Raw genomic sequence first — 62,010 nt, forward strand, 5'->3', positions numbered from 1 at the left:
CAAGAGATGCGAACGGGAGAAATAAATGTGCTTTGAATGTTTTACTGGACAGAGGTGGGGAAGACTGTGACTTCGCTCTATGGGAAAAACGCAAGAAGGTAGGGGATTGGATCGCGGCAATCACCATCGCTGAGAAGATTGCCGAGGCATCCGATCTTTACACACCAGTGGAAAACCAAATGGCGGGAGATTTATACTGATTTCATCAAAGCGCCTCGGTGATCACTTAACAATGGCTCATTCCAATCACTGAATCCGCTCCCAGTACAGGGTGTCGTTACCGTTCGCCCAACATACACGCGGGTAAGGTATCTGAGGCTCTCGCTTTACACCTTTTTAACCTCCAGAAATGAGTTGTCTGCAAAGTTTGTTTGTTCTCTGTTTCCAACTTATCTCAGCCCTGAGACGCAGGGAGAGGGGATACAGAAACCAACTCATTCTTTTTGTTCTTCTCCCAGTGAATTTACTGGCGATTGTCACCCTGCCCTGGGGAAAATGCGGCCTCTCCACCTGCACCACTCGCTACCTGGTGGCCATGGCAACGGCGGATCAACTAACTATCGTTTTTGATGCCTTATTGTGGCGGGTCAGTTATTACTACTTCCCCGGGACTTTCCTGGACATCACCCCCGTGTGCAGTGTGATCGGTGCCCTGGGACTGGCAGCCACTGACTGTTCTGTCTGGTTCACCGTCACTTTTACGTTTGATCGGTTTGTCGCCATCTGTTGCCAGAAGCGGAGAGCAAAGTATTTCACCGGGAAAATTGCGGCTGTGGTTCTGACAACAACCGGCGTTCTGTTATCTTTTAAAAATGTGCCCTACTTCTTTATATTTCATCCTGCGAAAGTGATTGACAATGTACCCTGGGATTGTATTACAAAGTCGGGCTACTATATGGATCCCAGCTGGGTGGGATATACCTGGCTTTCTACCGTTCTAATGCCATTAGTCCCGTTCCTGTTAATACTACTGCTCAACGCTCTGACAGTCAGACACATTTTAGTGACCAGTCGCGTCCGTAAGGGGCTGAGGGGTCAGAGCAAGGCGGAGAACCGCAGTGACCAGGAGATGGAGAGACGGAGGAGGTCTGTGATCTTACTTCTCACCGTCTCCGGAAGCTTCATCATCCTGTGGTCGGTGAGTGTTGCCGAATTCCTTTATTATACCATTGCCGGGTTGGATCAAAATAATTACAACGATTCGGAATACATACTTGAACACTCTGGAGATATGCTGGTGATATTAAGTTGCTGCACAAACACGTTTATTTATGGGCTAACTCAGTCTAAGTTCAGAGAGCAGTTCATCAGCGCAGTGAAATATCCGCTCATGTTTTTTATTCAACTAATTAATAAACGAAATTTTTAAGTTCTTATCAGAGGAGGTCATTGTGTTTTCCATCTTAACACCACAAAATTGGCGGTCATCAGACAACGTGACAACGGCGAGAATTAAACTGGTTTAGATCCCGATAGATACACGGCAGCGGAACAGACCCTTCGGCACCCGCAGCCCGCGACCTCCACCTCCAACCAATTGTTAACCTCAACCTATCTTTTAGGTTTTTTTGTTCCCATAACTCTGCCTTCGTCACGGCCATAGACCTTTCGATAAGGAATCCCGTACTCCAGCGTGAATGCTTATCAGTCAAGTGACTTCTTGGTTGCTTCTCGGTAACGGAGAGGAAGCGGCGCACCTTGCGGAAATGTTGCTGACTCATGGAAATCGGACTAAATTCAAGCAAAGCGCCCCGGAATCAGATCTGGTCTGGTCCATACTCGAAATGAGTAGGCAGCGGCGCGAAGAGATTCATCCAACAACCGCACTTCCTTCAACACGCCATCTACCTGTACAGAGACCCTGACTTCCTCTGGGAGTGTATCTGTGTCCAGTGAGTTGGCATCAACTTTGCGATGCTTACCTGCACTGGGAATGTCTCAGAAAAGGTCCAATTACCGTTTACAGAAAATCTATTTCACACGGTAGCTTGAACGACATTGTGAGGAAGGTGCCGTTCATTTTTATTACCCTGTCTGTTTCTTTGGGGGGGGAGGGGGGCACAGTGCATCTTTATGACCGGAAACATCTCGGAAAACGCAGATGGGACTTTGTTAGGGTTTGGGGCTAAGGCCCAATAGTCAATTTAGACGATCAAGTGGCATTAGATGCAGGGGCAGAATTGAGCCATTCGTACCATCAAGCTTTTCCGCGATTCTATTTTGTGTGGTCTGTTCACAACCCCAGTTTCCTCCCTTCTCCCAGAAAGCGTTAGCATCCTCAGCAGTCAAGAATACTTTTATTTTCTTCTTAGCTAAAAGGATAACTTGGCCTTCACACCATTTGAATGCCAGCATTGTATTTGCATCCATTACGACCGATTTAACCTGCAAGATGCCATTGGGGAATCCAGGGCAAGAAATCTTGTCCATATGCGTCTCTTACTTCTGAATTTTCTCCTAAATTAGAAACTTTTCTACACATTAATCGCTCATTCCAAAGTACATACCCCACACTTGCAGAGACTGCATTCCTGATGTCACTTTCTTGCCTATAGCCAATCTGACGCCTCTGTCAGCGACACTACTTGACTCTGCAGGTAAATCCTGGATACCTGTATCCCATCTATTAGCTGACTGTCCACTGTTCAAAAGCTCTGTTCAGTAGTTTCCTGGCTTATCTCTGCTTCCCTTATAGGACGACAACACATTAGCTGTCTTCCGGCCTTTCGATGCATTACTTTTGATATGAACCCAAGACGTAACGTTTAGTCTGATGGCGAAAAGGTAAATTTGTGTTTCATCGGACTTCAGAACCTTCTTCCAGCTGATTTCAGAGATTCCTGTATGCCTTGTCCCATACTCTAACCAAGATATCATGTGAGATGTCTTTTTAACAGTGACCTTTCTTTACCACTCTCCCAAAAAGATGCGACGGGTGAAGCACCCGGACAATAGTTATTGAATGAGCAGTCTCCCCCATCTCAGCCACTGAAACTTGTGATTCCTCTAGAGTTGTCATAGGTCTCTAGCGTGGCCTCCCGCATTTGTCCCTTCTTGCAGTTTTTGAGGTTGGCATGTCTAGACAGATTTACAGCTGTGCAACATTCTTTCTATTTCTTGACCATTAATGTAAGAGTTCCCCAAGTAATATTCAGTGAATTGGAAAGTAGTGTTCTTGTATACATCTCCTGACTTGTGCCTTTCAGTAACTTTTCCGTGGAATTGATTGAAGTGTCCTTTTGTCTTCATGGTGTAGTTTTTGCCAGGATACCGACTCACCAGCCGTTGGACCTTTTAAAAGCAAATGCATTTTTACTAACATCAATTGGAACACCTTGACTGCACTCTTTGGTCTCTATTTAACTACTTATGTGACTCCTTGGCTGCACCACAAGACCTGAAGACATAGGAACAGAATTAGGCCCATTAAGGCCCATCGAGTCTGCCTCGCCATTCCATCATGGCTGACCCTGGATCTTAGTCAGCCCCATACACCTGATCTCTTGCCATATCCATTGATCCCCTGACCGATCAGGTAACGATCAACTTCCGGACTTGGCCTCATCCGCAGTCTGTGGAAGAGAATTCCACAGATTTAGTACTCTCTGTCTAAAAAAAATATTCGACACAGCAGTGATGCTTAGGTGTGTCAAATTAAAGGGGGTAAATCCGTACGTAAACAATTATTTTGTTTTATATTTGTAATTAATGCAGATCACTTTGTAGAGATCTGTTTTTACTTTGACACGAAGGAGTCTTTTTTTCTGTCGATCAGTGTCAAAGAAGCCAAATTAAATCCACTGAGATTCAGTGTTGTGAAACAATAAAATATTAAAACCTCCAAGGTGGTGAATACTTTTTTTAATGGCACTGCAGCTAGACTGCCTGAGCCTGTTGCGCCGTACCGTGCTTGTCAACGTGGAGAGAGAGCGAGTTTGAAATCTTCCTTTTTCAGTTTTTCGCTCTTCTATTCCAGCCCTGATGAAGGGTCTCGGCCTGACCGCCGACTGCATATTCGCATCCGTAGATGCTGTCTGACTTGATGGGCTCCCCCAGCACATTTTGGGTATCGCACAAGATTTCCATCATCTGCAATGCCTCTCGTGCCGTTGTAAACCTGTCGGGATCAAAGGATATTGGGAATGTGGATGGTGAAGGTCCACGGGACGGGAGTCGGGCAGGTAACACCTGCAGCTCGAGACATCCACCTTCTAGCAAAACTCATCCTAATTTACATTTATTTTTCACAATATTCCCGCTCTCGTCACCGCCACACCACTGTTGGCAGTGACAGAGCGGGTCAGGATCTGGGGACATACAAGACCAAACCGGCGGTAATGCAACTCATTCGTTACATTAGGCTTTTTGCATGAAAATTAAATGAAAACGGAAATCAAAACAGTCTGCACGAACTTACTGTAAACGCTAAACTTGTCCTTCGCATGAGATAGACCTATTACGGAGAAATGTTTAATACCATGGAACGTGTACATTCGGTTCATAATTGTGTAGATTCAATGGAGAAAAACCCAATGACTACTGCCTGATTTCTTCCTGATCACTGCAGTGGTGTTTATTATTTCAGCTTTCCGGAGATTTACTTAAATACTACCGCACCGGCCTAACTGTTTAATGCTGTTGTTTAATAACTGTAGTACGAAAGCAGTTGTTGATGTTAGCATTGGGGCAATGTGCATCCTGTTCATGTAACAGAGCCTTGCAATTTCCTCTTTCAACATGTCCCTGCTGTGTTTTCACTTACAGAATTCAGAACGTTCTGCATGTCTGGATCGGATCTGTTCAGTAAGTTGTTGTTACCTGTTTATCCTGTAACATCCTATCGAGACAGTTATTATAGATTAACATACACAAAATGCTAAAGGAACTCAGCAGGCCGGGCAGCATTTTGGAAATAAAAGAGTACGTTCGATGTTTCGGGCCGAAACCCTTGGACAGTTAACGCTGTTTAACTGTGAGCCTCCATCGAGTCAGGCAGTAGTTTGCGCTGGTACTTCAGTATCTCCGACTGCGAGCAACTCGCTGGTGGTGCACACCTACAACACTCGGAGCTCTTAACGTACAGCAGGGCATTGCCACCATTAAACCTACGCTTAAGTACAACTTTGGCAACTCTTGCTGACCCCGAAGAAGCGGTTGCGACCACTCGCGCCGACAACTTGACCCACCCCGGCACCAGCAACTGGCAGGAAGGGATAGATTGGGAGTGAAACAGAGTCTTGTTGGGGGAGAGAGAGAGAGAGACTGTGTGGTGAGAGAAAACGGAAGGTAAGAGAAAAACTGGGGGTGGCGGAGCAACCGGGGCAGAAGTGAGAGACTGCCAGAACATAGAGACAGACGGGAGAAAGATGGAAGGAAGAGAAACAGGGTAGGCGTGAGGGAGAGAGAAACGGGGACGGAGAGGAGAGAAGAGAGAGACGGGGAAGAGAGTGACGGAGGGCAAAAGAGAAGGGAAGAGAGACAGGGACAAAATCTGGTTAGATAATCGAGGAAAATATACGGTTAAGAGAGAGGATGTGCTTCAACTTTTGAAAGAAAAATCACTTGAATAGATAAGTCCTCTTGTATGGAGACTTATACAAACTTATATAAACTGCGAGAAGCGGGAGGAAGAGATTGCTGCGCCCGTTTGCGATGATATTTGCGTTATCACTGGCCGCAGAATCTACCGGTTTAGGGATAACCCTGTAAATTACATCCCAGTGAGTCCTCGTTCAAAGACGGGCAAGATTCTTAGAAACAGGATTTACTATAATCTGGACAGGAATAACCTGGTTAGGGAGGATCAGTACGGATTTGTGAGGGACAAGTCATGCCTCACGAGCCTGGCTGAATTCTCTGAGGTGGTGACACAGCACACTGATAAAGATAGAGAAGTTGATATGGTATAACTGGACTTTAATAAGGCACTTAGTACGGTTAGCCATAGTAGGACCTTTCAGAACGTTAAAAGAATTGGTATCCAAGAAGGTTGGATAGTGTATTCACAACTGACGCCCACAGAAGGCAGTGGATTGTTGTGGATGGAGAGTTTTCTCCCTGGATGCTTGTGATCAGTGGAGACCTGCAGAGATCCGAATTCTAGACTGAATTGCACGTCACGGGACTGGGGTGTTGGAGTCATTCATTGACAGAAATCAGATCTCTGCAATACGGCCCAGGTGTGCACTGGAAAACGTTGTTCTTCAAACTGTCCACAGCCCTCGCTAATTTCCCGAGGGCACGTTCCATTTTTGATCACAGGCCTCCAGAATATCGCTGTGGATCTTTTTAATTGTTTGGAGGAATATGTGCAGTATATTTTATTATAACACATGTCAGCTGTCACTGTCATTTCCATCACTCAAACCGCCCGGAATGTCTGGCACGAGAGAAAGAAAAGATGAACGAATGTTCCCCATTAATAAAGCTGCCGCCCTCAATTTTATAAGTGAATGTGCTTCGTCAAATGTTACAAAATAAAACGACATCAAGATTAATGTCTACTTTCAAAGCAACACAGATATTAAAAAAATCCTATTTAAATAGATGAAGCCAAGTATCATGGAAAATAACGTTGAAAAAAGCACATCATATTTTGTTTTAAAGTAAATAGATTGCAATATCCCTTGAAGAGTCAAATTCATAACACGGGGACAGAGTGAGTAAAAATAGTTCAGCGTAATTGTTTGTGTAGTTGATTGTCACTAATGTCCCTGACGTGATAGCCACGCTAATTGCCTCAGTGGAATTGCTCTCTCCTCAATAAAAGTCTGCTAAACCGATCCCCAGTCCATCTGAGCAGCTGAAACGTTCCGTACAACTGAACGCTGCTTCTGACGGAATATGGGATATCCGGCGATTTACTACATCGCGGCTATTTTCTATCCCACACTTGTAGCGGTTGGTGTCCCCGGTAAGATGCCGGAGCTGGTCACTTTATGTATGGTGCCGTCGTTACTCTGCTGCGGTATCCGCACTGTTACTGAGCACAGATGCTACCGTCGGCTGAAACGTGTTTCCAGAATGGAGGATTCCAGCTTCTCATTGTTATATTTTCATTTTCGTACTTTGATCGAAGTGATTTTTTGTCAATTATGTTCGTGCCGATATTGACATTGTTTTTTAATTTCACCTCGCTAGGCTTTCTGAAGTGATGCTGGTCTCAGCTTTTCTAGGTCCGAGTCTCTATCAGTGCAGACACTTTGACCTTATAACAACGTGGCAGCTTATTTAAATGACGGTCCAGTCTATTTTCGACACGTAGGTCTGTTCTTACATAAGTCAGTAAATGATAAATTGTGTTTTTTATATTTTGATTCCACTTTGTCACCGCTGCAAACAATCCCTTCAAATGGTTCACCCCTAATAACGGAAATGGTGTTGTTTACAGGAGTGATCGACTGCTCACCGGTACGTGAGTCTTGGAACTCGGATGCCTCGCTCTGAACTGTGGGAAGGTCGCCAATCCACTGACACTCACATCCGTCATTGTCCTCCAGCGACCGAGACCGCACACACTGGATTCCCGCTTTCCACTTCCAAACAGACCATACCCTGCATAGCATCGGTAAAATGGGGGCATTCAGGGAACTGACCATATTTCTATTTGGTTTCCAAATTTCTTGCAATTAATTTAACGGCGATTGTGATCCTTTCTCGGGGAAAATGTGGACTCTCGAAATGCATCACCCGTTACCTGGTTGGAATGGCAACAGCGGATCTGATGGTGGTTATCGTTGTTGCTTTAGTGGAACAGACCAACAATATCTACATTTATTCCAGATCCCTACTCATCACTCCTGTATGCGCTCTGACACTTGTATTCGGGATGGTAGCGATGGACTGTTCTGTTTGGTTCACGGTCAGTTTTACCTTCGATCGCTTCATTGCAATATGTTTCCGAAAGCTGCGGGAGCGATATTGCACGAAGAGAACAGCAACGGTGCTTATCGTGACCGTGGTTATAGTGAGCTGCGGGAAATCTGTACCGTTATACTTTGCCATTGAACCTTACGTCATTATTGACAACATGCCGTGGCGGTGCACCGGCTCATATGAATACATTACTTCACCTGTGTGGAGAGGATACGAATTACTGGAGAGTATTTTAACACCATTGCTACCAATCGGCTTTATTCTGGTTTTTAACGGGTTAACCGTAAGACATATCGTTGTGGCAAATAGAGTCCGCAGAAGGCTTCGGCACAGCAGCGACAATCAGAAAGATGCCGAGGTGGAAAAACGCAGAAAATCGATGATTTTGCTGTTTTCTATATCAGCTAATTTCATATTATTTTGGATGCCCTATGTAGCCCATTCCCTAAAATGGCAAGTGCAAAACTATTTTTACCAGGACAAATATTTTAACTCCCCGGTATACGTCCTCCAACAATTTGGGTACATGCTGCAAATTCTCAGCATGTGTACCAATACTTGTATCTATACACTGACACAGAGGAAATTCAGAGAAGAGCTGAGGAATGGAATGAAGTATGTGTTTACTTTAAATGGCCATCTGTGTAGATAACGCCCGCGTCTAATGACAATTCAGCGGAGTTTTCAAATAAAGCCGTTTTACAATTAACACGTTTGGCAAATATGTCATTAATTCAAACAATCATGTGCCTGGTCATCCGGAAATTGCAGAATTGGCAGAAGATTGCTGACTTCATACAGTTCAGGGAGGTTGCAATACAAACGCTCAATGCTGCGGGCGTGAGTGTTACACTGGTTGAAGTATGTTCCAAACTATCACAGACACTCGACTGTCACAAGGGCAGTGATTTCTGCAGGGCATTCCGGGTTTTAGATGTTTCAAAATGGACAGGGTCGGGTAACAGAGTGTAAAGGGAGTGCGATGGGAAACCAGGGATAGTATCGCAGCTACAGAAAGGAAGCAAAACGTGGAGCGTTCGTTTGTTAATAGAAAGTGAGACGAACACCACTTATGGAGTACTCTGTACAGCGTCCCACCAGTTTTAAAGTAATACGCAACGAGAAATGTGAGAAACGATCGGGAAGCGGAACTTGGACATGTGCAATGTTATTGGAACTGAAAACTAAAACTTCCACAATATTCTTTGGCACATCCCCAGGTTTAAAGGTTTAGGTATGGCATAATTTCTCAATAGAGTCCAGGAAAGATTCAGGTCACTATATGAAGAAATGCAAACTCGCGAACAGTCCGTTCCAGATCTAATATTACAAAAGGGAACGGATCAGGTAACAGATATCTCCGCGGGTCAGCGTTTCACAACGACAGGGAGAACTCCCCGACATACACCTTGCACAGGGATCGGGCCGGGGGCGTGGAATGTATTTAATTGTGGGTCTGCGATGAATGGTGCTACCTGGCAGGAACTTGGGAACGTACATTGGGAAATGATGTACTCGGGGACATGAGCGTCAGATATGTGGAGATTGTTTAGGGAGCACTTTCATGGGGTGCAGTATTGGCTTGTCTGTCCTGGTCCGGTCCGTGAACTCCACATTCCGGTTCACGGTCCAGTCCACATTCTTTATTCCAGGTTTTCCGTTTTTCCCTTGTTCTGTTTGGTGCTCTAACTGAGTCACCTGATTCTCATTTTGGGCTGGCTACATAAATAGTTCCTCGGTTCTGCTTCATTGGCTCGCCTGTTCCCTTCCCTTCGTTCTGAAGCCTTGCCTGCGTCCTCGCCTGTATCGCTGTCAAGTTCTACAGCCGGAGCAAGACCGGATCCTTGCTTCATCTAGATAAGGAACTGTCTATCGTTGTTTGGAACTGTCTCTTTGCGTCCTCGCCTTCGCTGGGTAGGTCCGGCCGTTTACCGCTACCTTGAGTTAAGAACTATCTCTCTGTGTTCTGTGAACGAGTCCCGGCCCTACATCCTGCTCCCAAGGAGGAGTGCTGACTCTGTGTAGAGCCCCGGTCCCAAGTCCAGTTCGCAAGGAGGGGTCCCGGCTCTGTGTTCCATGTCTCTGTCTTCCTGTCCACCCAAGACTAACGCTCCGTTTTCCTGTTCTTCCAAGACCAAGTCAAGGCTTCGGGTTCCTGTCCTTTCCATGTGCCTCGTCCTTTGCAGGAGGTCCATGTCTATTCCTGCAGCAAAGCCTCGAAGAACCCAAGCCACGTCCAGTCCTGCAGCCAAGCCTCGAAGAACCCAAGGTTCGCCTAGTCCTGCAGCCAAGCGTCGAAGAACCCAAGCCTCGTCCAGTCCTGCAGCCAAGCCTCGAAGAACCCAAGCCTCGTCCAGTCCTGCAGCCAAGCCTCGAAGAACCCAAGCCTCGTCCAGTCCTGTAGCCAAGTCATGTCCTCGCCTAGTTCCGTGGTCCGAACCCAAGTGAGGACCCAGGTTCTGGTTCCTTGTCCAATCTCTGGCTCGGAGTCCAAGCCCAGGCTCCTAGTTCTCAGTTCCTTGACCTGGTCCCGCTTTCCTAGCCAAAGTCCTAGCCCAAGTGTGTGTTCCTGTCCCAGCTCCTGTCTGTGTCCAGTCCCGTCCCGAAATCTAGTCTAGTCCAGTTCCCCGTACTTCAGTGTCTGTGTATTGCATTTGGGTCCGTTCCCAGCGCCCCCCGTATGACATTGTCTCATTGAGGCAGGGAAAGAATGATAGCGTAAAGTTACCCTGTGTGACAATAAATTTCGAGCAACTCGTCAAGAGGAAGAACGATACTTAAAGTTCAGAAAGGAAGGATCAGGTAGGGTTATGGCAAGTCACAATGCAGACTAAGAAGTATTTAATAACGTACTTCAGAATCAAAAGGGGAGTAGGGAAGGCCTTGGCGAGATGCGCTGTGAGGAACAGAAGGAGTCTGGGGAGAGTGTGGACAGATCAGATGTAAAAGAGGAAAACTATTGTCTGGACTCCAAGGAGGCGGTGAAGCTCCTCACTGAATACATTGATCAATCTGAACATAGGGTGAAAAGGCAAATATGCTCGAACATGCCGAAGCTTAGAAAGACCATGCGCTGGAAACTTGGAAAGCATTATGATGGATGATTCCCTGGTTCCGGAAGGGATATAGTCCAGGTGATTTGGGAAAGTGAGCGAAGGTATTGCTAAGCTTCTGGACGGGATATTTGGGTCTTCGCTGGCCACGGAAGTATATCTAGAAAGCTGAAGCATGGTAAATGTTATTGCTTTGTTGACGAAAGATAATGAGGATACTTCTTGGAATTATAGACCCGTGAGTCTTACATTGGTAGTGAGTAAACTATTGGAGAGGTTTATTGAAGAGGGAACTTTTGACTATTTGGAGAAACGTAGTCTGGCTACGGAGAGTCAACATGGCATGTTGCCCTTTATGAGCCAGATTTTGTTATTTCAAAAAGTGAAAATAAAACCAAAAGCAGAATCAGAACAGTCGATGTGGGAGCATTAATTTTGGTCAGGCGTTTGATCAGTTCCCCATAGTAGATTCACTCAGAAATTCAGGAGGCAAGGGATCTAGGGAAACTCGGCTGCGTTGATTCAGATTTGGTTTGCTAACAGAAGGGAGATGACGTAGTAGATAGAGCGAATTCTGGCTGGAAGACAGTGGGCAGCAGTGTTCCACCTGACGAGTCGCAAATGTGGTACACTTTAGACTCTGGTACGCTTTACAACTCTGTTTGGACTCTTCAGTTGCAGTGCTCCGAGAAACAGGGCTGAGGGAAATAACCGATTTAATCTAAACACCCAGCAGCAGCTGGAAAAAGTTAATGGAATTTGGGCTGACAACGCATATCACTGAACTATTGACTGCACCGATGAGTTATCTTAGCAAACCTGTCATTTACATATTACAGGGCAGATGCTACAATAACTTTAAGCATTCTTTGCCAGTGGAGGAGTACAACTTAAAACCAGTATTTCGTCATGTTCAGCAGCAGCTTTCGGTGCTCATTAAAAGAACCAGCCTTCCAAAATGCCAATTCCAAATTCCTAATTCAACTATACAACAAGTGATCCGAATGCCAATTTACCTGTGAATCGTGGTTTTACTGTATCAGGTGTAGATACGCTCAAATTTCGGTTCTTTTGATCCTATATCCACGCGGCCAGTGTAGAATCCGTGTCTCCCTCTGAAATCCCTGCTTGCATTTACACTGTCCATCCGCCTCATATTGTTGTGTACCTCTATCAATTCTCCCCTCAGTCTTCTACGCCCTCGGGATTAGTGCTAACATAGGTAATCTTTCTTTTTAATTCAAAACATTCAGTCTTGGCAATTGACGTGTACATTTTTTTCTGTATTCTTTCAAATTTATTTACACCTGCCCTGTAGGTAGTTGAGCAAAACCGCACACAATATTGCAAATTAGGCCCCAATAATGTCTTAAGCAAGATCAACATAACATTGCAACTCCTGTGCTCTGTACTTTGGTCTATGCAGGCCAATGTGCGAAAAGTATTTTTTTTACGACCCTGTCTAACTGCGCGGCAACTTTCATTGAATTCTGGACCTGCATTCCCAGATTCGTTTATTCTATCGTACTCCTCAGTGCCCTGTTTCTCATTGTGTCAGACCAACCCTGGAAATCTAAAACTCCCACAATATTATTTGGCACCTCCCCAGGGTAAAAGGTTTGGGTCTGGCATAATTTCTCAGTTGTGTCCAGGAAGGATTCATGGCAGTATAAGAAGAAAGGTGGACTAGCGAACGCTTCATACCGGATCTAATATTGGAAAAGGAAACGGATCAGGTGACAGATCTCTCCGCGGGTCAGCGTTTCAGAACGAAAGGGTAGAACTCCCCGACATTTACCTTGCACAAGGTTAGGAACAGGGAGCATGGAATGTATTTAACTGGGGGTCTGCGAATTATGGTGCTACCCGGCTGGAACTTGCGAACGTACATTGGGAAATGATGTACTCAGGGAAATACGCAACCGATATGTGGGGATTGTTTAGGGAGTACTGACATGGGGTTCAGTATAGGTTTGTGTCATTGACGCAGTGAAAGGATGATAGCGTAAAGTAACCCTGGGTGACAAGAAAATTGGAACGAGTCAAGAGGAAGAAAGAAAGATACTTAAGATTTAGGGAGAAAGGCTCTGGTAAGGATATGAAGGGTCACAATGTAGACAGGAAATAATTTAATAATGGACTTAGAAGAGTTAGAAGGGCACTTGAGAAGTCCTTGGCAAAGTTGCAGATGACTGGAGATAGTGTGGGCAGTACAGAGGTAAAAGAGGAAAACTTGTGTCTGGAGTCCAAGGAGGCGGTGAAGCTCCTCACTGAATACATTGATGAATGTGAACACAGCGTAAAAAGGCAGATATTCTCGGAGATGCCGACGCTGAGAAAGAGGATGGTCTGGAAACTTACTGAGCTTTTATCCAGGATATTTGGGTCTTCACTGGCTACGGAAGTAGAACTAGAAGACTGGAGTATGGCAAATGTTATTCCTTTTCTGACGAAAGATAATAGGGATACTCCTTTGAATTATAGACCAGGGAGTATTCCGTCAGTAATAGATAAACGATTGGAGAAGATTATTGTAGAATGAAATTATAAGCATTTGGAGAAACGGAATCTGGCTAAGGAGATTCAACAAGGTTTTTTGAGGGACATGTTGTACTTTATTAGCCAGATTGAATTAATTGTAACTGTGAAAAACAAACAGATGGACCAGAACAGTCGATGTGGGTGCATTAAATTTGGTCCGGCGCTTGATCAGTTCCCCATAGTGGACTCATTCAGAAAGTCGGGAGGCATGGGATTGAGGGAAACCTGGCTGCGTTGATTCAGAATTTTCTTCCCAACAGGAGGCAGATGATGTAGTAGACAGAGAGAATTCTGGCCGGAAGGCAGCGGGCAGCCGTGTTCCGCAAGGTGGATCGAAATTTCCATACAATTTACAACTATATTTGGACTCTGCAGTTCCGAAAAACAGGGCAGAGGGAAGTAACCGACTTAATCTGATCACGCAGCAGCAACTGGATAATTTATAGAGTTAGTGCTGATGACGTAGGCAAATCGCTGAGCTGTTGACTACATCACCTCGTTATCTAAATTGACCTGTCATTTGCATATTGCAGGGCAGATGCCAATTTACGGAATTAGGTCTGATGATGTAAATCCATCGCAGAGCTATTGACTGCACCGCCACGTTATCTAAACTGACGTGCCATTTACATATTACAGGGCACATGTTGCAATGAACGCAAAACAATATTTTCCCATTGAACCCTACAACCAGCATTTCAAAGTGTTCAGCGGCAACTTTTGCTGCTCATTAAAAACACCAACCTTTCAAAATGCCCATTCTACATTCCCAACTCAAGTATGCATCAATTTATCCCAATGTCAGATTACCTGTAAATCGTGGTTTTATCACATAGGTATAACACTCACCCAACAGGCTGGTATATGTCTAGGGGAAAAAGAGATCCAGCCACTCACCAACTCCACCTCCCGTACACGCAGGTGCTGTGAGAATCAAGTTTATGCCGCGCGCACACACAGTATCAAACTCACACCAGATACCGTTATGAAATACACTTTAAAGATTTTACTAAAACTAAAAGAGTACTATGCAATAAAACATATATGAAAGAAAAGAAAAAGCAAAAGGCGCCAACTTATCAGAGTTCAGTCAGTTTAGTGCACATCGTTGGAGCTCAACCATCGAACCATTCGACCCCTCGTCACTTACCTCCGACCTCCACGTCCCCGCACCTGGGACCACCCCTGGTGGTCGACCAAGCAGTGCAGCGCACGTCCACCTTCCTCGGCGTCTTCTTCCCGACTCCCCTGAAAAATCCGCGAAGACCCCCAAGCGCCCAGCCTGACAAGACAAAGTAACATTCACCATTTGTTAACAAATGAATACAATCCCCATATCAGCCAGTCTAAAGCTAAGAAACTGCGAGAGAAACACTTATCAGACAAGGAAGCATTCCTGCACTTAACAAACCAAAAAAGCCATTTTGAGTAACATACACAGTACATTGTACATAGGGTCTAGATGCGCTCATGTTTCTATCTATTTAACCGTGAATCCACGTGGCCGGTGTGAAATCCGTGTCTACCTCTGAAATAATTCATAAATGAAACATACAAAACTACATGAGCTAAAAACGCGGCGAGAGCAAAGCGAACACCTGTGCTCACACTTGTCTTCCTTCAAAACCGTCGCCGGTAAATGGAGAATACAGAATAGAAACTTCCAAAGCAAAACGCCTCAGCACGTATTCTGAAGAACCAATGATTCACTGTACCGGGACCACTGTCACACCCACCTCCAGCCCGGAACTACTGTCTTTATCGCCTTACTGAAGGAGTGAAGGTATATCTCTGCAGAGTGATACTCCCTTTGTCATCTCACATCTGCACTTCCATCTCCTCATGCTGTAACCATCCCTTTTACTCAGTCTCCATGCTTCAGTGTGTGCGAGGACAGAGGGATCGAACAGTATCAACGACTTTCTAGATTGGTCAGTGCTGTGAGACACTAACGTTGTAACCCGGAGATGCAGTCAGTCCGGTGTAGGGAACCACTGCACAGAAACAGGGTCTTCAGTCCGTCAGGTCCGGAAGGAATTATTTACACTGTCTACTCCCATCGACCTGCACACGCACGGTGGCCATCCATATCCCCCGCATTCGTGTTCTTATCCAATCATCTCTAAAACGTTGAAATCGGAATCTCAATTACCACTCGTGTTGGCTGCACTGTCTACACTCTGACCACCCTCTGGTTGAAGAAGTTTTCACTCATCTTTCCCTTAAACATTTCACAATTCACCCTTCTCCTATGATTTCCAGTTGTATTCTCGCCCAACATCAGTGGAGAAAGCCCGCTTGCATTTACACTCTCAAAAAGCCTCATAATGTTCTATACCTCTATCAAATATCGCCTCTGTCTTCTACCCGCTCGGGAATAAAGTGCTGACATATGTAATCTTTCCTTTTAAATAAAAAACATTCAGTCCGTCACGGCACTAGCCATGTAATTTTTTCTGCATTATTTTAATCTTATTTTCATCTTTCTTCACACAGTATTCGAAATTAGGCCACAATAAAGCCTTAAACAAAAGCAAAGTAACTTCCTAACTCCTGTTCTCAGTACTTTGTTCTATGAAGGCCAATGTGCGAAAATCTTTTTTTTTTTTGGTTACGACCCTAACTGTGGTGCAACTTTCATTGAATTATGGACCTGCATTCCCAGATTCGTTTGTTCTATCGTACTCCTTAGTGCCCTATCTCTTATTGTGTCAGACCAACCCTGGCTGGCCCTCCCAAAGTGCAATATCTAGCACTTGTCCGCGTTAAATCCGATCTGACATTTTTCAACCCATTTTTCCAGATGGTTCAGATTCCGCTTCATGCTCCGTTACTCTTCATCACTGTCGACTACACCCGTAATGTTGCTGTCATCGGCAAATTTGCTGATCCAGTTAACGACATTATTATCCGGTTAGTTGATATAGATTACAAATAACAACGGACACAGCAACGATCCCTGGGACACTCTGCTCATCACAGGTCCGCAGTCAGAGAGCAACCATCCGTTACCACACTACAGCTTCCCCAACGTACCCAATGGCGAATCCAATGTACTTCCTCATCGTGAAATCCAAATGACTGAACCTGCTCGAGCATCCTCCCCTACGGAACCTTGAGAAATTCCTGGCTGAAGTCCCTGTTAGACGGCATCCACTGCCTTGCCTTCCACACCATTCCTGGTAACTATCTCGTAAAGCTCCGTGAGATTGGTTAGACACGACCAACTACGCACTGGCCCATACTGACAATCGCTAATGTTCCTGTTTGTCCAGATACTTCCCTTCATACCCCATGACCAGCGGAGTCTGAACACCGAGGGCAATTCATCATTACATAATACTTGGCGAGTCCTTTCCGAGCAAAGCCATCGAGATCATCCAGCGGTCGGTGCTGATTTATATATGACCTATTGTTTTTTTTTTAATTCTCCTGCACTTTTTTATCCGACGCGTTGAGAGTAGTCTAGAAAAGCAAGGCGTTATAGCTTTAAATAATTAATCGACTTACTTAACTATAGCAAGATACGGTACGCACGATCGAGCACAGAACATAGAATACTACAGCACAACACACGACGTTCTGAGAGGCTTTCAACTAATATAAGTTCGATCTAACACATCTCCCCTGCATCTGAATCAGAATCAAAGGTTTCAAAGGAACATTTAAAGAATCAGAAACAGATTTAATATCACAGACATACGTCGTGAAATTGTTAACTTTACTGTAGCAGTACAATGAAATGCAGGATAAATAAATATAGAGAAAACAAAACTGAGGTACAGGTGGCAGCGGGAAAAAAAGCTGTTCCTGAATCGCTGAGCCTGAGCTTTCAGGCTTCTGTATCTCCTTCCCGATGGTAACACTGTGTAGAGGGCACGTCCTGTTAGTGGGCAATGTTAATGATGGACGCCACTGTGACAAGTATCATCCCTTGTAACAATGATCAATGAGATACAGAGAATCTGTATTTACCAACAAGTATCTTTTATTATTTCTACTAAAATCACGTAGATTTACACACTGTCGCTGACAGCAACATTGCGGGTGTAGTCGACAGAGATGATGGGTACCGGAGCATGAAACGGAATCTGGACCAGCTGGAAAATGGTTTGAAAACACTTGTCTTAACAAGTAGCTACTCTTCTGAGCGTGGTCTCAGGTTTATTGCTCTGATTAGATTGTCCCAGAGTCAAGAATCAGTTCAGAGTCCACACCCTTCACATGACAAATGGCGACTTGTTTGAGAATGGTCTCAGATTTAGCAGATCATTACCTGAAGCTTCCTGTGTCCACATTCAGTTCCTCTGATTAAATTATTCCAGTGCCAGAATCAGTTCATAGCCCACAAAATGGGGGAAAACAGAGAGGACTGGTTTGTCTGCTTCCCTGTCCTTGATCAGTCTGTAGTTTCTTTTGGCCAACAATGTTTTATGAGCCATTCAATCTGACACGACGGTATCTTTCTCGGGTCTGTTGTCGTCTGAATGCACCAGGGCGGATGATGGAGGTTTTGCAGAGATGCCGAGTGCTGTAGGGGTCGAAGGGGTTTACAGAAATGCGGTGTGATATAGGAGTTGGAACGGTTTTGTTACGTACCCCGTAACGGGTTAAAAGAACCAGCATAAATGGAACACACCTGGAGTCTGGTATTGTTACAAACAAAACACTACTTATCAGTATCCACGTAATCTCGTAATATAAAACCTGATAAATCAAACAGGTTAGCAGAGTTTATGCAAATGTAAGTGTGTAAATATAAAACCCCAAACTTCTTCAGCTTAGGTGGTCAATGATACCGTCTTACGATGGTATAGGAATGACGTCAGTTCAGTTCGTGATATTAAGCTGAGTACAATTGAGGAGAGAGAGAGAGAGAGAGAGAGAGAGAGAGAGAGAGAGAGAGAGAGAGAGAGAGAGAGAGAGAGAGAGAGAGAGGTGATTTGTTTTCCAAGTAAGCTGATGTCGTCGATCTTTCCGTCGCCTTCCGAAGTCGTGTTAAAGTTTTGTGATCACACAAAAGAGTACCGCCTTCACGCAGTAAAGCTGTCGAAGGTTAACCACACCGATAACATTCCACCGGTCACCCCTTCCCCACACTGCGATCAAAACCCACCTTTTCGTGGGCACTGAAAGCTTATCCAGTGTCTATTTCTTCTGTATTTCTGTCCGTGTCTTCCGTGTGTCTGTGTGTCTGTCTGAAAATATAGCTGACCTTGTATATATCCCAAACATGTTGAACGCCAGCTGCCCATTATATAGCCCCGCCCTTCCGTAACCATGGCGACTCACGAGCTGCTCGGTGCTCTCTCTCTCTCTCTCTCTCTCTCTCTCTCTCTCTCTCTCTCTCTCTCTCTCTCTCTCTCTCTCTCTCTCTCTCTCTCTCTCTCTCTCTCTGAATCGGTGTACACCAACTCTCTCTCTTTTTAAAGGCACAGTCCATATTGAATACACCTTATTATCTCGTCACAGTTTTTACAGATAGCGAGGGGTTTCAGCACACTTCTCCACCAATGTGGAAATGCAGTTTACTTGTAGTACCAAACTGGCATTTCTGTCTGTAACAAAATGAAACCCGTCTTGTGTCGGTGTGTTTTGCTAATAATGTTCGTGCAACATTATGCTGAGTGATCCTGAGTACCTGACTGCAGACCGCAGTCCCTACACTATAATGGCAGAATATGGCATTAAAGGCAAAACTTTTGGCAGTGCGGAGGATCAGAGAGATCTTGGGGTCCCAGTCCACAGAACACACAAAGCTGCTACACAGGTTGACTCTGTGGTTAAGATGGCATATAGTGCATTGGCCTTCACCAATTGTGGGATTGAGTTTAAGAGCTGAGAGGTAATGTTGCAGCTATATAGGACACTGGTCGGATCCCACTTGGAGTACTGTGCTCAGTTATAATTGCCTCACTACAGGAAGGACATGGAAACCATAGAAAGGGTGCAGAGGACATTTACAAGGATGTTGTCTGAATTCGGGAGCATGCCTTATGAGAATAGGTTGAGTGACCTCGGCCTTCTTCTCCTTGGAGCGATGGAGGATGAGAGGTCGCCTGATAGAGGTGTACGATAATGAGAGGCATTGATCGTGTGGACAGTCAGAGGCTTTCCCCAGGGCTGAAATGGCTAGCACGAGATGGCATAGTTTAAGGTGCTTGGAAGTAGGTACAGAGGAGATGTCAGGGGTAAGTTTTTTTTTACACAGAGACAGGTGAGTTTGTGGAATGTGCTGCTGGCGGAGGTGGTGGAGGCGGAAACGATACGGTCTGTTAAGATACTCCTGGATGGATACATGGAGCTTAGAAAAAGAGGGCTATGGGTAAAGCCTAGGTAGGTCTAAGGTAGGGACATGTTCGGCACAGCTCTGTGGGCCGAGAGGCCCATATTGTGCTGTAGGTTTTCTATGTTTCAACTCAGAAGACGGCCACTGGGTTTGTCCAACCTTCCTTTAATTTGCTCTTACTAATCAATCCCAAATGCCGATTGGCCACTAGTTGATTGGTCACCGATTGCTCTATTGCACTGCCGTGAGCTGCCCCTCGGACAATGAGCCTTGTTGAAGTCCCCTCCTCTCCAGATCTCCGATGTCCAGGTTGGCCACTAGTCAAAGCCACCGGACTTACCTCTCAGTGATGACCGTGTCAATACCAGCAACATGACACTGGCAACCGAGTACATTGTCTTAGACAAGACACCTGCCAAATCTAATGCCACTCCCCTTCGCACTACATATGGACTGCCATCTATGTATGCATATTGATCTGTTGTCCCTACATGTTCATTGATCACTTTCCCACTCTGCAATGTGAATACTCCAGTTAAAGAATACTCCATCTCCTGCGTGTGTGCTTCTATTTGATATGTAGTTACACAGACACAATGCAGGCTGACATTTGAGTACAGAAGTGATGACCATAAGTTTCTGTATTCCTCCAACCCTGAGACAATTTTAGATCCAGATTATTTGTTGTTCTCACAGTTCCAGTCCAAGAAATGCATTTTTCTCTTTCACATTTTGCAAGGGTCATGTAAGAAACGGCAAGAAAAAAATACACAGATATAACTGTTACTAAAAATTTTATTGGTGGCTTATTATACAAATGCCCCAAGTGAACATGCTGAACCCATCAGCACGCAATGCAACAAGGACTACTCACTTGGAATAACTTTACAATTGACTTAAATTGTGATGCTCCTGTCAATATTGTAATGTCATTCTGGGTGCAGTAAGAATTAGGCTGAGTGATGACACCTGACAGCTTTTCAAACATTTTTAGAATGTGGAAAGGCACCAACTCTATGAATTAATGTATCCTCCAATATAATTTAGGAATTAACCTTCTTACATTGCATAAACAACTGATTAACACTCGTTTACAAACTGCATTGCATTCCAACAGTTGCTACATTCTCTCATGACTCATGCGGTCCTTTTCGTGGGTGCAGACTTCTGGGAAGCATGAACACACTTCAGATTAGCATCATGCACCGCATCCCACATCAACAGCAGTTCGAAAGGCCGAAAACGGTGCACTAGCAGCAACTCACGGTAATAGCAAGGATTAAAAGAGTCATCTTGGGTTGAAGGAACCCTGACTCCAGCTGTCCTGAATCCGCTATGGGAGCGTGGGGCTAGTCCAGACTTGGCCAGACACATCCCCAAAAATACATCATCAATGGGGTATAGTTCAAGGTCTTGGGCTATGTGGTAAATGATGTGAGCTGTATACACAGACATAAGTATGCCCCCTCCACCAACATATGGTGGGTACGACTTGATGGTGGTCACTATTTCTGGCACATAATACTTGCTCGACTTCTGGCGAATGGGCCCAACCCCATAAATGAGATGGCCCACAAACAGGTGTTGGTGAACCTTCATGCCTAGCAAGTAATCAACCATGTTATCGGTGTTGGCAAAAACATCATCATCTCCATTGAAGATGAATTTGGCACTGGGGCAAAATTCACTGACCCACTGCAGCATCTTGTATTGTTTGAGGGTGAGGTTGAAAAAGGTATCCAAGAAATCCCATTGTAGGACATCTCCGTGTTCTCTGTTTTCCATTGCTAACAGCTGATTCAATTTCCTACTTTCTTTTTGGTCAGGGGAGACACCGGAGATAAAGACTCTCTTAATTAGGACCCCATTGAATTCGCGTTCTCTGCCCCAGGTCTTCCTTACCATTTCCCGCCGATCCTGGTTGAAAGGGTCAGATTTGATTACCAGGAGCAGGAAGACATTCTGAGATCCTTCTGGACCACCGCATTTATCTGGGACGTTTTGAATCATGTCAAATTCTCGACAGTGTTTATACATCAAGAAGTTTTTTATGTGCTCTTTCTGTTGATCAAATGAGGACAGGTGCAACAATGTCGTATTCGCGTGGCACTTTGGCTTGAGCACTGATTTAGTTGCATCAGCAGTAACAACCTTGGGCAGATCTTTGCGATGAACAGTTTCTGCAACATCATCAGTCTCTCGACGTTGGTCATTATCCCAGAACACGAAGAACAATCCCAGAGTAATCAAAACACCCAGCACTACTTTCTTATAGAATCGCCAGTGTCCTCTCATCTTTCACCTGAAGCAGAGAAACAAATATGGATTAATTCAAAGAAAACTTTACATTTACATGATGCTTGAGAAGAATGGGAAGTTTCAACTGTAATGAGGTTCACTAATGCTTTGTAATATTGACCTCAAAGTGATGGTGAGGTAAGTAATGGACAGGGCCCTACACACTGTTGAAAGTTTAATTGACCTGAAGCATTCCATTCCAGCAGAAAAACAAATCTACCTATAGGATACCATCTCTGTCATTAAACTGAAAATCGCATAGTTTCTTTCTGGGCTTTAAAGATATATGATTCCAACGGCCGTATTCCACCTCTCTTCACAGCTCTCATCACTCCTCTCGTGCTTAAACTGAACTGAGACATTGAGCAATAGAGCACAATGCAGGCATTTTGGCCCATGATGTTGAATCGACCATTTATTCTGCTCCAAGATCAATTTATCCCTACTCTCTCAAATAGCTCTCTATTTTTCTTTCATCCATGTGTTTATCTAAAAGCCTCTTAAATCTCACTGACGCATCTACCCTTATCACTACCCAGGCTGTGCATTCCATACACCCACCATTTTCTTTTTAAAAAAAATACTACTTCTGACAATCCCCTAAACTTTTCTGTAATCACCTTAACATTATGCCCCATCATATTAGCCCTTTCTGCCCTGGGAAAATGTTGTTGGCTCTCCATTATCTATACCTCTTATCAGCTTATACGCCTCTATCAATTCACTTCTCCTCCCACTTTGCTCTAAAGAGGAAGGCCCCAGCTCGTTCAACATTCAGTTTGAGTTCACAGGTTATTGATACTATGGAACATGATCTGTTATTGATCTGTTATATTAGTAACCGAATATATGGCAGTGCAGGGAAGGTAACGTGTTAGTACAGCTACTGAAAGCATCTGATTTTTATGGCATTTTAACCAGGTCTATGTATGCCTTCAATAGGAGAAACAAAGAGAAGTATACTCAAGGACCTTGGCTTCCTGCTTCTATTTTAACCAGAGAATTGTATTCAAAGTTAAATTAGCAGTGGCCCACCCACGCTGCCATCCATTGGTCAAGCCACTTTATGGAAGGCTGCAACTAAGGCATAACTAGTCCCAAAGGCAAGGCTTATTCCACCCAGACATTCAGCAGTATGCAATTGTGACAAGACAGCGAAGCCATCGCAGGCCCATATCTATTGAAGGAAAACGGCACCAGCATCACCTACGGCAGGAATTTACGCTTCATGAAGAGCAGTGAACCTTGGACTCCAGGAGCCCAGAGAAAGCACAGATAACTGATAGCAGAACAGGGCAGATAGTTAGCATGATCCACAATGTGTATGAGTAAAACCTTGGATGCCAGGAGCCCTGAAAAGATGCCAGTGACTGACAGCAGAACGATGTGTACAAGTAAAACTATTTGCACTGGGATGCAACTTGTGTCACTTTAGAATTATGGAATCCTAGAGTAATGCGATCTAAACAGGCCCTTCGGCTCAACTGGTCCATACCAACCACAGCATCCTCCCTGCTAGTCCCAGTTGTCTTGTTTGGCCCATAACTCTCCAAGTCTCTCCCTTCCATGTACCCGTCCGAATGCCGGTTAAATGTTGCAGTTGATCCCACTTCAACCACTTCCTTTAGTAGCTTCTTCCGTGTACTCACGGTCCTCTGTGTACAGAAGTTATCCCAATTTCTCTTTTCAATGTTTCCCCTCTTTCTCTTCTATCTGTGACCTCTTATGTTGGACTCTCCAACTCTCCAATAATGACAATCCACCTTATCAATACCCCTTGTGATTTTAAACTTCTGAGGTCACCTCTCATTCTCCAAGGAATAAAGGTCCAGCATGGCCAACCTCTCTGTAACCCAGGCCCTCTAGTCCAAAGAACATCCTCCTAAATCTCTTCTGCACCCTCTCCAACTTGACAGCGTCTTTCCTATAACAGGGTAACCAAAATTGTACAAAATATTCAAAAGTGGTCTCAACAACAATTTATGTAACTGCAAATAAAGCACCGCCCTTAAACTCTACACCATAACTGATGAAGGCTAGCATGCTAAACGCTTTCTTTCACCATCCTGCCTTTCAGTGAACTGACTTGTCAGCGCCTTGCCTTTCATTGTACAAGTTCTACTTCATTTGAATGTCCATCACCTCACATATAACCATATAACAATTACAGCACGGAAACAGGCCATCTCAGCCCTTCTAGTCCGTATCGAATGCTTACTCTCACCTAATCCCACCGAACTGCACTCAGCACATAACCCTCCATTCCTTTCCTGCCCATATACCTATCCATTTTTTATGACAATATCGAACCTGCCTCTACCACTTCTACTGGAACCTTGTTCCACACAGCTACCACTCTCTGAGTAAAGAGGTTCCCCTCGTGTTACCCTTAAACTTTTACCTCCTGAATCTCAACTCATGTCCTCTTGTTTAAATTTCTCCTACTCTCAATGGAAAAAGCCTATCCAAGTCAACTCTATCTATCCCCCCTCATAGTTTTGAAAACCTCTATCAAGTCCCCCTCAAACTTCTACGCTCCAAAGAATAAAGATCTAACTTATTCAACCTTTCTCTGTAACTTAGGTGCTGAAACCCAGGCAACATTCTAGTAAATCTTCTCTGTACTCTATTTTGTTGACATCCTTCCTATAATTCGGTGACCAGAACTGTACACAATACTCCAAATTTGGTCTCACCAATCCCTTGTACAATTAGATAGATAGATAGATAGATAGATAGATAGATAGATAGATAGATAGATAGATAGATAGATAGATAGATAGATAGATAGATAGATAGATAGATAGATAGATAGGATAGATAGATAGGTAGATAGATAGATAGATAGATAGATAGATAGATAGATAGATAGATAGATAGATAGATAGATAGATAGATACTTTATTCATCCCCATGAGGAAATTCAACTTTTTTTTTCCAATGTCCCATACACTTGTTGTAGCAAAACTAATAACATACAATACTTAACTCAGTAAAAAATATGATATGCATCTAAATCACTATCTCAAAAAGCATTAATAATAGCTTTTAAAAAGTTCTTAAGTCCTGGCGGTTGAATTGTAAAGCCTAATGGCATTGGGGAGTATTGACCTCTTCATCCTGTCTGAGGAGCATTGCATCGATAGTAACCTGTCGCTGAAACTGCTTCTCTGTCTCTGGATGGTGCTATGTAGAGGATGTTCAGAGTTTTCCATAATTGACCGTAGCCTACTCAGCGCAATTTTAACATTACATCCCAACTCCTATATCAATGCTCTTATTTATAAAGGCCACCATACCAAAAGTTTTCTTCACCACCCTATCCACGAGATTCCACCTTCAGGGAACTATGCACCATTATTCCTAGATCACCCTGTTCTACTGCATTCCTCAATACCCTATCATTTAACATGTATGTCTAATTTGAATAGTCCTACCAAAATGTAGCACCTCACATTTATCAGCATTAAGCTCCATCTGCCATCTTTCAGCCCACTCTTCTAACTGGCCTAAATCTCTCTGAAAGCTTTGAAAACCTACTTCATTATCCACAACGCCACCTATCTTAGTATCATCTGCATACTTACTAATCCAATTTACCACCCCATCATCCAGATCATTAATGTATATGACAAAAAACATTGGACCCAGTACAGATTCCTGAGGCACACCACTAGTCACTGGCCTCCAACCTGACAAACAGTTATCCAGCACTGCTCTCTGGCATCTCCCATCGAGCTACTGTTGAATCCATTTAACTACTTCAATATTAATACCTAACGAATGAACCTCCCTAACTAACCTTCCGTGCGGAATCTTGTCAAAGGCCTTACTGAAGTCCATATAGGCAACATCCCCTGCTTTACCCTCATCAACTTTCCTCGATACCTCTTCAAAAAAATTTAATAAGATTTGCCAAACATGACCTTCCACGCACAAATCCATGCTGACTACTCCTAATCAGACCCTATCTATCCAGATAATTATATATACCATCTCTAAGAATACTTTCCATTAATTTACCCACCACTGACCTCAAAATTACAGGCCTGTAATTGCTAGGTTTACTCTTAGAAACCTTTTTAAACAATGGAACCACTTGAAAAATTCGCCAATCCTCTGGCACCACCACCTATTGTAATGATATTTGAAATATTTCTGTCAGAGCCCCTGCTATTTCTACACTAACTTCCCTTAAGGTCCTAACAAATATCCTGTCAGGTCCCGGAGACTCATCCACTTTTATATTCCTTAATAGCGCCAGCACTTCCTCTTCTTTAAACAGCTCAGGTATTTGTGAAGTAACGGGAATAGCTGGGTAACAAGGACGGGAGTAACGTAAATAGACCCATTACTCATAAAAGTCATCTGATTGATAAGGTTATTTTTCCCCAGTAAGTGCACACTAATCTGTTTGTGAAATAGGTTGCACTCGTTTGGACGTGGTTATCAACAGTTTGTAATCACTACATAGCTGCTGCCTTGCCCATCATTGTAATGGCCCCACTGTGGACAAATATTTAAGTTTGCTTTATAAAGTTGTTGACTCTGAGACCGGTGCTGCTCCAGGTTGCCGAGGCACAGCTAAATCTGGCGAAAAGGAATGTACAGTGTTCAAAAGATTATTCCAAAATCATTACTTTTTACCAGAGTTCACATGGCCCATCCTGCTGCAGTGTCTTTCCTATAAGCCCACAGCGATTTCTGCCCTCAGCTGTCACGAGAGTTTATAGTCTGACAGTCAATTAGTTCCAAAGTAAACAATAAATTAATGCGATGACACCACCCGATCTGAGCCAGGATTCGGTTCGCGGTTGTTCCCTGGAGCAGATCGATTTGTCGTGAGATACAGTACGTAATCTTTGTCACCGTCTACTGAGCTACAAAATTAAACCTGGATCGAATAGCACATCAGAACCATTGGCTCGAAGGAGTTTTTGTGTCGTTTAGTTCCTGCGCTGTGGAGCAGGGTCTGGAGTTACGTGCTGATGAGTGTGAGTGCAGGCTTATGTGTGTGTTCTCAACTAAATATTGTCCAGAGTATGTTCACTTACTGTTTGGGCCCACAGAATTCCGGTGCTCGGATGCGCTGGAAACAGAATCAGGAGCTCAGCGCAGAGTAAACACGGAGACGGCACTGGGTGGGTAACGTTACGATGTGTTAATGCGCCCCCTTATGACGGCAGGAATTCTAGTGTTTCTACCATTTCATCACTGTCTTTAAAATTGTGTGGATTTGCGGATCAGCCTGATTTTTCTGCACAAGTGAATGTGCTATTCCAGCAAAGACAACAAGTATCTGTCAGTGATATTTAAAATAAAACTTTATGAGTTAAATCTCATTGGCTGTTGATAACAAATGTCTATGTGCACTGTATTGTGCTAATCCGGTATCTATTAATACGGCCACTGATTGTATGTCCGTGGTCTTCTACTGCCGTTGCCCATTCAGTCCAATGTTCGACAAGTTACGCGTCCAGTGTTGCCTCTCTGCACAGTGCAGTAGTTCGTGATTATTTGAGTTACTGTCGCCTTCCTGGCAGATTAAATCAGACCCGTCTTTCTCCACTAATCTCTCATTACCAAGGCATTTTTGCTCTCAGAATTGCCGCTAATTGATTTCTTTTTCCCAGCACCATTCTCCGCAAACGGAGACTGTTGAACTTGGCAAACCCAGGAGTTCTGCAGTTCCTGCGATATTCAAACTGAACGGCCTGGCACCAACAAATATTCCATTCTCAAAGTCATCCAGATCACATTTCACCTCCTTGGTGATGTTTGTTGGAGACAGAACGTACTCTTTACTAAGGAACAGGACACGGAGAGACCCGCTGATAAACCTGTGGGTTTAGTTAATGATTATCACCAGGAGCTGACTGAACATTAACCAGGGTGTGTTCATTACGTACAGAACCCGTAACACAGCCTTACTGGGACAGAGTGGTAACAGAATCTGTACACGGAAAGAAGCTCGATCTACTGACATATAAACATCACAAAGGCATTTAGCCACTTTTGTGAACAGATAAATGAGACTGAGAACGTATTGGGTTGTTCAATCATACAACTGTAGCGAATCGCTTTTGAAAGAATTAATAATTCCCTTCAGCTAATTGCATGCACCGACTTCCTGTGCATGTCCCGCGGGAAACCGGTGTTGTTGGAAATGTTATAGAAAAAGCTGCATTTTCAACCCAGCTCCGAATCATCAGAAAAGGCTCCGGAGGTGCGAGCTTCCCGCATCTCGGAACCGTCCGCGGGCTGCTGCTTCCAACAGCAGGAAGTCGATCCGTCCACACTCGGGGTTTTATTGATCCCTGGCCGAGGGAACTGAGGATTTGCTTTGCTTATTCCTTCACTGGCGGGACCGACACTACCTGTCTATTCTTGAGGACATTTCGTTAGGTAGCTACTGGGTGATGGCGAAATTATTAGAACTACACGCACTGCATATTATAGCGGGGGGGGGGACGTGTAAAGATGTGATGGTTCCATTACAGAGTCGTTGGTGAGACCTGTTGTGGATCACCGTCTTGTGTTGATTCCGTTGTGTCAGAAGTGTGTGGGTAGTTGAGAGATCTTTAACAGGTTTAACAGAGAGAGATCTGCGCGTTGTGAGTTGTCCTGTGAAGAAACGTCCGTGATATTGGCTTCTTTTCAGTGATTGAGAAGAATTTGACATGACCAAAGTATACAGGGTGGTGAATACATTACAGTTTTTTTTATTAGCAATGTACTCGATTGTATCCGTAGTAGTTTGGTAAAATCAGTGGGATATTTGATGAGACATAAAGTATCCTGCGGCGTCTTGACAGGGACGTGGACAAAATAGTTCATGTTGTGGGAGGAACTGAAAGCATTTGAAGACAGTTGAAAGCAGATTATTACAATTATTTCTGTAATCTCTGCAGTGTAACGTTCCTTGAAGGACAAGTGAGCGAGATGTTACTGGTGAGAGGCAGGATTAAGGCGCTGAGATCACAGACAAACCTAGATCGGTCACAGTAAATTCAGCATGTGAACTTTATTAAATCTCCCATCAGCATCCTCTAGCTGGCAAAAATATATCTAGTGATTTTAATGTTAAAGGATGAGCCTATTTAGGAGTGTTTTGAATGTCCCTGTTGTGTCTGCCTCTCTGACTACACATGGCAGATCTTTCCACGGACCCACTGGTCTAGGGGAAAAAAACATCTCTGAGATCCCTGTACTTTCTTCTGATCACTTGTATTAACCATTTCAGCTGGGAATCTGTTCCATGTTTTACTGATTACCTTGCCTTACCAGTATCCATTGTTTCAGTATAATAATACTATGTAAAGTAAAGGAAGGCATTAAAGTAAATTGATATTTAAATTACATATATATATATATATATATATATATGTTAGAAGTAAGGCCTGTAAGTGAGCAGAGGAACCAGTTAACATGACTTGATAAAGTGTTGGGTTGGTTTGTAGTGTAAAGTTTTTTTATATTTAGCAAAATATTTTTCCCTTTGCAGGGCTCCTCTATTTTAAGGCCGTATCTAGTCTTTTTTTGTAACTGGCGGGAGGAATTAAGGAAAACTTTTTTAAACCACTATAATAAAATGGGCAGCTCGCGGAGACCCTTCCGTTTTTTCTCTATGGGGATGCATTTCGGCTTTTTTTAAACCGATTTTCGGGCTTTTTGGGGTGGTGGGAGGATTGGGGTTAGTTTTGATTTACAAGATTAATTGTAAGATTAATTTTAGTTTTTTTTTTGGGGAGGATTTTTTTTCCCATTACGGAGTTCCGGAACATGCTCATTTTGTGTATGGTGGTACTTAGCAGCGCCAGTTTTGATTTACCTGCGCTGGTATGCTTCCATTTATGTGTTAAATAGAATATTCTTTATGGCAAATACACAGATAAATGATGTAAGTTGGAATGTACGTGATTGGAATCATCCTATTAAGCGAAAAAAAGACTTTTAAAATCATTAAGCCGATACAATTTTTGTTCAAGATACGCATATCATAACGGGCGATCTAAATAGATTTTTTAAAATGTGGAAGGGCCTTCAATTTCAAGCTACGTGTCAAAATCAAACAAAGGAAGTATCTATTTTTGTTAAATCTAATACTTTATTCATCCAAGAAGATATTGTGTCAGATATTAATGGTAGATTTTTAATTGTTAAAGGAACAATTTGCAATATAAAAATTCTTCTGGTTAAACTATATAGACCTAATGTAGATGATCCTTCTTTTTTTAAAAAAATGTATTTGCTTTATTGCTGGAGTTAAAAGAATATATGTTGTTAATGGGTGGTGATTTTAACTTTTGTTTAAACCTTTTGATTGACAAGAGTTCAACTAATCAGCGGCTTCCGAGTTGTTCTGCATCACTTATTAATATTTTTCTAATTGATTTTGGCCTGGGTTGAAATTTGGGGACATTTCTATTACAATGGTTGAGATTATTCTTTTTTTTCTCACGTTCACAAAAATATTCGAGAATCGATTACTTCCTAGTTGATCCCCGATTTTAGTCCAAAGTCCAGAAATGTGAATATGATGCTATAGTCATTTCGGATCATGCGCCTTTAAGTTTAGCTGTTGAATTGAATGATGCCTTGGCGTTTTCCAGAAAATTTATTACCAAGTCCAGACTTTGTCAAATTTGTTGAGACTCAGATAAAAGATTTTTTTTTTCTTTTTAACAATACGGGAGATGTTTCAAAATTGATTATATGGGATACATTTACATCATATCTGCGCTGTCAGATAACTTCCTGCTCAGCTAAGCTTAAGAAACAGACAAAAACAGAGTTAGATGTGATTTCAAAACAAATTAAAGACTTAGATAATATTTATGCAGTCTGTCCTAACATTGATTTATTTAAACAAAGAGTTGAACTCCAATCACAATGTAATTTATTATTAACTTATCCGATTGAAAGGATTTTACTTAAATTGATAAGTCAATTTTATGTGTTTAGAGATAAAAATAACAATCTATTAGCATCTCAATTAAAAGCAGCTGGAGCTAAAAGAGAAATTTTAAAAATTCGTCAGGGAGATGGTAGTTTAGTATGCAATTATGAAAATATTACTAAAAAAATTCAAGACTTTTATATTGAACTTTACAAATCTCAGTTTCCAGCTGATTCCTCTAAAATGGATATGGTTCTACAAAAGATTGATTTTCCTCAAATTTCTGCTGAGGATCAACAAAATCTTGATGCTTCTATTACTGAAAGGGAAATTTAGAATGCTAATTTTTCATTGCAATCTCATTAAGCTCCTGGACTGGATGGGTATTCTGTAGGATTTTGTAAAAATTTGAAAAATTGCTCTCTTCATATATGTTGGAAACACTTAAAGATTCTTTTTTGATAGGAGAGTTACCTCGCACATTTTATAAAGCTTCTATTTCTTTAATTCTTAAGAAAGATAAAGATTATACTGACTGTGCTTCATATAGACCTAGTTCATTATTAAATGTGGATGCTAAAATTCTCTCAAAAATATTTGCTAACTGGATGGAAATGCTTCAGCTATAATTATTTCTCAAGATCAAACAGGTTTTATAAGGCTTAAATTTCCAGCATCCGCAGATTTTCTCGTGTTTAGGTTTAATAAAGGGCCGTTATTCCTTTTCTAATGCCCGAAGATTGTTAAATGTTATAGATTCATCCTTCTTTAAGGTTTCTCAATGTGTCGTGTCTCTTGATGCTGAAAAGGCATTTGATAGAAATGAATGGAGATACTTTTTTAATGTTTTAGAGAAATTCGGCTTTGGTATTAATTTTAATAAGTGGATTAGAATGATATATAAAAGCCCTATTGCTACTGTTATTACTAGCACTTGCAGATCTTTTTTTCGGCTTTCATTGGGTATGAGACAAGGATGTCCGTTATATCCTTTGTTATCTACTTCGATGCTGGAACCCTTGGCTATTGCACTTCGTAAAGCTAAAGATATTCATGGAATTTTTATAAGTGGGACTGTTCATAAGATCTCTCTTTATGCTGACGATCTTTTAGTTTATATTTTGAATCCTGAATAATCCATTCCTAGCTTATTGAAACTATTAAATGATTCTGGAAAGTTTTCAGGATATAAACTAAGCCTTCATAAAAGTGAATTATTTCCTCTAAATGATCCTGCTTCTATATATGATGACATTCCTTTCAGAGTTACGGACATTTAAATATTTAGGTATTATTATCACTAAAATTATAATTATCTTTATAAAGCTAATTTGGTTCCTTTAGTGGATTTTATGAAGCAATTATTTTGTATATGGAGTCCACTTACACTTTCGTTAGTCGGTCGAATTTATGCAATTAAAATTATGATTTTACCAAAATTTTTACATGTATTTCAAAATATCCCTTTTTTAACTAAGAAGTTCTACGATCAAGTTGATTCCATTATTTCAACTTTTGTTTGGAATAATGCAAAAACGAAGAATTGCTGAATATCATTTCCAAAAATTTTAAAAAAGATGCAAGTCTTGCTTTGCCTTATTTAAGAACGTATTATTGGGCTGTTAATATACGTTAGATGTGCTTTTGGCTATATGGGGCTGATAAAGATGAACCTTGGGCTGATTTGGAATTGAATGCTGTGAAACAGTTTCATTTAACCTCATTATTAGGAAATTCTTTGTCTGTACAACTGGTCAAGATTACTAATTTAAGTTTATATCCTGTGATTAAGCAGTCATTACAAATTTGGTTCCAGTTTCGTAATTTTTTAATCTTCAAAAAGTTAAACTTTTTAATTTAATTTATTGAAATTATTTAATTAAACCTTCATTAAGAGATCCTACTTTTTTTTTGGAGGAACAAAGGGGTTTGTTCCTCCACGGATTTGTTCCAAGATGGCTGACTGATGTCTTTTCAGAAATTAGAAACTAAATACTCTCTATCATATTCACATTTCTTGTAATATCTTCAGGTCAGTCACTTCTTACAAAAATACTAAAGTACTTTTCCATATATAGAAGATTCTGACCTGTTAGATAATGTTTTTAAAATGAATCCTTTAGTGAAGGGTTTTATTGGGGAAATGTATAATTTATTGTTACAACAACACAATTACCCTTCACTTAAGATTAAGCAAGATTGGGAGAGAAAGCTTAACATGACCTTGATAACAGAAGATTGATTGCGGATTTTGAAGTTGGTTAACTCTTCTTCGATTTGTGCCAGTCACTCTTTAATTCAATTTAAAATTGTACATCTTTACTATTTGACAAAGGAGAGACTGTCTGAAATGTTTCCTAATGTTGATAGTCAGTGTGACAGATGTATAACCGAGACAGCCACATTGACACATATATTTTGCTCGTGTTTTGTATTGAAACGTTTTTGGAAATCTATTTTCTCTACAATTTCAAAAGCTTTAAAATTAATTTACCGCCTAATAAATTGACAGTTTTATTTGGTATAATCCCTCAATATATTCATGGTATTCCTCCATCAGACGGACATGTAATTGCATTCGTTACATTATTGGCCAGAAGGGCTGTTTTGCTGAAATAGAAAGATGCTTTTACACTTACTTTGATACAATGGTTTCTTCAAGTGATGCTATGTCTTAGTTTGGAAAAAAAATAGAAGTCGAACTTTTGATCCTCGATTCGATTTTGAGAAAAGGTGGGATTCATTCGCCGCTACTATTATCTGATTTGAGTTAATTAATATGCTTTCCTTCCAATTTTTCTTTAAATGGATTTGAGTTGGCGGATTGATGGGTTCTTTTTTATGGAAGATCGTATGATGTATAGCTCTGGGGTGTGCTCTCAATGGGTTTTCTTTTTGGCTTTGTTTTAGTTCGTAGGGTTTTTGTTTAGTTAGCAGCGGTTCTTTTTTTCTTCTTTATCTTTATAGAAATATTCTTAACACTTTACTGTTCTTATTATTTTTGATAAATTGCTTAGCTTTGTTAATCAGTTATTTGCTAATTTAATTCCTAATTGCACATTATGACATATTGACTTACTGTACCTTTTTGTCAATCTTCAATAATAATTAGTAAACAGATTTTAAAATGAAAAAGAAAATTTAAAGGGATTTTCAGCACACAGTAAAGGGAATCAGCTCAGCTATTTGTAAAGTATGTGTGAGGGTGGGGAAACACACCAACGTGAGGAAAGTAAACAGACCCATTATTCAGAATTTTATCTGTTTGATCAGTTTACTTATTTCCAGTAAGTGAACACTAATTTGAAGGTGAAATACATTCTTATCCTGTTGTACTCTTTAGCGAGTGGTTATCTCCAGATTGTAATGTGGACACAGCTGCTGCCTTGCCCGTTATTGGAATGGTCCCATAGAGGACAAATATTGAAGTTTGCTTTATAAAAGAGCTAACTCTGAGATCAGTGGAGGTCCAGGCAGTGGGAAAACAGTTAAATCTGGTGAAATTGAAGATCCAATGTTGAAAAGAAAATATTATTCCAAAATCATAACTTTTCACCGGAGTTGACAGTTCCTGTTCTGCTGCTGTGTTTTTCCAGTAAACCCACAATGGTCTTTGCCTCCAGCTGTCGCTACGATTTATAATCTGAAAATAAATTGATCCCCATGCATACAATAAATTAATGCCAAACAAGAGAAAATCTGCAAATGCTGGAAATACAAGCAACAGACACAAAACGCTGGAGGAACTCAGTAGGCCAAGCAGCATCTACGGAAAAGAGTACAGTCGAAGTTTCTGGCCAAGACCCTTCATCAGGACTGGAGAAAGAAAAAAGATGATAGGTCAGAGCTAGAAGGAGGGGGAGGGGAGTAGAGGAAGTCGCGGAAAATGATAGGTGAAACCGGGAGGGGGAGGGATTAAGTAAAGTGCTGGGAAATTGGTGAAACAGATACAGGGCTGACGAAGTGGGAATCTGATAGGAGAGGACAGAAGGCCTGGAAAAAGAAAAGCAGGGAAGAGCACCCGAAGGAGACGATGGGCAGGCAAGTAGATAAGGCCAGAGAGAGAGAGAGAGGATTGGGGAATGGTGAAGGGGGGGGGGCGGTATTACCTGAAGTCTGAGAAATCGATGTTCATGCTATCAGGTTATAGGCGACTCAGACGTAACATGAGGTGTTGCTCCTCCAGTCTGAGTGTCGCTTCACCACAGCAGTGCGGAGACCAGGAATCGACATGTTGGACTGGGAATGGGAAGTGGAATTAAAATGGCTGGCCACTGGGAGATTCCGCTTTTTTTTCTGGCGGTCAAAGTGTCGGTGTTCCGCAAAGTGGTGCTGCCGAAGGGTCTCGGCCCAAAACGTCGACTGTCCTGTTTTCCATAGATGTCGCCTGGCCTACTGAGTTTCCCCAGCATTCTGAGCGTGTTGCGATGAATTAGTGTGATGACACCGACTGAACGGAGCCGGGATGCGGGTCGCGGTTGCTCCCTGGAGCGGATCGAGTTGTGGACAGATACTGGATGTAATCTGTGTCACCGTGCACTGAGGGACAATAGGAAGCCTGGACCGAATAGCACAATAGAATAATTTGCTTCAATCAGCTTTTATAACCATAGAACAATTACAGCAGGATCAGGCCATCTTGGCCCTTCTAGTCCGTGCCGAACGCTTACCCTCAGCTCGTCCCACCTAACGCAATCTGTGTATCTGTCACTCTCTCTCTCTCTCTGTATCTCTCTCTCTACGTATCTCCCTCTCTCTGTGTATCTCCCTCTCTGTGTGTGTGTCTCTCTCTGTATCTCCCTTTCTCTGTGTATCTCTGTGTGTGTATCTCTCTCTCTCTGCCTCCCTCTGTATATAGCTTTCTTTGTAACTCTCTCTGTGTATCTCTCTGTATCTCTGTATCTCCCTCTCTCTCTGACAATAGACAATAGACAATAGGTGCAGAAGTAGACCATTCTGTCCTTCGAGCCTGCACCGCCATTCAGAGACCATGGCTGATCATCTACTATCAATACCCGGTTCCTGCTTTGTCCCCATATCCCTTGATTTCACTATCCATAAGATACTTATCTAGCTCCATCTTGAAAGCATCCAGAGAATTGGCCTCCACTGCCTTCCGAGGCTATTCTATTGGAGTTCTTCGAGGATGTAACCAGGAAGTTAGACAAGGGAGATCTAGTGGATGTAGTGTACCTCGATTTTCAGAAGGCATTTGATAAGGTCCCACATAGGAGATTGGTGGGTAAAATCAGAGCTCATGGCATTGGGGGGAAAATATTGACATGGATAGAAAACTGGTTGGCAGATAGAAAGCAAAGGGTAACGGTGAATGGGTGTTTCTCGGAATGGCAGGTGGTGACTAGTGGGGTGCCACAGGGCTCGGTATTGGGACCACAGCTGTTTACGATTTACATCAACGATTTAGATGAGGGCATTGAGATAACATCAGCAAGTTTGCTGATGGTACTAAGCTGGGTGGCAGTGTGACATGTGATGAGGATGTTAGGAGAATTCAGAGTGACTTGGATAGGCTGAGTGAGTGGGCAGATACTTGGCAGATGATGTTTAATGTGAATAAGTGTGAGGTCATCCACTTTGGGAGTAAGAACAGGAAGGCAGATTATTATATGAACGGTGTAGAGTTAGGTAAGGGAGAAATACAAAGAGATCTAGGAGTCCTTGTTCATCAGTATCTCTCTCTCTCTGTATCTCTCACTCTCTGTGTCTTCTTCTCTCTGTGTATCTCTTTCTCTGTGCATCTCTCTCTGTATCTCTCTCTGTGTATCTCTCTCTGTATCTCTCTCTTTCTCTGTATCTCCCTCTCTCTGTGTATCTTTCTGTATCTCTCTCTCTCTCTCTCTCTCTCTCTCTCTCTCTGTACCTCCACTCTATGTATCTCTCTCTTTCTGTATCTCTCTCTGTTTATCTCCCTCTCTCTGTGTATTCTCTGTGTATCTCTCTCTCTGTGTATCTCTATCTCTGTGTGTATCTCCCTCTCGCTGTCTCTCTCTGCCTCTCTGCCTCCGTGCCTCTCTCCGTGTCTCTGTGGATTTCTGTCTGTATGTCTCTGTATGGCTCTGTATGTGTGTGTATGTTTGTTTCTCTATGTCTGACTCGCTCTGCTTATTTTCTCTCTCCTTTCGTGCCAATTATTGCTTTTTTTCAGAAGCGAGTAAATTCTATCCCTTACAAACATTTTCCCGCAATTTAGCTGCCATTGAGGAAAGTGCATTGAGCTCCAATTTCGTGACTTGCCTGAGTTTCCCCTTCTCAAGCATAGGGCCGGCACAGTCTGTTTTGACGGGTATAATAGCACAGAACAGGGCAGGTTGCAATTCAAATAAGGATTAGGAGATCGATACTGGACCATGTGGGTTTTCCTGTGAGGGAGCCTCTGTGATCTTGGCTTGTTTTCATACATTTAGAACTTTTCCGGTTAGAAATAGTTACATAATGTGGTGTTAGATGAATGAGTGGAGACTGGATTGTAGACATGACATATTGTATATGTGGCAGATTATACGCACGACAGATTGTATACATGGCGGATTGTATACTTGACGGATTGTGTACAAGACAGATTGTGTCCATGACGGATAGCATACATAACACACTTTGTACATAACAGATTTTATACATGACAGGTTGTATACAGTACATGGCGTATTTTGTAAATGACAGATTGTATATATGACAGATTGTATACACGACAGACTGTATACATGACAGGTTCTATATATGTTGATGCAGCATAAAAGAACCCACGGAGTTTTTACAGGGATGCAGAGAAAATGGTTTCTGTTCCGGTGGGGGTTGGGGCGGGGTGGGAACTCAAAATGGGCACCAACAGTTGAAGTCAGATGAAATGCATTTGTCCCTCGCCTAGAGTCTAGTACGTCATTTGAATGATCGTCCTCCACGTTCAGGAAAAACAGAGTCTTTGTAATCCTGCAGTGTAATGGCGCTTGATGCACACGTGAGTGAGATGTTACAGGATTGAGGCGCTGAGATCACCGACAGATCTGCGATGGTCACAGTGAATGCGGAATATGAATGTAATTAGATCTCCCATCTGCATCCTCTGGCTGACAAAAACACATCCAGTGAATTTAATGTTAAAGGGGTTTTCATCATTCTGTAAGGAGAAACAGCTCAGGTATTTGTAAAGTAAAGATGAGAGCGGGGAAACACGCCGACCGTAGTAACGTAAATAGACCCATCAGTCATGAAAGTCATCTGATTGATAAGATTATTTATTTCCAGTAAATGAACAAGAATCTGAAGGTGAAATCCATTATTATCTTGCTGTACTCTTTTGGACCTAGTTATCTCCAGTTTGTTATCTCCACACAGTTGCTGCCTTGCCCGTTTATGTAATGGCCCCATTCTGGACAAATATTTCAGATTGCTTTATAAAGTTGTTGACTCTGAGATCAGTGCTGCTCCAGGCTGCCGGGGCATAGTTAAATCTTGTGAAAGGGAATGTCCTGTGTTCAAAAGAAAAAATGATTCCAAAATCATATCTTTTCACCAGAGTTCACATGGCCTGTCCTGCTACTGTGTCTTTCCTATAAGCCCACAGCGATTTCTGCCCTCAGCTGTCACTGAAGTTTATAGTCTGACAGTAAATTGGATCCAAAGTAAACAATAATTTAATGCGATGACACGACCCGATCTGAGCCAGGATTCGGGTCGCGGTTGCTCCCTGGAGCAGATCGATTTGTCGTGAGATACAGTATGTAATCTTTGTCACCGTCTACTGAGGTACAAAATTAAGCCTGGATCGAACAGCACATCAGAACCATTCGCTCGAAGGAGTTTTTGTGTCGTTTAGTTATTGCGCGGTGGAGCAGGATGTGGAGTTACGTGCTGATGAGTGTGACGTCCAGGTTTATGTGTGTGTTCTCAACTAAATATTGGCCAGAGTGTGTTCACTTACTGTTTGGGTCCACAGAATTCCGGTGCTCGGATTCGCTGGTAACAGAATCAGGAGCTCAGCACAGAGTAAACACAGAGACTGTACTGAGTGGGCAACGTTACGATGCGTTAATACGCCCCCTTGTGACGGCAGGAATTCTAGTGTTTCTACCATTTCTTTACTGTTTTTCAAACTGTGTGGCTTTGCGGATCCGCCTGATTTTTCTGCAGGAGTGAGTGTGCTATTTTAGTAAAGACAGCAAGTATCAGTCAGTGATATTTAAAATAAAACTTGCTGAATTAAATCTCATAGGCTGTTGATAACAAATCTCTATAGGCACTGTATTGTGCTCCTCCTGTACCTGATAATGCGGCCTCTGATTGTACATCCGTGGTCTTCTACTGCCGTAGCCCGTCCAATTCAATGTTCGACACGTTACGCGTCCAGTGATGCCTCTCTGCACAGTGCAGTAGTTCGTGATTATTTGAGTTACTGTCGTCTTCCTGGCAGATTGAATCAGTCCCGCCTTTCTCCACCGATCTCTCTCATTACTAAGACGATTTTTCTCTCTCATAATTGCCGCTGCCTGAATTTTTCCCAGCACCATTCTCCGAAAAACTGATACTGTTGAACTTGACAATCCCAGGAATTCTGCAGTTCCTGCGATATTCAAACTGAACCGTCTGGCACCAACAAACATTCCACTCTCAAAGTCATCGAGATCGCATTTCACCTCCATGGTGATGTTTGTTGGAAACAGAACGTACCCTGTACAGGATACGGAGAGACCCGCTGATAAAGATGTGAGTTTAGTTAATGATTATCACCAGGAGCTGACTGAACATTAACCAGGGTGTATTCATTACTTACAGAACCCGTAACACAGCATTACTGGGACAGGGTGGTAACAGAACCTGGAGCCGATATACAAGGTAAGAAGCTCTATATACTGATATATAAACATCACAAAGGCAGTCACCCAGTTTTATGAGCACGAATGGGATTGATAACGTATTGTGCTGATCGATATCAGAACTGTGGCGAATCGCTTTTAAGTGAATCAATAATTCCCTTCAGCTAATTGATTGCATCGACTTCCTGTGCATTTCCCGCGGGTAACCGGTGCAGTTGGGGGTGTTATTGGAATCGCCGCACTTTCAACCCGGCTCCGAATCAACAGCAAGTGCTCGTGGGGTGCGAGCTTCCCGCATCTCGGAACGGTCCCCGGGCTACTGCTTGCAACAGCAGGAGGCCGGTCCGTCCACACTCGGGGCTTTACCGATCTCTGACCGAGGGAACTGAGGATTCGCTTTGTTTATTCCCTCAGTGGCGGGACCGAGACTATCTGTCCATCCTAGACGGCATCGCGGTGTGTGGTCAAAAGTATGGAACCACCCACATTGCAGATTACTAGCCGGGGCGCGGGGTGGTCGTGGGGGAAGGCGGTGTAAGGAGTTGATGGTTCCATTATATAGACAGTTGGTGAGACCTGTTGTGGTTCACAGTCTGCAGTGTTGTTTCCCTTCTGTCAGATGTTAGTGGGTAGGTGGGAGATCAAAAGAAGGTTCAGCAGACAGATATCTGCCCCCATGAGTTTTTCTATGAAGAATCTGTTGTGATCTTCACCTGTGGCGTTACAATAAACATGGGTGACCTGCTTGTATACATTACAGTTTTGTAATAACAATGCACTTGATTACATCCGCGGTAATTTGGTAAAATGAGTGGGAACTTCGATGGGACATAAAGTATGCCGCGGAGCTTGACAGGGACGTGGACAAAATAGTTCCTGTTGTGTGAGGATCTGAAACCAGGCACCGCCAGTTGAAGACAGTTGAGATGTTTTCTCTCTCTCTGTGGGTCTAGTGTGTCATGGGAATGACCGTCCTCAGTATTCAGGAGAAGGAGAGTCTTTCAGTTAATATTGTAATCCTGCAGTGTAGTGGCCCTTGATACACAAATGAGTGAGATGTTACAGGTGAGAGGCAGGATTGATGAGCCGAGATCACAGTCTGATCTGCGTTGGTCACAGTGAATGCGGAATGCCAATGTAATTAAATCTCCCATCAGCAACTTCTGGCTGACAAAAACACATATCAATGGGCACTGTACTGTGCACGTCCCGTACCTAATACTGCGGCCACTGATTGTATGTCCGTGGTTTTCTACATTTGTAACCCGTCCATTTCAATGTTCGACATGTGACACGTCCAATGACGCCTCTATGCACAATGCATTTGCAGCGTGGTTATTTGAGTTACTGTCGTCTTCCCGGCAGATTGAACCAATCTCACTTTTCTCATTCGATCTCTCTCATTAACAAGGCGTTTTCGCTCTCAGAACCGCCGCTCACTGATCTCCTTCCGCGCCATTCTCCGCAAAACTGAGACTGTTGAACGGGACAATCCCAGGAGTTCAGCAGTTCCTGAGATATTTAAACTGCACCCTCTGGCACCGACAAACATTCCACTCTCAAAATCACTGAGATCACATTTCATCTCCATGGTGATGTTTGTTTGGAGACAGAACGTACCCTGTGCTAAGGAACAGGACGCGGAGAGACCCGCTGGTAACGCTGTGGGTTTAGTTAATGATTATCACCAGGAGCTGACTGAACATTAACCAGGGTGTGTTCATTACTTACAGAACCCGTAACACAGCTACTGGGACATGGTGGTAACAGAACCTGGAGCCGCTGTCCACGGTAAGAAACAGTATATACTGAAATATAAACATCACAAAGGCAGTCAGACACTTAAATGAGACTGAGAGCTTATTCGGTTCTTCAACAATTGAACTATAGCTAATCACTTTTGAAGGAATTAATAATTCCCTTCAGCTAATTGAATGCATCGACTTCCTGTGCATGTCCCGCGGGAAACCGGGGCAGTTGGAGGTGTTATCGGAAACGCCGCAACTTTCAACCCAGCTCCGAATCATCAGCAAAGGCTCGGGAGGTGCGAGATTCCCGTATCTCGGAAGTGACCCCGGGCTACTGCTTGCAACAGCAGGAAGCCAGTCCAACCACACTCGGAGATTTACTGATCCCTGACTGGGGGAACTGAGGATTCGCTTTGCTTATTCCATCGCAGGCGGAATCGACACTATCTGTCTGCCCTTTACGACATTTCGGTAGGTAGCTGCTGGGAGAGGGTGAAATTATGAGAACTACTCACACTGCAGTTTATAGCGGGGGAGGGGGTCGGAGGGAAGGGTGTAAAGAGTTGATGGTTCCATTATCTAGTCGGTTGATGAGACCTGTTGTGGATCAGCGCCTGCAGTGTTGATTCCCTTCTGTCAGAAGTGTGTGGGAAGGTGGGAGATTGCACATTTAAACAGAGGCGTAACGTAAAGAATTTTGCTTCTCATGTATATGAGGGATGTAAGTAATGAAGTTAATACAATTGGATATGCACAAACACAGATTCGAACAAAAATACAATAGAGGGACCGAGATCAGGATGGAAACGGTAAAATGAGCACGTTGCTAATGTACAAACACGAGAAAATCTGAAGTTGTTGGCAATCCCGGGCAACACCAGGAAATCTAGGAAAAGAAGGTTTAACACAGAGACATCTGCACCTTGTGAGTTGTCCTGTGAGGAAACGTCTGTGATCTTGGCTTTTTTCAGTGATTGAGAAGAATTCGACATGACCTAAGTTTTCACGGTGGTGTACCTGATTGTATCCGTTGTAGTTTGGTAAAATCACTGGGATATTTGATGAAAAATGAAGTATCCTGCGGCGTCTTGACAGGGACGTCGACAAAATAGTTCCTGTTCTGGGAGGAACTGAAAGCAGTTGAAGACAGTCTCCCCCATTGTCTCCTCTCATTCTCTCCCCCCATTCTCTCCCCCTCTCTCCCCCCTCCCGCTTTCTCCCCCTCTCCCTCACCCCTCCCTCGAATGGCCTCCTCAACATTCAGCAGAAGCAGATTGTTACAATTAATTATGTAATCTCTGCATTGTAACTATCACTGCCAGGTGCTTGTCTGTTTCCCTTAATGCACACAGAAAAAGAGCAGTCATGTCCGTAATGCTACACAGTTTTAAAGATGAAATTGAACAGGTAGAAACACTGGAAATCCTCTCTTGACGAGGGATGTATTGAACACCACAACGTTCCCCACCCAGTACGGTCTCTGTGTGTACTTGGTGCTGAGCTTCTGTTTCTGTTCCAGCGAATCCGAGTATCTGAACTTTGTGGGTCCAGACAGTAAGTGAACACACCGTCAGCGAGATTCAGTTGATAACACACATATAAACCCGGGCTTCACATCAGTCAGCATGTAATTCCACACCCTGCTCCACAGCACATTAAGTAAATGACACAAAAGCTGATTCAAGCAAATGATTCTATTGTGCTGTTCGGTAAGTTCGCAGAATGCACAACATTAGTAGTTGCAGTTCACAGAGAAGATTATCGTAGCATATATAGGATCTAAATGGACAGGGGGTGTTAAACAGATTGCAAAACCAACCCGAGCTGCAACGGATTCATGCAGATGTTGGGGATTATGTCGAAGAAACAGCCAGAGGAAGTGGATGAGACAGGCGCAGTCGCATAATTCAAAAGGCAGCTGGGATGTGTAGATGGAGTGAAAAGGCCAGAAGGGAAATGGGCCCATCACAGGAAATTGTGACCATCTCAGTGGGCACTGTGGTTGGCATTGTCTCGTTGGGCCGAACGCTCTGAATTTGGACTCTATTGCTCTGTGAGTTTGTCAGTAGATGCGCCAGCGCCAGGTATCAGCGGAAAGACATAGACATCGTGTGGAAGGTGTTGTTAATGGGGAATGTTTGGTACCCAAGCCAACTGCTTCTCTGATACAGGGGATGGAAATACTGTCATATTTGCAAAGTAATCGTACTCTCTCTGACTCACTGTCTGCGTGTTGTGTAATTCACGGCATCACCAGCAGGTGGAGCTTTCCAGAACCGGGACCAGGATGTAAACAAGACGACGACGATCAACAATAGTCAGTCAGAATCAGAATGGACAAAGGTATGATACGTTGGGATTTTTGAATTAAACTTTTATCGCGTTTGTACACAGTAGTTCAGATGAAGAAACTGACACAGGTGTTAACAGGGCATAGAAAAGTTTCATCAGGCAGTGTCACTGATCCCACTGGTCAAGCAGCCTTGAGTAATTGATCAACCTAACAGTTCCAGCGCAGGGACCTGACACCAGTAATGGTCGAATGACTCCGCTCACCAGGCAAAGCTTCAGCTGAGTGTCAGGAACAGGGGCTCCTGAATCAGGTGGTTGTGAGTGAAACACAGACGGGAGTGCGACAGCGGTCTTGTTGTTTATGTAAATGTTCAGGGTCAGGGTTCGTTTCACCTCAAGGCAGGCCCTGATGTGTAAGACGTCGCCAACTTTCATTTATAAAACTTAACGCCAGATGATAGGAACATATCCAGGATTTCAGAGATTGTGTGTTAACATAGCATTTCAGGGTTTGGAAGGAAAGCTATCAAGAATCCTCGGTTTTTATTGGCTGCTGTGCAAAAGGGAAGAGGGGTTTTTCCGAAATCTGTTTTCTGTAGCAGAGCGGAGATCATTGCCCGTGGTGAGAATGGCTGAGGATCAGGAGGCAGCTCATTGTAGATACATTTGTGGTCTGCTTCGGAATTTTAACACCCCAGCGAAAATCTGGGATGTGGAGAAACGGTGAACGTGAAATTCTAAATACTTCCCTCTTGAGATGATCTTCTACCTGAATTAAAATTCTCAGGATCTCTGCTGGGAAACCTGGTATAACCAATGACTAAATGTCTCTGTCAGCTATAGAAATTGTGATTGTGCTCAAATCTGTGATTCCAGGTGGAATAAAAAGATATTGCAGCCTGGAAACGGGTCCTTCTGCCCATCTAATTCATGCTGATCTAAATGTCTGAGCTTGCTCTGTTTCCCTGCAGTTTTCCCAAATTTCCCTTGTAAACTTCTTCTACCCCTTTTCCTGCCCACATGCTCTCAATTTTGTAATTTTATTTGTGTTTGCGGCCTCCTCTGGATGCAGGTAATTTATACCCATCAGCCACCACGTGCAAAAAGGCCCCTTTGGTCCCTTTGAAATCTCCGACATCGAGTCTGAGACTCCTCTACTCTGGGAAAAAGACTGTGAATATCTACCTCATCTGCACCTCTGATTACTGTATGTGTGTGCGTAATGTCACTCTTCAAGCTCCTGAGTTCCAGGGCAAACTGTCCCAGCCGAACCATATAACACAAATAACAACACCCTAGTCCAGTCCCGTAGTGGTCATTCTCAACTATACACTTTCTAGTTTAATCACCTCCATCCTATAGATTAGCAACTACAACTTCACGCAAAGCTCTCTAAGCGAGAATTTGCCGATGACTTGCATAATTGTTACATGACGATCATCAGGCGGGGGATAAGATGGCAACCAGGAGAGCGGTCAGCATAGATCTCAAGGTAATGGTCAGCCTGCGACCCAGGGAACCGAACGATGTGCGTCTGAAGGGAATGGTCAGTCTGTGACGAAGGGGACTGGACATCGTGTTGTAAAGTGATTGGGGAATGTGTGATCCAGCAGACTGGACCATGTGTAATCTCGTGGATGGTCTGACACAGACTACTGGACAGTTAGTGACCCAGGAGAGACCAGCTTGTGGAAAGATTATCACAGTGATATTTCCCAGTATCACCGGACACCGTTGCATGAAAATCCCGTGTCCATCCGTGTGTTCAACTGCTGTGAGTTCAGTGATCAGTATTATTGTGTCTACCCTGTTACTTTACTGAGAGTGAATGTGTCCAGTGACCGACTTATTGGGATGGTCACCTGGCAAGATGTACGGTTCACATTACCGAGCACAGTTCCACTCAAAATCTGGTCAGCCAGAGTCTCTGCTCCATTACAGTTGGAATTAGTTTTGCTCAGCTCTATATCATACTCGTATAACCTACAATTCACCACTTATTTCAGGTGGGATATTGAATCGAATAGGGAAAGTACTGAAGAGGGTTTTACCAGGCGGATCATCGAGGGAAGATGATCTGGACACGGGAAGCAAGGTACCAAAGCAGGATCAGATTGAGAGCAACGTCACATTGGAATGCGATCCGGCCGCAGCAGAATTGGAGCAAATTCAGCCTAGAGACAGTGGCGTCAGAGACATCGGTCAGGACCCTGGAACCAGCACAAGTGAGGCGACTGCCTGTCAACCCAGAGACAGTGACGTCAGAGACACTGGTCAGGACCCTGGGACCAGCACAAGTGATGCGACTGCCTGTCAACCTAGAGACAGTGACGTCAGAGACACTGGTCAGGACCCTGGAACTAGCACAAGTGAGGCGACCGCCTGTCAGCTCGGAAGCTCATTGAACATGCAATTGTCAAGTGCCCAACAAGGATCAGGTGAGTGAAATATGAGGGTGATGGGTTCGCAGAATGTGGCAGGGAGGAGGGTAAATGTGATTCCTTGTTGGAGGGTTGGTCAGAGGAGAGGGGGAATGTGTGGGTGTGGTACATGTGGTGTAGTGGGGCACCTGTTACCCCACTACAGAAAATGTACTACCTGCTCTGAGGATTTCCAGGATGTCTATTGGAGGAAACGCAGCTGTCCGGATAAGGAGAGTATTTCCGGGATGTGAATCAGGGGAAATGTATTCACCAGGATGGAGACAGTATCTCTGGGAAGCGAATATTACCGACAGTCCCAACATTTATCGCCCATCCAAAACTGAAATAGGTGAGTGGGTCGGGTGGGGGAATGGACTGGTTTGCATTAAATGTGATCCTTCTGGTAACCTAATGCCTAGGACATTGTTGGGTAGGTTTTAAGGCCAGTGTTGGAGATGGGAAATTTATACTATTTTGTATCTGTAGGCAGGTTCAAGGCACGTTTTTTGTTGAGTTGGGTGAGAGCGGTGGAGATGAGAGATATCTGAGTTTAAGCCAACATTTTCCTTTATATATTCACAGAGCCAGAGTTTACGATCTCCGACCTCCTGGCAGAGGGGGAGGAATATCGACTGTACCAACTGACAAAGTTCTATGGAGACAGACTCAAACAAGCGATTGAAGAAAAGGTTGAAAGACTCGGTTGGATGTTAACAGAGGAGGGACAGTTCAGTCGAGAAGAAAATGAGGTGAGTGTATTTAGTGTATTGTCACTGAACTGATGGTATCAGAGGGAATAGTGATCAGTATTAATCTCCTACACGTTCCAGGAGTTCTACATGGGAATGGAGACTTTGATCTCTGACTTGTCTCTCGCAGATCTGGTTTCAGCTGTTAAGGTGGGGAGCACTGGGAACTGCAGGTTCAGCGTCACCTTTTCCTCTCACACCTGCTGTATTTATCAATGTGATATAAGAGCATTGGCTGCATATCTGGACTTTGAATAGGCATTCAGTCTGAAACTGATTTCAAATCTTGGCTGAACCGTCGGGAAGATTCACATCACCTCATTAATCCAGGATGAATATTAAACTATCAATTGTGCCAACTGGCTTCACAGTGGTACTTTAGGGAAGGAAACCTGCCAACCATATCTTATCTTTTTATCATCTGCGTCCAAATGCCCCGAAACCTTTTCCTCAATTATCGACATCTTCCCGAATGCTGATCAAACTAACTGGCCTATAATTTAAAATGGTCGGTTCTCCGAAACCATTCCAGAATCTAGTGATTCTTGAGCGATCATTACTAATGTCAGCACAATCTCTTCAGCCTCCTCTTTCAGAAGCAACCGGGTGCAGTTGATCTGGACTCATCTATCTTCAGATCTTTCAGCTTCCCAAGCGCCTACTCCTTAATAATTGCAGATACACTCACTTCTGCCCCCTGACATTCTCAAATATCTGGCACGTTCTAGTGTTTTATACAGTGAAGACTGACGCAAAATACTGACTAATAACTTCCGCCATTTCCTTGTCTCCTGTCAGTAACTCTGCACTGTTATTTTTCAGTGGTCCAATATCCACTTTCCTCTCTTTCACTCTTCATTTATCAGGCGGACCTCTCGCAAGCCTAACTTCATATTTCATATTTTGTCTACTTACGGCATTTTAATTGCCTTCTGTTGGTTTGTAAAAACATCCCAGTCATCCAGCTTTCTACTATATTTTGTAATATTCTGTGCCCTCTCCTTTGCTTTTGTGCTGCTTTGACTACCTCGTCAGCCACGGCTGATTATCCTCCCTTTAGAATAATTATTCAACATTGTGATCATTTGTCCTGCGCCTTCTGAATTGCTCCGAGAAACGTCAGCCTTTCCCGCTCTGCCATTGTCCCTGTTAGGATCATTTTCCAGTTTTTATTTGCTCAGCTCCTCTCCTATGCCTCTGTAATTCCTTTATCCAACTGTCACACAGATACATCTAACTTTTCCTTCTCCCTCTCAAACTGCAGTGTGAATTCTGATTTTTTATGATCACTGCCTCTTGTTTATTTACCTTAAGCTCGCCAATCAAACCTGGTGCAATACACCACGGACTCCAGATCCGCTTTTCCTATAGTGGGCTCAGCCACAGGCTTCTCTCAAAAGCCATCTCATAGGCATTCTATAAATTCCCTCACTTTGGATTCAGCACTGACCTGATTTTCCAAAGCTACCTGCATATTGAAATTCCCCATGACTATTTTATCATTCACCTTTTTACATGACTCTTCTCTCTCCTGTTGCAATTTGTAGCTCACATCCCCGGCTACTGTTAACATGCCTGTATATAATTTCCATCAGGGTCATTGTACCTATGCAGTGTCTTAACATCTACATCGTCCAATCCGATATCACCTCTTCTCAGGACTTTTCATTTTTAATGACAACAGAGTCTACCCAACCCTTTCACCCACTTGCTTATCCTTTCGATTCAATATTTATCTTTGGATTTAAGGACTCAACTATGATCTTCTTTCAGCAACAATTCAGTGATGCCCACCGTCTATTTTCTTTTGCTCTTTCGGTCTCCCCTCTCTTCCATTCTTGTTGTCACATCTTGTGGATATAACTTTGCACATTGACAGATCAAGTAAATTAGTCATGTTTCATCCACTGTAGGGTGTCAGTAAATCCTTATTCTTTCACGATATTGATGCAGAATTTCCTTCAGTTACTGTTTCTCTGTTAATGACCAAACCCAGGGAGAACGAGGCAGCAGCCCAGTGACGGCATCTGTTCTGAAACTGCCGGGACCATGAACAGATATTTTTCTCCACATTCTGCATGTCTGTCTGTCTGCTCCACAATAATGTCACCGCTTTCCTTTTGTAGAAAGTCACTGAACTGACAGAGAAGGGAAACCGGACAGAGAGTTCCAAACTCTTCCTTAGTTTGGTGATGGGGAAAGGCTCCCAGGCCCGGAGGGCGATGTGGGAATCCTTTCAGACATGGAGGACTGAATTACCGAAGTTAGACAGAATACTGAGGGAAATACAGGAACGAGGTCTGTTAAAACCACGCGCTGAACACAAAAGCACATTAAAATAAACATTTTAGTTATTTTAATTATTTTAGCTCTATTTCCATTTATTGATTTTAATATATATTTAAACAGGTCCTGATCCACAGAAATACATGAACATCGGCCAAGGGTTATCTGAATTACCCCCTCAACTGATCGGTGAGTGATCAAATGCTCAGTTCAAACCACACCTCAAGTGTTAGTCTGTGACTTCGCAAACCTAGGAATCAAAATTCGCCATTAGTCATTTGCTGATCTCTGGATTCAAGCAACAATTCAAAGAATCTCTCTTCGCAGCCTGAATATTCTACAATATATTTTTTTATTAATCCAGCTGTTGGTTCTGCTGAAGCCTTCACTCCAGGTCCTAACGCTCTAGGAATCCCCACACGCCCCAGGCAGGCTCATGATACACAGTATAACCCGGTCCAGGTGACTTTTCTATCTTCAGACCTTACATCTTCCAAGCTCCTTTTCCTTTGTAATAGAACTACACGCAATTCTGTTCGCTGATGTTCGTTACCTTTTGTAATTCCGCTAGCGACATCCACAGAGTTTGTCTGGCATTTTCATTTCACACGTTACTGCAACTACAACATAATTTTTCAGCGGTGCGATATCGACCCTCTCTCGTTTTTTACTCTTTATATATCTGGCAAAGACAAAAGAAAACTTCGGATTCCTTTCTTATATTGAGCATATCCTTGCATTTCCGGAACATTCATGTATATCTAGGAGCATCTGTAAAATAGACAGTAAATTCCAGGCACTCACAACTCTATGTAAAAAAACTACTCACAATTGCTGTAAATTTACCCCATCTCACCCAAACCAAATGCACTCTGATATTAGACACCAGTCTTAAGTAACAAAATAACAAACACAATACAAAATGTCGACCCAAACTCTCATCTCTCAAATGTGTACACCTCTGTCAGATCTCTATTCTACCACCAGGGTAAACAAATCAAATTTATGAAACCTCTACTTGTAGTACATGTTACCGAATCCAGGCACAATCCTGATGAACCTGTTCTGCACCCTCTCCAATCCTTCCAAGAGCTGGACGATCAGAAGTGAATACAATACTCCAGATGCTCCCTAAAACCATAGGATCTAGGAGCAGAATTAAGCCATTCGGCTCAGTGAATTTGCTCTTCAATTCCTCGCAACTCCATTATCCTGCCTTCTGTAAATGTTGATACTCTTCCTAATCTTCCTATCGACCTGCATTTTAAATATATTCAATGACGTTGCTTCCTCAGCCGTCTTTGATAATTATTTCACAGATTTACCACCCGCCAGCCAAACAATTTCTCCCAGTGTGGGTCCCTGCCAGCCAGGATGGTTCCCCACAGTTCCCAAGCATGTTAATTTTCTTTATGAGCCTCCCATGTGCGACCTTGTCAAAGACTCTACCAATATGCAAGTAGACAATATTCATCTGTAACTTCATCCATCACCTTTGTCACCTCCTTGAGGAACTCAATAAAGTTGGCAAGACGCAAGCCCCACACAAAACCTCGCTGCTGAACCCCAACCCACCTCAAGCATTCTCTTTTTCATACTCCCATGGGGCAGAAGATATAAAAGGCTGAAGGTACGTACCATCAACCACAAAGACTGCTTTAGTTCTGCATTTATAGAACTATTGAATTGTCACCTACTATGTTATTATTGGCTCTTAATAATGATAAGACAATTTTATTTATATAATTATAGCATCGTGCATCTAATAACTGATAACAACTCACAGATACTAATAACACATACTAACAGGAGAGCAGAAAGAATACCGTTCGGGTATGAATAACAGATAACAGATTATGTAATTCTATTCCAAACCCTGTGGATAGCAGAAATCTCTCAGTGTTATATTGTCTATCAAAACATTTGATTCTCTCCTTCACATGGTTAAGAGAAGTTCCAAATATATATAAAATTCATCCAATACGTGAAATTTCTACAACATCTGATGAAGCATTGGCGCAAAATAATCGTCCTATTAACAGCAACAAAGGAACAACCACAATTATCAAAATAAATTGAAGGATATTCTGGAGTGACTCTCTAAGCCCACCATGGTTTTGTCTAGTTTTAAACCCGCTTATAATTTACGGAAACGGACATAAATCAGGTATCAAATGAGGAAAAAATACAAATTATACCTTGACACAGCTATTCATTGATGAGTTGAAATGATTTGCTCTTGCATCAGTAAAGCTAAAACAAATAATTCAAATAATGGAGCTAATTTCCAAAGATATAAGCATGAACTTTAGACTAGGAAAGTACAGAACATGAAGCATAAAGAAAGGTGCAATAGAGCCAGTAGAATATCAAACAGAGCATCAGGATACAATGCAACAGAATATGAAACATATATCTAGGATATCAATAAACAAAGAAAATAGATCATCGTGTGATAAAGGAAAACCTTCCAACAAAATGTACTTCAAGGCTGAAAAAAATCTGAATTTATATGAAGGATCAAGAAAATCTGACAAACAGAGCTGAACAGTAAAAATATAACAAAGGTAGTAAACACTCACTGTGCCCATATTGACGTATAATGTTGGTAAAATACCCTGGTCTGAAACAGATTTGCAAAATATGCAAAGAAAAATAAGAAGTTAAGTAACAATTTCTAGAAAACACCATGTGCACTGCAGCACACTTAGATTTATACGAACGAGCACAGTATGAGGATGATGAATAACAGATCTATAAAAAAATGAAACAACAGCCAGATAAAAATTCTCAGAATCAGTGTTAGTATCACGGACACATGTCGTGAAAAGTGTGTTTCTGCGCCAGCGGCACAACTACAGTAAAGTGTGTGCGGTGAGCGTGTATACGTGTATACAATTGTAGAGATAGAATCGCATCAGCGTGAGTTAATCAGTCTGATGGCCTGGTGGAAGAAGCTGTCACGGAGCCTGTTGGTCCTGGCTTTTATGCTGCGGTCCCGTTTCTCGGATGGTAGCAACTGGAACAGTTTGTGCTTGGTGAGACTTGGATCCAGAATGATCCTTCGGGCCCTATTTACTTCCTGTCTCTGAAATGTCCTAAATAGTGGGAAGTTCACATCTGCAGATGCACTGGGCTGTCCGCACCACTCTCTGAAGAATGCTGCGATTGAGAGGAGTACAGTTCCCATACCAGGCAGTGATGCAGTCAGTCAGGATGCTCTCAATTGTGCCCCTGTAGAAAATCGATAGCATTTGGGAGGCCATACCAAACGACCTCAACCATCTGTGGTGAAAGAGGTGCTGTTGTCCCTTTTTTCACCACACAACTGCTGTGTACAGACCACGTGAGGTCCTCAGAGATGTGAAAGCCGAGGAACTTAAAGTTGTTCACTCTCTCAAACCCAGATCCATTGATGTCAATAGGGGTCAGCCTATCTCCATTCCTCTTGTTTCTGCGACTTTGCAACCATCTCCTTTGTTTTTGCGATATTGAGGGAGAAGTTGTTTTCTAGACATCACTGTGTTGGGGTGGTGACTTCTTCTGTGTAGGCTGCCTTGTTATTATTGAGATTTGGCCAATAAATATAGTATTGTCAGCAAATTTAATTAGTAGATTGGAACTGTGGCTGGTGACGCAGTCATGCGTATACAGAGAGTAAAGGAGAGAGCTTCGGACACAAACCTGGAGGGCTCCTGTGTTGAGTGTCAGAGGGGCAGAGGTGGGGTGCTCACTCTTACCACCTACAGACGATTTGAAAGGAAGTTCAGGTTCCAGCTGCAGATGGCAGGGTGAAGGCCGAGGTCTCTGAGGTTCTTGTCAAGCCTGGAGGGAATGATGGTGTTGAATGCTGAACTGTGGTCTAATAACATCATTCTCACATAAGCATCCCTCTTCTCCAGATGTTTAAAGACGGTGTGCAGAGCAGTGACTATTGTGTCATTTGTTGATCAGTTGTGTCGGTAGGTGAATCGTAGTGGGTCCAGTGTGGGTGACAGCATGCTGCAGATGTAGTCCATGAACGGACTCTCAATGCATTTGCTTATTATTGAGGTGAGTTCGACAGGACGCCAGGCATTCATACATGTTGCCTTAGTCGCTTTAGGTTCAGGGACAATGGTGGATGATTTGAAGCAGGAGGGCACTCTACACGGAGAGGGAGAGATTAAAAATGTCTCTAAACACACTTGCTAGTTGTACCGGGCACATCACGAGGATGCCGTCCGGTCCCGCAGGCTTGCGACTGTCCACTCGTACTCAGAGATGACCAAAGTGCAGGTCGCTTTGTCAGCTCTCCTCGGGGGTTCAGTGTTGGCGATATTGAACCGAGTGTAAAATAGATTTAGCTCCTCTGGGAGAGAGGCAGCAATGTTGGCACCATCAGTGCACTTGGCTTTGAAGTCTGCGATGGCGTACAGACCTTGTCATAAGCTGTGTGTGTTGTTGGTGAAGAGTTGTGCCAGAATCTTGTCTCTGTATTATCGTTTCGCTGTCTGGATAACTTTCCACAGATTGGAACTGTATTTCTTGAGCTCCTGCTGATTACCGGCAATGGAGCTATAGCTATGCATGTCTGTGTGATTATATGAAATATAAAATTAAATAAGTTGTGCTTGAATAGAAATACAAAAAAAATAGTGAGGCACTATAGATGGTTTCAATGTCCATTCAGAAACTGGATGGCAGAGGAGAAGTTGCTTCTGAATCATTAAGTGCGCTCCTTACTCCGATCCTGTACAGTAGTCCCCATGAACCAGATGGTGATGCAGCCAGTTACAATGCTCTGCAAGTTACACCTGTAGAAATATTCGAGTGATGTTGGAAACTCCTGATAAAATATAGCCACTGTTGTGCCTTCTTTGTAGCTGCATCGATATATTGGGTCCAGGTCAGATACTCAAATATTGACAGCCAAGAATTTGAAATTGCTCACTCTTTCCACATCAGATTCCTCTATGAGGACTGGTGTGCTGTGTTCCCTCATCTTGCTTTTCTGAAATCCACTATTAGCTCTAAGAATATATGTTCATCAACGCAAGGAGGATTCAGCACTCCGTACAAGCATATGCAAATCTGACAAGTGGTACACATCACTGAATGGAAATGAAAGCAGAATCCATAAAAATTAAGACACTATCATAATAGTAGAAAACGTTAACTAATGGAAAAGTCTGACTCCCCATGGAAGACATCCCCACGATCTGACCCGACTAGATGTTGACAAGGAAGCGTCGAGCCCCTGGCTCAGAGTTGGAGACCTGTTCCCAGAAACAGAAGACATAGTTGTAACAATACAGGACAAGGTTGTTAACACATATAGTTATCAATAATACAAAATAAAAGACCAATAGGTTCAAGATGATAAATGCTGAGAGTTACAAGAGAAACCAGAAACAATCCAACACATTACAAGATCCTGCAGTAGTTTAACTGAATCTCATTACTTACACAGGCACAATCAAGTGGTGGACAACATTCACAAAAATCTTGCTTAAACTACAACTGCTGAAAAACACCATAATTTACTATAAGTACAAGCCTGCTTCAAATTTCGAGTTAGAGTCCTTCATATCATACTGTGACCGATCATTGTTTCAGATAGGATAATCCATGATAACTGTTCGGATATAATTTTTCAGGATAAACAAGCAAAAACAACTTATTAATCGATATAGCCATTCCAAACTTAACATACAGAAATCAATTAGTAAAAAACACCAGAAGTATGCTGAATTAAAAGGGGAAAATGAAAGACTATGGAACACGAACTGGGTATTCATTAACCCAATCGTAATATCGATAACTGGTATAATCCCAAAGGATTTACACAATAGTACCAATAAATTAGGCCCACACGGCAATACTTGTGTAAATCTTCGAAAACACATCATACCATACACCACGAGAATAGTCTGAAATTCCCTATCAATTCAGACTTGAGTGTGGTTGGTTATGCCCGTACATCGAGTTTTACCAGTTTAGGCTGAGAAAATAATAATAACAATAACCTATTTATAAAGCACCTTTCATCCAGACGATGCCTTCAAACCACATCACAACGGGATAAAGTGGAAACTAGAAAATAAAAGACAAAATGTTGTCAGTCTTAATATACACCTTAGATTTCTGCACAGTACTGTAGATTTAGGTGTTGAATTCTACAGTTTGTGAGCATAGTTCCAAAAACAAAACCCTGACCTCCCAAAGATCCTTTGACCTTCTACCTTACTGTCTGCCTGCACTGCATTTTCTCGGCAACTGAAACACTGTTTCCCTGAACTATTCTGTTCCGTTTTTCCTTGTACGACCTCATTGCACCGATGTGATGTAATGATCTATTTGGATCGCATGCAGAAAAGCTTTCCATTTTACCGTGGTGCATGTGACATTAATAAACCCATTTATCGATTTATTGTTTTCAATAATATAATGCCACAGGGTTGCTTAAGGTTGTTATACACGATGAGCTGCCACGATCTATTGGCGTGCAATAGCTCCCAGTGGCGTGCAACTAAAATAGCCTCTGACAACCAAGTACAGCTCCTGGCCTTCACGTGTAGTTTAGCCAATAAGTCCAGTGGAAGCGTTTCTTCCGACAGGAGAAGGGTCAGAGGCGGGTAACTGGAGCCTTACAGCCAGTCGCTTTGGGCAGATGGGGCTCATCGGCTGTGATTGACAGCTCACTCAGGAGCAAGAAAACTCTGATCTCAAAACTCCACTGCCATGCAAAGGTACCCCTCATATGGAAGAATTTGGGAGTAAACCCAGTGGGAAAACTCCTGACCTGGAGCCACTAAGACAGTGTTAAATGGTGTTCAACGCAGACTGCCATCTCCTGCGACACCTCTGGTGCCAAGCTGTGTCAGTCTCTGCCGTTCCTTTGTGTTCATCAGTTGCATGGGGTGAGGGAGCTTGCTACTTCGGCAAAAGTTTCCTCTCCATATCGTAGTGCCGTGGCTTGCAGGGGCAGGACATCCACGGTCGACTTTAGCAGACGGAGGCCTCCTGAGACAGCGCCCCACCCCCACAACAAGACTGATGAGTAGCATTTACCAGGACTTCACCATCCTCTCCCACAAACATGATGTACATCCTGAGACAGACACTTGTTGTTTCTTCCATTAACAGAGATTCCATCTTTCCACCAATCCTCCATCACTGCCACTGAAAACTAGCCATTTTCTTTCTTGTCGTTCCGATGGGTTATCGATCCCCAACCTCACTGTGATTCTCCCCCAGATGCGGACTGGCTTGAGTATTTCCCGCATATTCTGCTCCTCTTTTGATGCAAGAGCAGTGGACACCTATGACTCTCCAGTGTACAGCTTTGCCAAAATGCACAGTGTCCTGCTCTCCATAGTTCCACACCAGATCAGAAACATAGAAACATAGAAAATAGGTGCAGGAGTAGGCCATTCGGCCCTTCGAGCCTGCTCAGCCATTCAGTATGATCATGGCTGATCATCCAACACAGAACCCTGTACCTGCTTTCTCTCCATACCCCCTGAGCCCTTTAGCCACAAGGGCCATATCTAACTTTCTTTTAAATATAGCCAATGAACCGGCCTCAACTGTTTCCTGTGGCAGAGAATTCTACAGATTCACCACTCTCTGTGTGAAGAAGTTTTTCCTCATCTCGGTCCTAAAAGGCTTCCACTTTATCCTTAAACTGTGACCTCTCGATCAGCATTAATATCGTTTGTTAATGATGCAAGCAATGCATTAAATATAGTGAAATGTTGTTGTAACGGGAGTACAGTCAGGATTGGAATAGGATATCAGGGGAATGTTCAACTTCACAAGTAACTAGTATCAGAATGTGAGGATTGGACATTTTCTGGTCCTTTTATCACTGTTAATTTTGCTGTCTGTGAACAGAATTTTACTTTCTGCTCCAATATCCATGGAAGCATTGAATTAATTCATGTAATCTCAAACACTGAATGTTGAAATGCAGTGATAAATTTTTTTGTCAGTTGAGCCGTTTCATATTTTGACTATGTTCTCTGTTCCCATGGAAGATGTTCAACAGAAACACAAGGAGACTCTGCGGGTACAAACTGAAACACTGAGAGTGAACACGATTATGTTGACGGAGAAGGTGAAGGTTTTCCAGCTGGATGATCGATACGCTGAGCTCACGGTCATTTCTACTGTTCGAGATCGGAGAATGGTGGAACATGAGCTACTGGCAAGAGGCAGAGACCACGAAGAGTGGAGAGAGGAACATCTCCGCAGAGAGTTGGAGAAAATCCGGACTGATCAGTTATTCCATAGCAACTTTTCCCGAAGTGAATCAAAATCTGGGAGTTCGGCAGCAGTGGCCGGAGTCCCAGGAATTGGGAAAACCACAATGATACAAAAGATTGTTTATGACTGGGCCACGGGGAAAATATACCAACAGTTCCAGTTTGTCTTCAGTTTCAAATTCCGGGATTTAAACTCCATTAACTGCAGAATAAATCTGAGGGAACTGATTCTGGATCAGTATCCTTACTTTGGGAATATCCTCAGGGAGATATGGAAGAACCCAGAGGGATTGCTGTTTATATTTGATGGTTTGGATGAATTCAATGACAAAATCGATTTTGCTGACAGTCAGAGAGACACAGAGCCTCGGTCCACAGGCACAGATCCTGAATTCAAGTGCAAGGTGTCCGAAATTGTGCACAGTTTAATCCAGGGAAAGCTGCTTCCAGGGTGTTCAGTGCTGGTGACCACCCGTCCCACTGCGTTACAGTTATTGGAAAAGGCGAAGATCAGTGTCCGGGCTGAAATCCTGGGATTTTCTGGTAAGGAACGGAAGGAATATTTCATCAGGCATTTTGAAGCTCAGACGGTGGCAGAAGCTGTTTTCAAACACGTGAAGGAGAACGCGATCCTGTACACCATGAGCTACAACCCCTCCTACTGCTGGATCCTCGCTCTGGCACTGGGCCCCTTCTTCACTCAAACAGTCCGGGACCCGCAGCGAGTTCCCAAGACCATCACCCAACTGTACTCCTACTATATTTACAACATCCTGAAAAACCACGGCCGTGAGATTGAGAACCCCCGTGATGTGTTACTCAGCGTTGGTCAAATGGCCTTCAGAGGAGTGTCCGAGAAGAAGATTGTGTTTACAGATGGAGATTTGATCAAGTTCAATCTGCAGCCTTCCCAGTTCCTGTCCGGGTTCCTGATGGAGCTTTTGGAGAGAGAGGATTCTGCCCGCAGCGTGGTGTACACATTCCCACACCTCACCATCCAAGAGTTTGTAGCTGCAGTCGCACAGTTCCTGAATCCACATCCTGGGGATATCCTGATATTCCTCACTGAAGCCCACAACACGACAGATGGGAGATTTGAGGTATTTCTCCGTTTTGTTGCTGGTCTCTCCTCCCCAATGACAGCTCGGGGCCTGGAGGAGTTTCTGGGTCCATTTCTTCACCAAACGACCTGCCGGGTGATTGACTGGTTGAAGGAGGAGGTTAAACGCCAGTTTGGAAACACATGGAGTGAAGATGGTAAAAGGAGCCTCCTGAACACATTGCACTACCTGTTTGAGTCTCAGAATCGTGGACTGGCTCAGGACGCACTGGGATCTGTGAAAACACTTTCATTCAGTGGAATGACACTGACCCCGATTGACTGCGCGGTCCTGTCTCATGTCATCGGACTCTGTGATACAATGAAACACCTCGACCTGGAGGACTGCCACATTCAGTGTGAAGGAATCCAGCGGTTGGGTCCCGGGCTGCACAAGTGCCAGGAGTTGAGGTAACTTGATTTACCTCTCATTCTGAACTGTGAAACACTTACATTCTGTTGTTTCAATGTAAAGGTATTTGTGTAAAACTGTAATGAATCAGATTGTGACAAATGCCCAGGGGATCGGTCAGTAAATCCCCAAGAACGGGAGGGTTCTGTGGTTCCTTGTGAAGGGATGTTGGAGACTTCATCAGATCAGTGAACAACGGCCATTGGTTTAATGGTAGTAAATCACAGGAATAGCCGTGTTTCTCACTGCCTGTGACACGTCCATTGACAATGTTCCTTCTCACTGTTACTGACACCCAGACCGACACTGACTGCAGCAGGTGGGTCAGAGATTCACACCCCCTTCCCGGTGAGAGACAAGAGACCATCAGCAGTCTGTCGCAGTGAGAAGGGAAGAAATATCATTTTGAGATTGTCCTCCCCTACCCTCCCCGTGTGTGACTATCTCCATTTCTAGATCATCTAATCAAATTGAATTATCTTTTCCCTTTGGTATCTTCCTCTGGGATCTTTCTTCCCCATTCCCCTCCCTCCCGCAGGTTCTGTCTTCCCATCCCTTTTCCTCAGGTGGGGTCTCTTCCACCGTCTCCCATCGACATTTCCCCATTCACAAATCTTCCTCACAGTGGGACTTTCTACAATCCCTCATCACTGCCCCTCCTGACCCTCTCACATCAGGAACACTTTTCTAATCATCGGGGAATGAGATAGAATATGTGGAGTTTACAGTGTCACACCGACAGACTACACTACTGACATTCGGTGAATACCCTGGTGCTCGTCAGTGAGGGACATTGATAGTGATGGGAACTCCGATCAGTGATTTACTGAAGGGTTTAATGTTTCATGAAATATCTGAATGAGAGAAATTCCCCCAGACCTACGGTTTGAATCACTTTGTTCATCAATTTGTCTGTTTGTGTTTAGACTTGGGCAGAGTCAACTGGGAGATTCAGAAGTGAAACTGGTGTCCGCGGCTCTGAGGAACGCGGAGTGTAAAATACAGAGACTGTGGTAAGTTCCAGACTGTGGGAGATTGTGTTTACAGTCACTGGGTGTTTGTCACTGAACATTAATGTGATCAGCAGAAACAAAGAAACATAGAAAACATACAGCAAAAAACAGGCCCTTCGACCCACAAAGCTGTGCCGGGCATGTCCATAGCTCAGAACTACCTGGGGTATACCCATAGCCCTCTATTTTACTAAGCTCCATGTAGATATCCAGAAATCTCTTAAAAGACCTTATCGTATCCGGCTCCACCACCGCCGCCGGTAGCCCATTCCACGCACTCACCACTCTCTGTGTAAAAAAAATGAAGCCCTGACATTGAAGAAGGAGAGGACATTGTCGCCAGAGTGCTTGGGTACCAGGGTAATCCGGGAATGCTTTAAAGGGGAGGGAAGATCACCTAGACTAAGAATAAGATTGTAGTAGGCCGCCAGGAACGACGGGTCTGTGCGGCGAAGCTGCTCGAAGGTGATCCTATCGGGGCCAGCTGCAGAGCCTGACATCCCCCTAATTGCTGAACCTACTTTTACTTACTGTAAAAAATGAACCGCTGTACCTATTTCCAATCTCTTTGAAAATATGCCCTCTCGTGCTAGCCATTTCAGCCCTGGGGAAAAGCCTCTGACTATCCACACGATCAATGCCTCCCACCATCTTATACACCTCTATCAAATCACCTCTCATCCTCCGTCACTCCAACAGAAAAGGCCGAGTTCACTCAACCTATTCTCATAAGACATGTTCCCCAACCAGGCACCATCCTTGTAAATCTCCTCTGCATGCTTTCTATGGTTTCCACGTCCTTCCTATAGTGAGGCGACCAGAATTGAGCACAGTATTAAAAGTGGGGTCTGACCAGGGTCCTATATAGCTGCAACATTACGACTCGCCTGTTAAACTCAATCCCACGACTGATGAAGGTCAATACACCATATGCCTTCTTAACTAAAGAGTCAAACTGCGTAGTTGCTTTGGGTGACCTATGGACTCGGACCCCAAGATCCCACTGACCCTCCACACTGCCAAGAGTCTTACCATTAACACTATATTCTGCCATTATAGTAGACCTCCCAAAATGAACAAGTTCACACTTATCTGGGTTGAACTCCATCTGCCACTTCCCCGCCCTGTTTTGCATTCTATCAATGTCCCGCCATAGCCTCTGACAGCCCTCCACACTATCCATAACACCCCCAACCTATGTGTCATCAGCAAATTTATTAACCCATTCCTCCACTTTCTCATTCAGGTCATTTATAAAAATCAAAACGATTCGGGGTCACAGAACAGTTCCCTGAAGCACTCCACTGGTGACCAACCTTTATGCAGAATATGACCTGTCTACAACCACTCTTTGCCTTCTGTGGGCAAGACAGTTCTGGATCCACAAAACAATGTCTCCTTCGATCCCATACATCCTTACTTTCTCTATAAGTCTTAAATTGGGAATCTTATCAAATGCCTTGCTGAAATCCATATACACTACATCTACTACTCTTCCTTCATCAATGTGTTTAGTCACATCCACAAAAAATTCAATCAGGCTCATTACGCATGACCTGCCTCTGACAAAGCCATGCTGACTATTCCTAATCATATTTTGCTTCTTCATATGTTCATAAAACCTACCTCTCAGGATCTTATCCATCAACTTACCAACCATTGAAGTAAGACTCACTAGCCTATAATTTCCTGGGCTATCCCTACTCCCTTTCTTGAAGAAGGGAACAACATCTGCAATCCTCCAATCCTCTGCAGCCTCTCCCGTCCTCATTGATGATGTAAAGATCATTGCCAGAGGCTCAGCAATCTCCTCCCTCGATTCCAACAGTAGCCTGCGGTACATTCCGTCATGCCCCGGTGATTTATCCAACTTGATGCTTTCCAAAAGCTCCAACACATCCTCTTTCTTAATATCTGCATTCTTAAGCTTTTCAGTCCACTGCAACTCATCCG

The 62,010-nt window shown here is 43.3% G+C and overlaps 1 protein-coding gene and 1 pseudogene across 1 annotated transcript; one reads left to right on the forward strand and one right to left on the reverse strand.

The window, feature by feature from the left end:
* Positions 1-20,535: 20,535 nt before the first annotated feature.
* LOC140724290 (N-acetyllactosaminide beta-1,3-N-acetylglucosaminyltransferase 3 pseudogene) lies at positions 20,536-35,363 on the reverse strand (annotated as a pseudogene).
* LOC140724288 (NACHT, LRR and PYD domains-containing protein 3-like) lies at positions 28,004-60,057 on the forward strand (the record flags this gene model as incomplete). The annotated part of the gene is made up of 10 exons (XM_073038751.1): positions 28,004-28,461; positions 39,746-39,805; positions 41,520-41,577; positions 43,795-43,877; positions 45,833-46,264; positions 46,832-46,998; positions 49,125-49,296; positions 49,408-49,473; positions 57,306-59,043; positions 59,971-60,057. Coding segments are annotated over exons 4-10 (2,672 nt in total), but the record flags the coding sequence as incomplete, so codon positions are not given.
* Positions 60,058-62,010: the final 1,953 nt, after the last annotated feature.

Source organism: Hemitrygon akajei, unplaced genomic scaffold (assembly GCF_048418815.1).
Source record: "Hemitrygon akajei unplaced genomic scaffold, sHemAka1.3 Scf000183, whole genome shotgun sequence".
Taxonomy (NCBI): domain Eukaryota; kingdom Metazoa; phylum Chordata; class Chondrichthyes; order Myliobatiformes; family Dasyatidae; genus Hemitrygon; species Hemitrygon akajei.